Below are 72,089 nucleotides of genomic sequence, written 5' to 3'. Positions count from 1 at the left end.
ACAGTTTAAAAAGTGGTTATTCAACATGAGGCACGATCCAATTGTCATTTTGAATCATTTTTGGTACAGTCCAAAAAATCAATTTTCTGATGAAAAACGATGACTCCGGACCTGTCGAACTTTCCCAAAATGGTCAATATGGATGATATTTTAACATTTTATTTTTTGACTATAAATGACTGTTGGATGTGAATTATGAGTTTTTCAACTAAAATAAGTGTGTTTAAAGTCATTTCTGTGCATGAAATTTGTCAAAATTGAAGCTTTCTAGTTAGCAAAACTCTGTAAAAATGGCAATTTTGGTCACTGTGAGGGTTTAAAAAGTGGTTATTCAACATGAGGAACGATCCAATTTACATGTTGAATAATTTTTGGTACAGTCCAAAAAATCAATTTTCTGATGAAAAACGATAACTCCGGACCTGTCGAACGTTCCCAAAATGGTCAATATGGATGAAATGTTAACATTTAATCTTTTTACTCTAAATGACTGTTGGATGTGAATTATGACTTTTTCAACTTGAATCTTTTGAGTAAGCAAAACTCTGTAAAAAAGGCAATTTTGGTCACTGTGAGGGTTTAAAAAGTGGTTATTCAACATGAGGCACGATCCAATTTACATTTTGAATCATTTTTGGTACAGTCCAAAAAACATCAATTTTCTGATGAAAAACGATGACTCCGGACCTGTCGAACGTTCCCAAAATGGTCAATATGGATGAAATTTTAACATATTTTTTTACTGTAAATGACTGTTGGAAATGAATTGTGACTTTTTCAACTAAAATAAGTGTGTTTAAAGTCATTTCTGTGCCTGAAATTGGTCAAAATTGCAGCTTTTGAGTAGGCAAAACTCTGTAAAAATGGCAATTTTGGTCACTGTGACAGTTTAAAAAGTGGGTATTCAACATGAGGCACGATCCAATTGACATTTTGAATTATTTTTGGTACAGTCCAAAAAATCAATTTTCTGATGAAAAACGATAACTCCGGACCTGTCGAACGTTCCCAAAATGGTCAATATGGATGAAATGTTAACATTTAATCTTTTTACTCTAAATGACTGTTGGATGTGAATTATGACTTTTTCAACTTGAAGCTTTTGAGTAAGCAAAACTCTGTAAAAAAGGCAATTTTGGTCACTGTGAGGGTTTAAAAAGTGGTTATTCAACATGAGGCACGATCCAATTTACATTTTGAATCATTTTTGGTACAGTCCAAAAAACATCAATTTTCTGATGAAAAACGATGACTCCGGACCTGTCGAACGTTCCCAAAAGGGTCAATATGGATGAAATGTTAACATTTTTTTTTTTTTACTGTAAATGACTGTTGGATGTGAATTATGAGTTTTCAACTGAAATAAGTGTGTTTAAAGTAATTTCTGTGCCTGAAATTGGTCACAATTGAAGCTTTTGAGTAAGCAAAACTCTGTAAAAATGGCAATTTTGGTCACTGTGAGGGTTTAAAAAGTGGTTATTCAACATGAGGCATGATCTAATTGACATTTTGAATCATTTTTGGTACAGTCCAAAAAATCAATTTTCTGATGAAAAACGATGACTCCGAACCTGTCGAACGTCCCCAAAATGGTCAATATGGATGAAATTTTAACATTTAATCGTTTGACTCTAAATGACTGTTGGATGTGAATTATGACTTTTACAACTAAAATAAGTGTGTTTAAAGTCATTTCTGTGCCTGAAATTGGTCAAAATTGAGGCTTTTGAGTAAGCAAAACTCTGTAAAAATGGCAATTTTGGTTACTGTGAGGGTTTAAAAAGTGGTTATTCAACATTAGGCACGATCCAATTGACATTTTGAATAATTTTTGGTACAGTCCAAAAAAAAACAATTTTCTGATGGAAAACGATGACTCCGGACCTGTCAAACGTTCCCAAAATGGTCAATATGGATGAAATTTTAACATTATATTTTTTAACTGTAAATGACTGTTGGAAGTGAATTGTGAATTTTTCAACTAAAATAAGTGTGTTTAAAGTCATTTTTGTGCCTGAAATTGGTCAAAATTGCAGCTTTTGAGTAAGCAAAACTCTGTAAAAATGGCAATTTTGGTCACTGTGACAGTTTAAAAAGTGGTTATTCAACATGAGGCACGATCCAATTGACATTTTGAATCATTTTTGGTACAGTCCAAAAAATCAATTTTCTGATGAAAAACGATGACTCCGGACCTGTCGAACTTTCCCAAAATGGTCAATATGGATGATATTTTAACATTTTATTTTTTGACTATAAATGACTGTTGGATGTGAATTATGAGTTTTTCAACTAAAATAAGTGTGTTTAAAGTCATTTCTGTGCATGAAATTTGTCAAAATTGAAGCTTTTGAGTAAGCAAAACTCTGTAAAAATGGCAATTTTGGTCACTGTGACAGTTTAAAAAGTGGTTATTCAACATGAGGCACGATCCAATTGACATTTTGAATCATTTTTGGTACAGTCCAAAAAATCAATTTTCTGATGAAAAACGATAACTCCGGACCTGTTGAACGTTCCCAAAATGGTCAATATGGATGAAATGTTAACATTTAATCTTTTTACTTTAAATGACTGTTGGATGTGAATTATGACTTTTTCAACTTGAAGCTTTTGAGTAAGCAAAACTCTGTAAAAATGGCAATTTTGGTCACTGTGAGGGTTTAAAAAGTGGTTATTCAACATGAGGCATGATCCAATTGACATTTTGAATCATTTTTGGTACAGTCCAAAAAAATTCAATTTTCTGATGAAAAACAATGACTCCGGACTTGTGGAACGTTCCCAAAATGGTCAATATGGATGAAATTTTAACATTTAATTTTTTGACTGTAAATGACTGTTGGATGTGAATTATGAGTTTTTCAACTAAAATAAATGTGTTTAAAGTCATTTCTATGCCTGAAATTGGTCAAAATTGAAGCTTTTGAGTAAGCAAAACCCTGTACAAATGGCAATTTTGGTCACTGTGAGGTTTTAAAAAGTGGTTATTCAACATGAGGCACGATCCAATAGACATTTTGAATCATTTTTGGTACAGTCCAAAAAAATACATTTTCTGATGGAAAATGATGACTCCGGACCTGTCGAACGTTCCCAAAATGGTCAATATGGATGAAATTCGAACATTTAATTTTTTGACTGTAAATGACTGTTAGATGTGAATTATGACTTTTTCAACTAAAATAAGTGTGTTTAAAGTCATTTCTGTGCCTGAAATTGGACAAAATTGGAGCTTTCTAATAAGCAAAACTCTATAAAAATGGCAATTTTGGTCACTGTGAGGGTTTAAAAAGTGGTTATTCAACATGAGGAACGATCCAATTTACATGTTGAATAATTTTTGGTACAGTCCAAAAAATCAATTTTCTGATGAAAAACGATAACTCCGGACCTGTCGAACGTTCCCAAAATGGTCAATATGGATGAAATGTTAACATTTAATCTTTTTACTCTAAATGACTGTTGGATGTGAATTATGACTTTTTCAACTTGAATCTTTTGAGTAAGCAAAACTCTGTAAAAAAGGCAATTTTGGTCACTGTGAGGGTTTAAAAAGTGGTTATTCAACATGAGGCACGATCCAATTTACATTTTGAATCATTTTTGGTACAGTCCAAAAAACATCAATTTTCTGATGAAAAACGATGACTCCGGACCTGTCGAACGTTCCCAAAATGGTCAATATGGATGAAATTTTAACATATTTTTTTACTGTAAATGACTGTTGGAAATGAATTGTGACTTTTTCAACTAAAATAAGTGTGTTTAAAGTCATTTCTGTGCCTGAAATTGGTCAAAATTGCAGCTTTTGAGTAGGCAAAACTCTGTAAAAATGGCAATTTTGGTCACTGTGACAGTTTAAAAAGTGGGTATTCAACATGAGGCACGATCCAATTGACATTTTGAATTATTTTTGGTACAGTCCAAAAAATCAATTTTCTGATGAAAAACGATAACTCCGGACCTGTCGAACGTTCCCAAAATGGTCAATATGGATGAAATGTTAACATTTAATCTTTTTACTCTAAATGACTGTTGGATGTGAATTATGACTTTTTCAACTTGAAGCTTTTGAGTAAGCAAAACTCTGTAAAAAAGGCAATTTTGGTCACTGTGAGGGTTTAAAAAGTGGTTATTCAACATGAGGCACGATCCAATTTACATTTTGAATAATTTTTGGTACAGTCCAAAAAACATCAATTTTCTGATGAAAAACGATGACTCCGGACCTGTCAAACGTTCCCAAAAGGGTCAATATGGATGAAATTTTAACATTTTTTTTTTTTGACTGTAAATGACTGTTGGATGTGAATTATGAGTTTTCAACTAAAATAAGTGTGTTTAAAGTAATTTCTGTGCCTGAAATTGGTCACAATTGAAGCTTTTGAGTAAGCAAAACTCTTTAAAAATGGCAATTTTGGTCACTGTGAGGGTTTAAAAAGTGGTTATTCAACATGAGGCATGATCTAATTGACATTTTGAATCATTTTTGGTACAGTCCAAAAAATCAATTTTCTGATGAAAAACGATGACTCCGAACCTGTCGAACGTCCCCAAAATGGTCAATATGGATGAAATTTTAACATTTAATCGTTTGACTCTAAATGACTGTTGGATGTGAATTATGACTTTTACAACTAAAATAAGTGTGTTTAAAGTCATTTCTGTGCCTGAAATTGGTCAAAATTGAGGCTTTTGAGTAAGCAAAACTCTGTAAAAATTGGCAATTTTGGTTACTGTGAGGGTTTAAAAAGTGGTTATTCAACATTAGGCACGATCCAATTGACATTTTGAATAATTTTTGGTACAGTCCAAAAAAAAACAATTTTCTGATGGAAAACGATGACTCCGGACCTGTCAAACGTTCCCAAAATGGTCAATATGGATGAAATTTTAACATTTTATTTTTTGACTATAAATGACTGTTGGATGTGAATTATGAGTTTTTCAACTAAAATGAGTGTGTTTAAAGTCATTTCTGTGCATGAAATTGGTCAAAATTGAAGCTTTTGAGTAAGCAAAACTCTATAAAAAGGGCAATTTTGGTCACTGTGAGGGTTTAAAAGGTGGTTATTCAACATGAGGCACGATCCAATTGACATTTTGAATCCTTTTTGGTACAAGTCCAAAAAATCATTTTTCAGATGAAAAACGATGACTCCGGACCTGTCGAACGTTCCCAAAATGGTCAATATGGATGAAATTTTAACATTTAATCTTTTGACTCTAAATGACTGTTGGATGTGAATTATGACTTTTTCAACTAAAATAAGTGTGTTTAAAGTCATTTCTGTGCCTGAAATTGGTCAAAATTGAAGCTTTTGAATAAGCAAAACTCAGTAAAAATGGCAATTTTGGTTACTGTGAGGGTTTAAAAAGTGGTTATTCAACATGAGGAACGATCCAATTGACATTTTGAATCATTTTTGGTACAGTCCAAAAAACATCAATTTTCTGATGAAAAACGATGACTCCGGACCTGTCGAACGTTCCCAAAATGGTCAATATGGATGAAATTTTAACATATTTTTTTACTGTAAATGACTGTTGGAAATGAATTGTGACTTTTTCAACTAAAATAAGTGTGTTTAAAGTCATTTCTGTGCCTGAAATTTGTCAAAATTGCAGCTTTTGAGTAGGCAAAACTCTGTAAAAATGGCAATTTTGGTCACTGTGACAGTTTAAAAAGTGGGTATTCAACATGAGGCACGATCCAATTGACATTTTGAATTATTTTTGGTACAGTCCAAAAAATCAATTTTCTGATGAAAAACGATAACTCCGGACCTGTCGAACGTTCCCAAAATGGTCAATATGGATGAAATGTTAACATTTAATCTTTTTACTCTAAATGACTGTTGGATGTGAATTATGAGTTTTCAACTAAAATAAGTGTGTTTAAAGTAATTTCTGTGCCTGAAATTGGACAAAATTGAAGCTTTCTAGTAAGCAAAACTCTGTAAAAATGGCAATTTTGGTCACTGTGAGGGTTTAAAAAGTGGTTATTCAACATGAGGAACGATCCAATTTACATGTTGAATCATTTTTGGTACAGTCCAAAAAATAAATTTTCTGATGCAAAACGATGACTCCGGACCTGTCAAACGTTCCCAAAATGGTCAATATGGATGAAATTTTAACATTATATTTTTTAACTGTAAATGACTGTTGGAAGTGAATTGTGAATTTTTCAACTAAAATAAGTGTGTTTAAAGTCATTTCTGTGCCTGAAATTGGTCAAAATTGCAGCTTTTGAGTAAGCAAAACTCTGTAAAAATGGCAATTTTGGTCACTGTGACAGTTTAAAAAGTGGTTATTCAACATGAGGCACGATCCAATTGACATTTTGAATCATTTTTGGTACAGTCCAAAAAATCAATTTTCTGATGAAAAACGATGACTCCGGACCTGTCGAACTTTCCCAAAATGGTCAATATGGATGATATTTTAACATTTTATTTTTTGACTATAAATGACTGTTGGATGTGAATTATGAGTTTTTCAACTAAAATAAGTGTGTTTAAAGTCATTTCTGTGCATGAAATTTGTCAAAATTGAAGCTTTTGAGTAAGCAAAACTCTGTAAAAATGGCAATTTTGGTCACTGTGACAGTTTAAAAAGTGGTTATTCAACATGAGGCACGATCCAATTGACATTTTGAATCATTTTTGGTACAGTCCAAAAAATCAATTTTCTGATGAAAAACGATAACTCCGGACCTGTTGAACGTTCCCAAAATGGTCAATATGGATGAAATGTTAACATTTAATCTTTTTACTTTAAATGACTGTTGGATGTGAATTATGACTTTTTCAACTTGAAGCTTTTGAGTAAGCAAAACTCTGTAAAAATGGCAATTTTGGTCACTGTGAGGGTTTAAAAAGTGGTTATTCAACATGAGGCATGATCCAATTGACATTTTGAATCATTTTTGGTACAGTCCAAAAAAATTCAATTTTCTGATGAAAAACAATGACTCCGGACTTGTGGAACGTTCCCAAAATGGTCAATATGGACGAAATTTTAACATTTAATTTTTTGACTGTAAATGACTGTTGGATGTGAATTATGAGTTTTTCAACTAAAATAAATGTGTTTAAAGTCATTTCTATGCCTGAAATTGGTCAAAATTGAAGCTTTTGAGTAAGCAAAACCCTGTACAAATGGCAATTTTGGTCACTGTGAGGTTTTAAAAAGTGGTTATTCAACATGAGGCACGATCCAATAGACATTTTGAATCATTTTTGGTACAGTCCAAAAAAATACATTTTCTGATGGAAAATGATGACTCCGGACCTGTCGAACGTTCCCAAAATGGTCAATATGGATGAAATTCGAACATTTAATTTTTTGACTGTAAATGACTGTTAGATGTGAATTATGACTTTTTCAACTAAAATAAGTGTGTTTAAAGTCATTTCTGTGCCTGAAATTGGACAAAATTGGAGCTTTCTAATAAGCAAAACTCTATAAAAATGGCAATTTTGGTCACTGTGAGGGTTTAAAAAGTGGTTATTCAACATGAGGAACGATCCAATTTACATGTTGAATAATTTTTGGTACAGTCCAAAAAATCAATTTTCTGATGAAAAACGATAACTCCGGACCTGTCGAACGTTCCCAAAATGGTCAATATGGATGAAATGTTAACATTTAATCTTTTAACTCTAAATGACTGTTGGATGTGAATTATGACTTTTTCAACTTGAATCTTTTGAGTAAGCAAAACTCTGTAAAAAAGGCAATTTTGGTCACTGTGAGGGTTTAAAAAGTGGTTATTCAACATGAGGCACGATCCAATTTACATTTTGAATCATTTTTGGTACAGTCCAAAAAACATCAATTTTCTGATGAAAAACGATGACTCCGGACCTGTCGAACCGTCCCAAAATGGTCAATATGGATGAAATTTTAACATATTTTTTTACTGTAAATGACTGTTGGAAATGAATTGTGACTTTTTCAACTAAAATAAGTGTGTTTAAAGTCATTTCTGTGCCTGAAATTGGTCAAAATTGCAGCTTTTGAGTAGGCAAAACTCTGTAAAAATGGCAATTTTGGTCACTGTGACAGTTTAAAAAGTGGGTATTCAACATGAGGCACGATCCAATTGACATTTTGAATTATTTTTGGTACAGTCCAAAAAATCAATTTTCTGATGAAAAACGATAACTCCGGACCTGTCGAACGTTCCCAAAATGGTCAATATGGATGAAATGTTAACATTTAATCTTTTTACTCTAAATGACTGTTGGATGTGAATTATGACTTTTTCAACTTGAAGCTTTTGAGTAAGCAAAACTCTGTAAAAAAGGCAATTTTGGTCACTGTGAGGGTTTAAAAAGTGGTTATTCAACATGAGGCACGATCCAATTTACATTTTGAATCATTTTTGGTACAGTCCAAAAAACATCAATTTTCTGATGAAAAACGATGACTCCGGACCTGTCGAACGTTCCCAAAAGGGTCAATATGGATGAAATTTTAACATTTTTTTTTTTGACTGTAAATGACTGTTGGATGTGAATTATGAGTTTTCAACTAAAATAAGTGTGTTTAAAGTAATTTCTGTGCCTGAAATTGGTCACAATTGAAGCTTTTGAGTAAGCAAAGCTCTGTAAAAATGGCAATTTTGGTCACTGTGAGGGTTTAAAAAGTGGTTATTCAACATGAGGCATGATCTAATTGACATTTTGAATCATTTTTGGTACAGTCCAAAAAATCAATTTTCTGATGAAAAACGATGACTCCGAACCTGTCGAACGTCCCCAAAATGGTCAATATGGATGAAATTTTAACATTTAATCGTTTGACTCTAAATGACTGTTGGATGTGAATTATGACTTTTACAACTAAAATAAGTGTGTTTAAAGTCATTTCTGTGCCTGAAATTGGTCAAAATTGAGGCTTTTGAGTAAGCAAAACTCTGTAAAAATGGCAATTTTGGTTACTGTGAGGGTTTAAAAAGTGGTTATTCAACATTAGGCACGATCCAATTGACATTTTGAATAATTTTTGGTACAGTCCAAAAAAAAACAATTTTCTGATGGAAAACGATGACTCCGGACCTGTCAAACGTTCCCAAAATGGTCAATATGGATGAAATTTTAACATTTTATTTTTTGACTATAAATGACTGTTGGATGTGAATTATTAGTTTTTCAACTAAAATGAGTGTGTTTAAAGTCATTTCTGTGCATGAAATTGGTCAAAATTGAAGCTTTTGAGTAAGCAAAACTCTATAAAAAGGGCAATTTTGGTCACTGTGAGGGTTTAAAAGGTGGTTATTCAACATGAGGCACGATCCAATTGACATTTTGAATCCTTTTTGGTACAAGTCCAAAAAATCATTTTTCAGATGAAAAACGATGACTCCGGACCTGTCGAACGTTCCCAAAATGGTCAATATGGATGAAATTTTAACATTTAATCTTTTGACTCTAAATGACTGTTGGATGTGAATTATGACTTTTTCAACTAAAATAAGTGTGTTTAAAGTCATTTCTGTGCCTGAAATTGATCAAAATTGAAGCTTTTGAGTAAGCAAAACTCTGTAAAAAGGGCAATTTTGGTCACTGTGAGGGTTTAAAAGGTGGTTATTCAACATGAGGCATGATCCAATTGACATTTTGAATCATTTTTGGTACAGTCCAAAAAAATCAATTTTCTGATGAAAAACGATGACTCCGGACTTGTGGAACGTTCCCAAAATGGTCAATATGGATGAAATGTTAACAATTAATTTTTTGACTGTAAATGACTGTTGGATGTGAATTATGAGTTTTTCAACTAAAATAAATGTGTTTAAAGTCATTTCTGTGCCTGAAATTGGTCAAAATTGAAGCTTTTGAGTAAGCAAAACTCTGTAAAAATGGCAATTTTGGTCACTGTGAGGGTTTAAAAAGTGGTTATTCAACATGAGGCAGGATCCAATTGACATTATAAATCATTTTCGGTACAGTCCAAAAAAATCAATTTTCTGATGAAAAACGATAACTCCGGACCTGTCGAACGTTCCCAAAATGGTCAATATGGATGAAATGTTAACATTTAATCTTTTTACTCTAAATGACTGTTGGATGTGAATTATGACTTTTTCAACTTGAAGCTTTTGAGTAAGCAAAACTCTGTAAAAAAGGCAATTTTGGTCACTGTGAGGGTTTAAAAAGTGGTTATTCAACATGAGGCATGATCCAATTTACATTTTGAATCATTTTTGGTACAGTCCAAAAAACATCAATTTTCTGATGAAAAACGATAACTCCGGACCTGTCGAACGTTCCCAAAATGGTCAATATGGATGAAATGTTAACATTTAATCTTTTTACTCTAAATGACTGTTGGATGTGAATTATGAGTTTTCAACTAAAATAAGTGTGTTTAAAGTAATTTCTGTGCCTGAAATTGGTCAAAATTGAGGCTTTTGAGTAAGCAAAACTGTAAAAATGGCAATTTTGGTTACTGTGAGGGTTTAAAAAGTGGTTTTTCAACATTAGGCACGATCCAATTGACATTTTGAATAATTTTTGGTACAGTCCAAAAAAAAACAATTTTCTGATGGAAAACGATGACTCCGGACCTGTCAAACGTTCCCAAAATGGTCAATATGGATGAAATTTTAACATTTAATTTTTTGACTATAAATGACTGTAGGATGTGAATTATGAGTTTTTCAACTAAAATGAGTGTGTTTAAAGTCATTTCTGTGCATGAAATTGGTCAAAATTGCAGCTTTTGAGTAAGCAAAACTCTGTAAAAATGGCAATTTTGGTCACTGTGACAGTTTAAAAAGTGGGTATTCAACATGAGGCACGATCCAATTGACATTTTGAATTATTTTTGGTACAGTCCAAAAAATCAATTTTCTGATGAAAAACGATAACTCCGGACCTGTCGAACGTTCCCAAAATGGTCAATATGGATGAAATGTTAACATTTAATCTTTTTACTCTAAATGACTGTTGGATGTGAATTATGACTTTTTCAACTTGAAGCTTTTGAGTAAGCAAAACTCTGTAAAAAAGGCAATTTTGGTCACTGTGAGGGTTTAAAAAGTGGTTATTCAACATGAGGCACGATCCAATTTACATTTTGAATAATTTTTGGTACAGTCCAAAAAACATCAATTTTCTGATGAAAAACGATGACTCCGGACCTGTCGAACGTTCCCAAAATGGTCAATATGGATGAAATTTTAACATTTAAGTTTTTTTGACTGTAAATGACTGTTGGATGTGAATTATGAGTTTTTCAACTAAAATAAGTGTGTTTAAAGTAATTTCTGTGCCTGAAATTGGTCACAATTGAAGCTTTTGAGTAAGCAAAACTCTGTAAAAATTGCAATTTTGGTCACTGTGAGGGTTTAAAAAGTGGTTATTCAACATGAGGCATGATCTAATTGACATTTTGAATCATTTTTGGTACAGTCCTAAAAATCAATTTTCTGATGAAAAACGATAACTCCGGACCTGTCGAACGTTCCCAAAATGGTCAATATGGATGAAATGTTAACATTTAATCTTTTTACTCTAAATGACTGTTGGATGTGAATTATGACTTTTTCAACTTGAAGCTTTTGAGTAAGCAAAACTCTGTAAAAAAGGCAATTTTGGTCACTGTGAGGGTTTAAAAAGTGGTTATTCAACATGAGGCACGATCCAATTTACATTTTGAATCATTTTTGGTACAGTCCAAAAAACATCAATTTTCTGATGAAAAACGATGACTCCGGACCTGTCGAACGTTCCCAAAATGGTCAATATGGATGAAATTTTAACATTTAAGTTTTTTTGACTGTAAATGACTGTTGGATGTGAATTATGAGTGTTTCAACTAAAATAAGTGTGTTTAAAGTAATTTCTGTGCCTGAAATTGGTCACAATTGAAGCTTTTGAGTAAGCAAAACTCTGTAAAAATGGCAATTTTGGTCACTGTGAGGGTTTAAAAAGTGATTATTCAACATGAGGCATGATCTAATTGACATTTTGAATCATTTTTGGTACAGTCCAAAAAAACATCAATTTTCTGATGAAAAACGATGACTCCGGACCTGTCGAACGTTCCCAAAATGGTCAATATGGATGAAATTTTAACATATTTTTTTACTGTAAATGACTGTTGGAAATGAATTGTGACTTTTTCAACTAAAATAAGTGTGTTTAAAGTCATTTCTGTGCCTGAAATTGGTCAAAATTGCAGCTTTTGAGTAGGCAAAACTCTGTAAAAATGGCAATTTTGGTCACTGTGACAGTTTAAAAAGTGGGTATTCAACATGAGGCACGATCCAATTGACATTTTGAATTATTTTTGGTACAGTCCAAAAAATCAATTTTCTGATGAAAAACGATAACTCCGGACCTGTCTAACGTTCCCAAAATGGTCAATATGGATGAAATGTTAACATTTAATCTTTTTACTCTAAATGACTGTTGGATGTGAATTATGAGTTTTCAACTAAAATAAGTGTGTTTAAAGTAATTTCTGTGCCTGAAATTGGTCAAAATTGAGGCTTTTGAGTAAGCAAAACTCTGTAAAAATGGCAATTTTGGTTACTGTGAGGGTTTAAAAAGTGGTTATTCAACATGAGGCATGATCCAATTGACATTTTGAATCATTTTTGGTACAGTCCAAAAAAATCAATTTTCTGATGAAAAACGATGACTCCGGACTTGTGGAACGTTCCCAAAATGGTCAATATGGATGAAATTTTAACAATTAATTTTTTCACTGTAAATGACTGTTGGATGTGAATTATGAGTTTTTCAACTAAAATAAATGTGTTTAAAGTCATTTCTGTGCCTGAAATTGGTCAAAATTGCAGCTTTTGAGTAAGCAAAACTCTGTAAAAATGGCAATTTTGGTCACTGTGACAGTTTAAAAAGTGGGTATTCAACATGAGGCACGATCCAATTGACATTTTGAATTATTTTTGGTACAGTCCAAAAAATCAATTTTCTGATGAAAAACGATAACTCCGGACCTGTCGAACGTTCCCAAAATGGTCAATATGGATGAAATGTTAACATTTAATCTTTTTACTCTAAATGACTGTTGGATGTGAATTATGACTTTTTCAACTTGAAGCTTTTGAGTAAGCAAAACTCTGTAAAAAAGGCAATTTTGGTCACTGTGAGGGTTTAAAAAGTGGTTATTCAACATGAGGCACGATCCAATTTACATTTTGAATCATTTTTGGTACAGTCCAAAAAACATCAATTTTCTGATGAAAAACGATGACTCCGGACCTGTCGAACGTTCCCAAAATGGTCAATATGGATGAAATTTTAACATTTGATTTTTTGACTGTAAATGACTGTTGGATGTGAATTATGAGTTTTTCAACTAAAATAAGTGGGCCTTATTTATGAAGGACTTGCGCCGCCGGTGCGTCACTTTTAACATGGGAAAAAGTGACGCACCGGCGGCGCAAGGCCTTCATAAATAAGGCCCAGTGTGTTTAAAGTAATTTCTGTGCCTGAAATTGATCAAAATTGAAGCTTTTGAGTAAGCAAAACTCTGTAAAAATGGCAATTTTGGTCACTGTGAGGGTTTAAAAAGTGGTTATTCAACATGAGGCATGATCTAATTGACATTTTGAATCATTTTTGGTACAGTCCAAAAAATCAATTTTCTGATGAAAAACGATGACTCCGGACCTGTCGAACGTCCCCAAAATGGTCAATATGGATGAAATTTTAACATTTAATCGTTTGACTCTAAATGACTGTTGGATGTGAATTATGACTTTTACAACTAAAATAAGTGTGTTTAAAGTCATTTCTGTGCCTGAAATTGGTCAAAATTGAGGCTTTTGAGTAAGCAAAACTCTGTAAAAATGGCAATTTTGGTTACTGTGAGGGTTTAAAAAGTGGTTATTCAACATTAGGCACGATCCATTTGACATTTTGAATCATTTTTGGTACAGTCCAAAAAAAACCAATTTTCTGATGGAAAACGATGACTCCGGACCTGTCAAACGTTCCCAAAATGGTCAATATGGATGAAATTTTAACATTTTATTTTTTGACTATAAATGACTGTTGGATGTGAATTATGAGTTTTTCAACTAACATGAGTGTGTTTAAAGTCATTTCTGTGCATGAAATTGGTCAAAATTGAAGCTTTTGAGTAAGCAAAACTCTATAAAAAGGGCAATTTTGGTCACTGTGAGGGTTTAAAAGGTGGTTATTCAACATGAGGCACGATCCAATTGACATTTTGAATCCTTTTTGGTACAAGTCCAAAAAATCATTTTTCAGATGAAAAACGATGACTCCGGACCTGTCGAACGTTCCCAAAATGGTCAATATGGATGAAATTTTAACATTTAATCTTTTGACTCTAAATGACTGTTGGATGTGAATTATGACTTTTTCAACTAAAATAAGTGTGTTTAAAGTCATTTCTGTGCCTGAAATTGGTCAAAATTGAAGCTTTTGAATAAGCAAAACTCAGTAAAAATGGCAATTTTGGTTACTGTGAGGGTTTAAAAAGTGGTTATTCAACATGAGGAACGATCCAATTGACATTTTGAATCATTTTTGGTACAGTCCAAAAAACATCAATTTTCTGATGAAAAACGATGACTCCGGACCTGTCGAACGATCCCAAAATGGTCAATATGGATGAAATTTTAACATATTTTTTTACTGTAAATGACTGTTGGAAATGAATTGTGACTTTTTCAACTAAAATAAGTGTGTTTAAAGTCATTTCTGTGCCTGAAATTGGTCAAAATTGCAGCTTTTGAGTAGGCAAAACTCTGTAAAAATGGCAATTTTGGTCACTGTGACAGTTTAAAAAGTGGGTATTCAACATGAGGCACGATCTAATTGACATTTTGAATTATTTTTGGTACAGTCCAAAAAATCAATTTTCTGATGAAAAACGATAACTCCGGACCTGTCGAACGTTCCCAAAATGGTCAATATGGATGAAATGTTAACATTTAATCTTTTTACTCTAAATGACTGTTGGATGTGAATTATGAGTTTTCAACTAAAATAAGTGTGTTTAAAGTAATTTCTGTTCCTGAAATTGGTCAAAATTGAGGCTTTTGAGTAAGCAAAACTCTGTAAAAATGGCAATTTTGGTTACTGTGAGGGTTTAAAAAGTGGTTATTCAACATTAGGCACGATCCAATTGACATTTTGAATCATTTTTGGTACAGTCCAAAAAAAACCAATTTTCTGATGGAAAACAATGACTCCGGACCTGTCAAACGTTCCCAAAATGGTCAATATGGATGAAATTTTAACATTTAATTTTTTGACTATAAATGACTGTTGGATGTGAATTATGAGTTTTTCAACTAAAATGAGTGTGTTTAAAGTCATTTCTGTGCATGAAATTGGTCAAAATTGAAGCTTTTGAGTAAGCAAAACTCTATAAAAATGGCAATTTTGGTCACTGTGATGGTTTAAAAGGTGGTTATTCAACATGAGGCACGATCCAATTGACATTTTGAATCCTTTTTGGAAGAAGTCCAAAAAATCATTTTTCAGATGAAAAACGATGACTCCGGACCTGTCGAACATTCCCAAAATGGTTAATATGGATGAAATTTTTACATTTGATTTTTTGACTGTAAATGACTGTTGGATGTGAATTATGAGTTTTTCAACTAAAATACGTGTGTTTAAAGTAATTTCTGTGCCTGAAATTGATCAAAATTGAAGCTTTTGAGTAAGCAAAACTCTGTAAAAATTGCAATTTTGGTCACTGTGAGGGTTTAAAAAGTGGTTATTCAACATGAGGCATGATCCAATTGACATTTTGAATCATTTTTGGTACAGTCCAAAAAAATCAATTTTCTGATGAAAAACGATGACTCCGGACTTGTGGAACGTTCCCAAAATGGTCAATATGGATGAAATTTTAACAATTAATTTTTTCACTGTAAATGACTGTTGGATGTGAATTATGAGTTTTTCAACTAAAATAAATGTGTTTAAAGTCATTTCTGTGCCTGAAATTGGTCAAAATTGCAGCTTTTGAGTCAGCAAAACTCTGTAAAAATGGCAATTTTGGTCACTGTGACAGTTTAAAAAGTGGGTATTCAACATGAGGCACGATCCAATTGACATTTTGAATTATTTTTGGTACAGTCCAAAAAATCAATTTTCTGATGAAAAACGATAACTCCGGACCTGTCGAACGTTCCCAAAATGGTCAATATGGATGAAATGTTAACATTTAATCTTTTTACTCTAAATGACTGTTGGATGTGAATTATGACTTTTTCAACTTGAAGCTTTTGAGTAAGCAAAACTCTGTAAAAAAGGCAATTTTGGTCACTGTGAGGGTTTAAAAAGTGGTTATTCAACATGAGGCACGATCCAATTTACATTTTGAATCATTTTTGGTACAGTCCAAAAAACATCAATTTTCTGATGAAAAACGATGACTCCGGACCTGTCGAACGTTACCAAAATGGTCAATATGGATGAAATTTTAACATTTAATGTTTTTGACTGTAAATGACTGTTGGATGTGAATTATGAGTTTTTCAACTAAAATAAGTGTGTTTAAAGTAATTTCTGTGCCTGAAATTGGTCACAATTGAAGCTTTTGAGTAAGCAAAACTCTGTAAAAATGGCAATTTTGGTCACTGTGAGGGTTTAAAAAGTGGTTATTCAACATGAGGCATGATCTAATTGACATTTTGAATCATTTTTGGTACAGTCCAAAAAATCAATTTTCTGATGAAAAACGATGACTCCGGACCTATCGAACGTCCCCAAAATGGTCAATATGGATGAAATTTTAACATTTAATCGTTTGACTCTAAATGACTGTTGGATGTGAATTATGACTTTTACAACTAAAATAAGTGTGTTTAAAGTCATTTCTGTGCCTGAAATTGGTCAAAATTGAGGCTTTTGAGTAAGCAAAACTCTGTAAAAATGGCAATTTTGGTTACTGTGAGGGTTTAAAAAGTGGTTATTCAACATTAGGCACGATCCAATTGACATTTTGAATCATTTTTGGTACAGTCCAAAAAAAACCAATTTTCTGATGGAAAACGATGACTCCGGACCTGTCAAACGTTCCCAAAATGGTCAATATGGATGAAATTTTAACATTTTATTTTTTGACTATAAATGACTGTTGGATGTGAATTATGAGTTTTTCAACTAAAATGAGTGTGTTTAAAGTCATTTCTGTGCATGAAATTGGTCAAAATTGAAGCTTTTGAGTAAGCAAAACTCTATAAAAATGGCAATTTTGGTCACTGTGAGGGTTTAAAAGGTGGTTATTCAACATGAGGCACGATCCAATTGACATTTTGAATCATTTTTGGTACAGTCCAAAAAAAATCAATTTTCTGATGGAAAACGATGACTCCGGACCTGTCGAACATTCCCAAAATGGTCAATATGGATGAAATTTTAACATTTGATTTTTTGACTGTAAAGGACTGTTGGATGTGAATTATGAGTTTTTCAACTAAAATACGTGTGTTTAAAGTAATTTCTGTGCCTGAAATTGATCAAAATTGAAGCTTTTGAGTAAGCAAAACTCTGTAAAAATGGCAATTTTGGTCACTGTGAGGGTTTAAAAAGTGGTTATTCAACATGAGGCATGATCCAATTGACATTTTGAATCATTTTTGGTACAGTCCAAAAAAATCAATTTTCTGATGAAAAACGATGACTCCGGACTTGTGGAACGTTCCCAAAATGGTCAATATGGATGAAATGTTAACAATTAATTTTTTGACTGTAAATGACTGTTGGATGTGAATTATGAGTTTTTCAACTAAAATAAATGTGTTTAAAGTCATTTCTGTGCCTGAAATTGGTCAAAATTGAAGCTTTTGAGTAAGCAAAACTCTGTAAAAATGGCAATTTTGGTCACTGTGAGGGTTTAAAAAGTGGTTATTCAACATGAGGCAGGATCCAATTGACATTATAAATCATTTTTGGTACAGTCCAAAAAAATCAATTTTCTGATGAAAAACGATAACTCCGGACCTGTCGAACGTTCCCAAAATGGTCAATATGGATGAAATGTTAACATTTAATCTTTTTACTCTAAATGACTGTTGGATGTGAATTATGACTTTTTCAACTTGAAGCTTTTGAGTAAGCAAAACTCTGTAAAAAAGGCAATTTTGGTCACTGTGAGGGTTTAAAAAGTGGTTATTCAACATGAGGCATGATCCAATTTACATTTTGAATCATTTTTGGTACAGTCCAAAAAACATCAATTTTCTGATGAAAAACGATAACTCCGGACCTGTCGAACGTTCCCAAAATGGTCAATATGGATGAAATGTTAACATTTAATCTTTTTACTCTAAATGACTGTTGGATGTGAATTATGAGTTTTCAACTAAAATAAGTGTGTTTAAAGTAATTTCTGTGCCTGAAATTGGTCAAAATTGAGGCTTTTGAGTAAGCAAAACTCTGTAAAAATGGCAATTTTGGTTACTGTGAGGGTTTAAAAAGTGGTTATTCAACATTAGGCACGATCCAATTGACATTTTGAATAATTTTTGGGACAGTCCAAAAAAAAACAATTTTCTGATGGAAAACGATGACTCCGGACCTGTCAAACGTTCCCAAAATGGTCAATATGGATGAAATTTTAACATTTAATTTTTTGACTATAAATGACTGTAGGATGTGAATTATGAGTTTTTCAACTAAAATGAGTGTGTTTAAAGTCATTTCTGTGCATGAAATTGGTCAAAATTGAAGCTTTTGAGTAAGCAAAACTCTATAAAAATGGCAATTTTGGTCACTGTGAGGGTTTAAAAGGTGGTTATTCAACATGAGGCACGATCCAATTGACATTTTGAATCCTTTTTGGAACAAGTCCAAAAAATCATTTTTCAGATGAAAAACGATGACTCCGGACCTGTCGAACGTTCCCAAAATGGTCAATATGGATGAAATTTTAACATTTAATCTTTTGACTCTAAATGACTGTTGGATGTGAATTATGACTTTTTCAACTAAAATAAGTGTGTTTAAAGTCATTTCTGTGCCTGAAATTGATCAAAATTGAAGCTTTTGAGTAAGCAAAACTCTGTAAAAATGGCAATTTTGGTCACTGTGAGGGTTTAAAAAGTGGTTATTCAACATGAGGCATGATCCAATTGACATTTTGAATCATTTTTGGTACAGTCCAAAAAAATCAATTTTCTGATGAAAAACGATGACTCCGGACTTGTGGAACGTTCCCAAAATGGTCAATATGGATGAAATTTTAACAATTAATTTTTTCACTGTAAATGACTGTTGGATGTGAATTATGAGTTTTTCAACTAAAATAAATGTGTTTAAAGTCATTTCTGTGCCTGAAATTGGTCAAAATTGCAGCTTTTGAGTAAGCAAAACTCTGTAAAAATGGCAATTTTGGTCACTGTGACAGTTTAAAAAGTGGGTATTCAACATGAGGCACGATCCAATTGACATTTTGAATTATTTTTGGTACAGTCCAAAAAATCAATTTTCTGATGAAAAACGATAACTCCGGACCTGTCGAACGTTCCCAAAATGGTCAATATGGATGAAATGTTAACATTTAATCTTTTTACTCTAAATGACTGTTGGATGTGAATTATGACTTTTTCAACTTGAAGCTTTTGAGTAAGCAAAACTCTGTAAAAAAGGCAATTTTGGTCACTGTGAGGGTTTAAAAAGTGGTTATTCAACATGAGGCACGATCCAATTTACATTTTGAATCATTTTTGGTACAGTCCAAAAAACATCAATTTTCTGATGAAAAACGATGACTCCGGACCTGTCGAACGTTCCCAAAATGGTCAATATGGATGAAATTTTAACATTTAAGTTTTTTTGACTGTAAATGACTGTTGGATGTGAATTATGAGTTTTTCAACTAAAATAAGTGTGTTTAAAGTAATTTCTGTGCCTGAAATTGGTCACAATTGAAGCTTTTGAGTAAGCAAAACTCTGTAAAAATGGCAATTTTGGTCACTGTGAGGGTTTAAAAAGTGGTTATTCAACATGAGGCATGATCTAATTGACATTTTGAATCATTTTTGGTACAGTCCTAAAAATCAATTTTCTGATGAAAAACGATAACTCCGGACCTGTCGAACGTTCCCAAAATGGTCAATATGGATGAAATGTTAACATTTAATCTTTTTACTCTAAATGACTGTTGGATGTGAATTATGACTTTTTCAACTTGAAGCTTTTGAGTAAGCAAAACTCTGTAAAAAAGGCAATTTTGGTCACTGTGAGGGTTTAAAAAGTGGTTATTCAACATGAGGCACGATCCAATTTACATTTTGAATCATTTTTGGTACAGTCCAAAAAACATAAATTTTCTGATGAAAAACGATGACTCCGGACCTGTCGAACGTTCCCAAAATGGTCAATATGGATGAAATTTTAACATTTAAGTTTTTTTGACTGTAAATGACTGTTGGATGTGAATTATGAGTGTTTCAACTAAAATAAGTGTGTTTAAAGTAATTTCTGTGCCTGAAATTGGTCACAATTGAAGCTTTTGAGTAAGCAAAACTCTGTAAAAATGGCAATTTTGGTCACTGTGAGGGTTTAAAAAGTGATTATTCAACATGAGGCATGATCTAATTGACATTTTGAATCATTTTTGGTACAGTCCTAAAAATCAATTTTCTGATGAAAAACGATGACTCCGGACCTGTCGAACGTCCCCAAAATGGTCAATATGGATGAAATTTTAACATTTAATCGTTTGACTCTAAATGACTGTTGGATGTGAATTATGACTTTTACAACTAAAATAAGTGTGTTTAAAGTCATTTCTGTGCCTGAAATTGGTCAAAATTGAGGCTTTTGAGTAAGCAAAACTCTGTAAAAATGGCAATTTTGGTTACTGTGAGGGTTTAAAAAGTGGTTATTCAACATTAGGCACGATCCAATTGACATTTTGAATCATTTTTGGTACAGTCCAAAAAAAACCAATTTTCTGATGGAAAACGATGACTCCGGACCTGTCAAACGTTCCCAAAATGGTCAATATGGATGAAATTTTAACATTTTATTTTTTGACTATAAATGACTGTTGGATGTGAATTATGAGTTTTTCAACTAAAATGAGTGTGTTTAAAGTCATTTCTGTGCATGAAATTGGTCAAAATTGAAGCTTTTGAGTAAGCAAAACTCTATAAAAATGGCAATTTTGGTCACTGTGAGGGTTTAAAAGGTGGTTATTCAACATGAGGCACGATCCAATTGATATTTTGAATCCTTTTTGGTACAAGTCCCAAAAATCATTTTTCAGATGAAAAACGATGACTCCGGACCTGTCGAACGTTCCCAAAATGGTCAATATGGATGAAATTTTAACATTTAATCATTTGACTCTAAATGACTGTTGGATGTGAATTATGACTTTTTCAACTAAAATAAGTGTGTTTAAAGTCATTTCTGTGCCTGAAATTGGTCAAAATTGAAGCTTTTGAATAAGCAAAACTCAGTAAAAATGGCAATTTTGGTTACTGTGAGGGTTTAAAAAGTGGTTATTCAACATGAGGCACGATCCAATTGACATTTTGAATCATTTTTGGTACAGTCCAAAAAAAATCAATTTTCTGATGGAAAACGATGACTCCGGACCTGTCGAACATTCCCAAAATGGTCAATATGGATGAAATTTTAACATTTGATTTTTTTACTGTAAAGGACTGTTGGATGTGAATTATGAGTTTTTCAACTAAAATACGTGTGTTTAAAGTAATTTCTGTGCCTGAAATTGATCAAAATTGAAGCTTTTGAGTAAGCAAAACTCTGTAAAAATGGCAATTTTGGTCACTGTGAGGGTTTAAAAAGTGGTTATTCAACATGAGGCATGATCCAATTGACATTTTGAATCATTTTTGGTACAGTCCAAAAAAATCAATTTTCTGATGAAAAACGATGACTCCGGACTTGTGGAACGTTCCCAAAATGGTCAATATGGATGAAATGTTAACAATTAATTTTTTGACTGTAAATGACTGTTGGATGTGAATTATGAGTTTTTCAACTAAAATAAATGTGTTTAAAGTCATTTCTGTGCCTGAAATTGGTCAAAATTGAAGCTTTTGAGTAAGCAAAACTCTGTAAAAATGGCAATTTTGGTCACTGTGAGGGTTTAAAAAGTGGTTATTCAACATGAGGCAGGATCCAATTGACATTATAAATCATTTTTGGTACAGTCCAAAAAATCAATTTTCTGATGAAAAACGATAACTCCGGACCTGTCGAACGTTCCCAAAATGGTCAATATGGATGAAATGTTAACATTTAATCTTTTTACTCTAAATGACTGTTGGATGTGAATTATGACTTTTTCAACTTGAAGCTTTTGAGTAAGCAAAACTCTGTAAAAAAGGCAATTTTGGTCACTGTGAGGGTTTAAAAAGTGGTTATTCAACATGAGGCACGATCCAATTTACATTTTGAATCATTTTTGGTACAGTCCAAAAAACATCAATTTTCTGATGAAAAACAATGACTCCGGACCTGTCGAACGTTCCCAAAATGGTCAATATGGATGAAATTTTAACATTTAATTTTTTTGACTGTAAATGACTGTTGGATGTGAATTATGAGTTTTTCAACTAAAATAAGTGTGTTTAAAGTAATTTCTGTGCCTGAAATTGGTCACAATTGAAGCTTTTGAGTAAGCAAAACTCTGTAAAAATGGCAATTTTGGTCACTGTGAGGGTTTAAAAAGTGGTTATTCAACATGAGGCATGATCTAATTGACATTTTGAATCATTTTTGGTACAGTCCAAAAAATCAATTTTCTGATGAAAAACGATGACTCCGGACCTGTCGAACGTCCCCAAAATGGTCAATATGGATGAAATTTTAACATTTAATCGTTTGACTCTAAATGACTGTTGGATGTGAATTATGACTTTTACAACTAAAATAAGTGTGTTTAAAGTCATTTCTGTGCCTGAAATTGGTCAAAATTGAGGCTTTTGAGTAAGCAAAACTCTGTAAAAATGGCAATTTTGGTTACTGTGAGGGTTTAAAAAGTGGTTATTCAACATTAGGCACGATCCAATTGACATTTTGAATCATTTTTGGTACAGTCCAAAAAAAACCAATTTTCTGATGAAAAACGATGACTCCGGACCTGTCAAACGTTCCCAAAATGGTCAATATGGATGAAATTTTAACATTTTATTTTTTGACTATAAATGACTGTTGGATGTGAATTATGAGTTTTTCAACTAAAATAAGTGTGTTTAAAGTAATTTCTGTGCCTGAAATTGGTCAAAATTGAGGCTTTTGAGTAAGCAAAACTCTGTAAAAATGGCAATTTCGGTTACTGTGAGGGTTTAAAAAGTGGTTATTCAACATTAGGCACGATCCAATTGACATTTTGAATCATTTTTGGTACAGTCCAAAAAAAAACAATTTTCTGATGGAAAACGATGACTCCGGACCTGTCAAACGTTCCCAAAATGGTCAATATGGATGAAATTTTAACATTTATTTTTTGACTGAAAATGACTGTTGGATGTGAATTATGAGTTTTTCAACTAAAATAAGTGTGTTTAAAGTAATTTCTGTGCCTGAAATTGGTCAAAATTGAAGCTTTTGAGTAAGCAAAACTATGTAAAAGTGGCAATTTTGGTCACTGTGAGGGTTTAAAAAGTGGTTATTCAACATGAGGCATGATCCAATTGACATTTTGAATAATTTTTGTTACAGTCCAAAAAAATCAATTTTCTGATGAAAAACGATGACTCCGGACTGGTGGAACGTTCCCAAAATGGTCAATATGGATGAAATGTTAACAATTAATTTTTTGACTGTAAATGACTGTTGGATGTGAATTATGAGTTTTTCAACTAAAATAAATGTGTTTAAAGTCATTTCTGTGCCTGAAATTGGTCAAAATTGAAGCTTTTGAGTAAGCAAAACTCTGTAAAAATGGCAATTTTGGTCACTGTGAGGGTTTAAAAAGTGGTTATTCAACATGAGGCAGGATCCAATTGACATTATAAATCATTTTTGGTACAGTCCAAAAAATCAATTTTCTGATGAAAAACGATAACTCCGGACCTGTCGAACGTTCCCAAAATGGTCAATATGGATGAAATGTTAACATTTAATCTTTTTACTCTAAATGACTGTTGGATGTGAATTATGACTTTTTCAACTTGAAGCTTTTGAGTAAGCAAAACTCTGTAAAAAAGGCAATTTTGGTCACTGTGAGGGTTTAAAAAGTGGTTATTCAACATGAGGCACGATCCAATTTACATTTTGAATAATTTTTGGTACAGTCCAAAAAACATCAATTTTCTGATGAAAAACGATGACTCTGGACCTGTCGAACGTTCCCAAAATGGTCAATATGGTTGAAATTTTAACATTTAATTTTTTTGACTGTAAATGACTGTTGGATGTGAATTATGAGTTTTTCAACTAAAATAAGTGTGTTTAAAGTAATTTCTGTGCCTGAAATTGGTCAAAATTGAGGCTTTTGAGTAAGCAAAACTCTGTAAAAATGGCAATTTCGGTTACTGTGAGGGTTTAAAAAGTGGTTATTCAACATTAGGCACGATCCAATTGACATTTTGAATCATTTTTGGTACAGTCCAAAAAAAAACAATTTTCTGATGGAAAACGATGACTCCGGACCTGTCAAACGTTCCCAAAATGGTCAATATGGATGAAATTTTAACATTTAATTTTTTGACTGAAAATGACTGTTGGATGTGAATTATGAGTTTTTCAACTAAAATAAGTGTGTTTAAAGTAATTTCTGTGTCTGAAATTGGTCAAAATTGAAGCTTTTGAGTAAGCAAAACTCTGTAAAAATGGCAATTTTGGTCACTGTGATGGTTTAAAAAGTGGTTATTCAACATGAGGCACGATCCAATTGACATTTTGAATCATTTTTGGTACAGTCCAAAAAATCAATTTTCTGATGAAAAACAATGACTCCGGACCTGTCAAACGTTTCCAAAATGGTCAATATGGATGAAATGTTAACATTTAATCTTTTTACTCAAAATGACTGTTGGGTGTGAATTATGACTTGTTCAAATAAAATAAGTGTGTTTAAAGTCATTTCTGTGCCTGAAATTGGTCAAAATTGAAGCTTTGAGTAAGCAAAACTATGTAAAAGTGGCAATTTTGGTCACTGTGAGGGTTTAAAAAGTGGTTATTCAACATGAGGCACGATCCAATTGACATTTTGAATAATTTTTGTTACAGTCCAAAAAAGTCAATTTTCTGATGAAAAACGATGACTCCGGACCTGTCGAACGTTCCCAAAATGGTCAATATGGATGAAATTTTAACGTTTTATTTTTTGACTATAAATGACTGTTGGATGTGAATTATGAGTTTTTCAACTAAAATTAGTGTGTTTAAAGTCATTTCTGTGCATGAAATTGGTCAAAATTGAAGCTTTTGAGTAAGCAAAACTCTATAAAAATGGCAATTTTGGTCACTGTGAGGGTTTAAAAGGTGGTTATTCAACGTGAGGCACGATCCAATTGACATTTTGAATCCTTTTTGGTACAAGTCCAAAAAATCATTTTTCAGATGAAAAACGATGACTCCGGACCTGTCGAACGTTCCCAAAATGGTCAATATGGATGAAATTTTAACATTTAATCTTTTGACTCTAAATGACTGTTGGATGTGAATTATGACTTTTTCAACTAAAATAAGTGTGTTTAAAGTCATTTCTGTGCCTGAAATTGGTCAAAATTGAAGCTTTTGAATAAGCAAAACTCAGTAAAAATGGCAATTTTGGTTACTGTGAGGGTTTAAAAAGTGGTTATTCAACATGAGGCACGATCCAATTGACATTTTGAATCATTTTTGGTACAGTCCAAAAAAAATCAATTTTCTGATGGAAAACGATGACTCCGGACCTGTCGAACATTCCCAAAATGGTCAATATGGATGAAATTTTAACATTTGATTTTTTGACTGTAAAGGACTGTTGGATGTGAATTATGAGTTTTTCAACTAAAATACGTGTGTGTTTAAAGTAATTTCTGTGCCTGAAATTGATCAAAATTGAAGCTTTTGAGTAAGCAAAACTCTGTAAAAATGGCAATTTTGGTCACTGTGAGGGTTTAAAAAGTGGTTATTCAACATGAGGCATGATCCAATTGACATTTTGAATCATTTTTGGTACAGTCCAAAAAAATCAATTTTCTGATGAAAAACGATGACTCCGGACTGGTGGAACGTTCCCAAAATGGTCAATATGGATGAAATGTTAACAATTAATTTTTTGACTGTAAATGACTGTTGGATGTGAATTATGAGTTTTTCAACTAAAATAAATGTGTTTAAAGTCATTTCTGTGCCTGAAATTGGTCAAAATTGAAGCTTTTGAGTAAGCAAAACTCTGTAAAAATGGCAATTTTGGTCACTGTGAGGGTTTAAAAAGTGGTTATTCAACATGAGGCAGGATCCAATTGACATTATAAATCATTTTTGGTACAGTCCAAAAAATCAATTTTCTGATGAAAAACGATAACTCCGGACCTGTCGAACGTTCCCAAAATGGTCAATATGGATGAAATGTTAACATTTAATCTTTTTACTCTAAATGACTGTTGGATGTGAATTATGACTTTTTCAACTTGAAGCTTTTGAGTAAGCAAAACTCTGTAAAAAAGGCAATTTTGGTCACTGTGAGGGTTTAAAAAGTGGTTATTCAACATGAGGCACGATCCAATTTACATTTTGAATAATTTTTGGTACAGTCCAAAAAACATCAATTTTCTGATGAAAAACGATGACTCCGGACCTGTCGAACGTTCCCAAAATGGTCAATATGGTTGAAATTTTAACATTTAATTTTTTTGACTGTAAATGACTGTTGGATGTGAATTATGAGTTTTTCAACTAAAATAAGTGTGTTTAAAGTAATTTCTGTGCCTGAAATTGGTCAAAATTGAGGCTTTTGAGTAAGCAAAACTCTGTAAAAATGGCAATTTCGGTTACTGTGAGGGTTTAAAAAGTGGTTATTCAACATTAGGCACGATCCAATTGACATTTTGAATCTTTTTTGGTACAGTCCAAAAAATCAATTTTCTGATGAAAAACAATGACTCCGGACCTGTCAAACGTTTCCAAAATGGTCAATATGGATGAAATGTTAACATTTAATCTTTTTACTCAAAATGACTGTTGGGTGTGAATTATGACTTTTTCAACTAAAATAAGTGTGTTTAAAGTCATTTCTGTGCCTGAAATTGGTCAAAATTGAAGCTTTTGAGTAAGCAAAACTATGTAAAAGTGGCAATTTTGGTCACTGTGAGGGTTTAAAAAGTGGTTATTCAACATGAGGCATGATCCAATTGACATTTTGAATAATTTTTGTTACAGTCCAAAAAAATCAATTTTCTGATGAAAAACGATGACTCCGGACTGGTGGAACGTTCCCAAAATGGTCAATATGGATGAAATGTTAACAATTAATTTTTTGACTGTAAATGACTGTTGGATGTGAATTATGAGTTTTTCAACTAAAATAAATGTGTTTAAAGTCATTTCTGTGCCTGAAATTGGTCAAAATTGAAGCTTTTGAGTAAGCAAAACTCTGTAAAAATGGCAATTTTGGTCACTGTGAGGGTTTAAAAAGTGGTTATTCAACATGAGGCAGGATCCAATTGACATTATAAATCATTTTTGGTACAGTCCAAAAAATCAATTTTCTGATGAAAAACGATAACTCCGGACCTGTCGAACGTTCCCAAAATGGTCAATATGGATGAAATGTTAACATTTAATCTTTTTACTCTAAATGACTGTTGGATGTGAATTATGACTTTTTCAACTTGAAGCTTTTGAGTAAGCAAAACTCTGTAAAAAAGGCAATTTTGGTCACTGTGAGGGTTTAAAAAGTGGTTATTCAACATGAGGCACGATCCAATTTACATTCTGAATAATTTTTGGTACAGTCCAAAAAACATCAATTTTCTGATGAAAAACGATGACTCTGGACCTGTCGAACGTTCCCAAAATGGTCAATATGGTTGAAATTTTAACATTTAATTTTTTTGACTGTAAATGACTGTTGGATGTGAATTATGAGTTTTTCAACTAAAATAAGTGTGTTTAAAGTAATTTCTGTGCCTGAAATTGGTCAAAATTGAGGCTTTTGAGTAAGCAAAACTCTGTAAAAATGGCAATTTCGGTTACTGTGAGGGTTTAAAAAGTGGTTATTCAACATTAGGCACGATCCAATTGACATTTTGAATCATTTTTGGTACAGTCCAAAAAAAAACAATTTTCTGATGGAAAACGATGACTCCGGACCTGTCAAACGTTCCCAAAATGGTCAATATGGATGAAATTTTAACATTTAATTTTTTGACTGAAAATGACTGTTGGATGTGAATTATGAGTTTTTCAACTAAAATAAGTGTGTTTAAAGTAATTTCTGTGCCTGAAATTGGTCAAAATTGAAGCTTTTGAGTAAGCAAAACTCTGTAAAAATGGCAATTTTGGTCACTGTGATGGTTTAAAAAGTGGTTATTCAACATGAGGCACGATCCAATTGACATTTTGAATCATTTTTGGTACAGTCCAAAAAATCAATTTTCTGATGAAAAACAATGACTCCGGACCTGTCAAACGTTTCCAAAATGGTCAATATGGATGAAATGTTAACATTTAATCTTTTTACTCAAAATGACTGTTGGGTGTGAATTATGACTTTTTCAACTAAAATAAGTGTGTTTAAAGTCATTTCTGTGCCTGAAATTGGTCAAAATTGAAGCTTTGAGTAAGCAAAACTATGTAAAAGTGGCAATTTTGGTCACTGTGAGGGTTTAAAAAGTGGTTATTCAACATGAGGCACGATCCAATTGACATTTTGAATAATTTTTGTTACAGTCCAAAAAAGTCAATTTTCTGATGAAAAACGATGACTCCGGACCTGTCGAACGTTCCCAAAATGGTCAATATGGATGAAATTTTAACGTTTTATTTTTTGACTATAAATGACTGTTGGATGTGAATTATGAGTTTTTCAACTAAAATTAGTGTGTTTAAAGTCATTTCTGTGCATGAAATTGGTCAAAATTGAAGCTTTTGAGTAAGCAAAACTCTATAAAAATGGCAATTTTGGTCACTGTGAGGGTTTAAAAGGTGGTTATTCAACGTGAGGCACGATCCAATTGACATTTTGAATCCTTTTTGGTACAAGTCCAAAAAATCATTTTTCAGATGAAAAACAATGACTCCGGACCTGTCGAACGTTCCCAAAATGGTCAATATGGATGAAATTTTAACATTTAATCTTTTAACTCTAAATGACTGTTGGATGTGAATTATGACTTTTTCAACTAAAATAAGTGTGTTTAAAGTCATTTCTGTGCCTGAAATTGGTCAAAATTGAAGCTTTTGAATAAGCAAAACTCAGTAAAAATGGCAATTTTGGTTACTGTGAGGGTTTAAAAAGTGGTTATTCAACATGAGGCACGATCCAATTGACATTTTGAATCATTTTTGGTACAGTCCAAAAAAATCAATTTTCTGATGGAAAACGATGACTCCGGACCTGTCGAACATTCCCAAAATGGTCAATATGGATGACATTTTAACATTTGATTTTTTGACTGTAAATGACTGTTGGATGTGAATTATGAGTTTTTTAACTAAAATACGTGTGTTTAAAGTAATTTCTGTGCCTGAAATTGATCAAAATTGAAGCTTTTGAGTAAGCAAAACTCTGTAAAAATGGCAATTTTGGTCACTGTGAGGGTTTAAAAAGTGGTTATTCAACATGAGGCATGATCCAATTGACATTTTGAATCATTTTTGGTACAGTCCAAAAAAATCAATTTTCTGATGAAAAACGATGACTCCGGACTTGTGGAACGTTCCCAAAATGGTCAATATGGATGAAATTTTAACATGTAATTTTTTGACTGTAAATGACTGTTGGATGTGAATTATGAGTTTTTCAACTAAAATAAGTGTGTTTAGAGTAATTTCTGTGCATGAAATTGATCAAAATTGAAGCTTTTGAGTAAGCAAAACTCTGTAAAAATGGCAATTTTGGTCACTGTGAGGGTTTAAAAAGTGGTTATTCAACATGAGGCATGATCCAATTGACATTTTGAATCATTTTTGGTACAGTCCAAAAAACATCAATTTTCTGATGAAAAACGATGACTACGGACCTGTCGAACGTTCCCAAATTGGTCAATATGGATGAAATTTTAACATTTAATTTTTTGACTGTAAATGACTGTTGGATGTGAATTATGACTTTTTCAACTAAAATAAGTGTGTTTAAAGTCATTTCTGTGCCTGAAATTGGACCAAATTGAAGCTTTCTAATAAGCAAAACTCTGCAAAAATGGCAATTTTGGTCACTGTGAGGGTTTAAAAAGTGGTTATTCAACATGAGGAACGATCCAATTTACATGTTGAATCATTTTTGGTACAGTCCAGAAAATCAATTTTCTGATGCAAAACAATGACTCCGGACCTGTCAAACGTTCCCAAAATGGTCAATAAGGATGAAATTTTAACATTATATTTTGTAACTGTAAATGACTGTTGGAAGTGAATTGTGACTTTTTCAACTAAAATAAGTGTGTTTAAAGTCATTTCTGTGCCTGAAATTGGTCAAAATTGCAGCTTTTGAGTAAGCAAAACTCTGTAAAAATGGCAATTTTGGTCACTGTGACAGTTTAAAAACTGGTTATTCAACATGAGGCACGATCCAATTGACATTTTGGAATCATTTTTCGTACAGTCCAAAAAATCAATTTTCTGATGAAAACGATGACTCCGGACCTGTCGAACGTTCCCAAAATGGTCAATATGGATGATATTTTAACATTTTATTTTTTGACTATAAATGACTGTTGGATGTGAATTATGAGTTTTTCAACTAAAATAAGTGTGTTTAAAGTCATTTCTGTGCATAAAATTGGTCAAAATTGAAGCTTTTGAGTAAGCAAAACTCTGTAAAAATGGCAATTTTGGTCACTGTGACAGTTTAAAAAGTGGTTATTCAACATGAGGCACGATCCAATTGACATTTTGAATCATTTTTGGTATCTTCCAAAAAATCAATTTTCTGATGAAAAACGATAACTCCGGACCTGTCGAACGTTCCCAAAATGGTCAATATGGATGAAATGTTAACATTTAATCTTTTTACTCTAAATGACTGTTGGATGTGAATTATGACTTTTTCAACTTGAAGCTTTTGAGTAAGCAAAACTCTGTAAAATGGCAATTTTGGTCACTGTGAGGGTTTAAAAAGTGGTTATTCAACATGAGGCATGATCCAATTTACATTTTGAATCATTTTGGTACAGTCCAAAAAATCAATTTTTTTATGGAAAACGATGACTCCGGACCTGTCGAACGTTCCCAAAATGGTCAATATGGATGAAATTTTAACATTTGATTTTTTGACTGTAAATGACTGTTGGATGTGAATTATGAGTTTTTCAACTAAAATAAGTGTGTTTAAAGTAATTTCTGTGCCTGAAATTGATCAAAATTGAAGCTTTTGAGTAAGCAAAACTCTGTAAAAATGGCAATTTTGGTCACTGTGAGGGTTTAAAAAGTGGTTATTCAACATGAGGCATGATCCAATTGACATTTTGAATCATTTTTGGTACAGTCCAAAAAAATCAATTTTCTGATGAAAAACGATGACTCCGGACTTGTGGAACGTTCCCAAAATGGTCAATATGGATGAAATTTTAACATTTAAATTGTTGACTGTAAATGACTGTTGGATGTGACTTATGAGTTTTTCAACTAAAATAAATGTGTTTAAAGTCATTTCTGTGCCTGAAATTGGTCAAAATTGAAGCTTTTGAATACGCAAAACTCTGTAAAAATGGCAATTTTGGTCAATGTGAGGGTTTAAAAAGTGGTTATTCAACATGAGGCATGATCCAATTGACATTTTGAATCATTTTTGGTACAGTCCAAAAAAATCAATTTTCTGATGAAAAACGATGACTCCGGACTTTTGGAACGTTCCCAAAATGGTCAATATGGATGAAATTTTAACATTTATTTTTTGACTGTAAATGACTGTTGGATGTGAATTATGAGTTTTTCAACTAAAATAAGTGTGTTTAAAGTAATTTCTGTGCCTGAAATTGATCAAAATTGAAGCTTTTGAGTAAGCAGAACTCTGTAAAAATGGCAATTTTGGTCACTGTGAGGGTTTAAAAAGTGGTTATTCAACATGAGGCACGATCCAATTGACATTTTGAATCATTTTTGTTACAGTCCAAAAAAGTCAATTTTCTGATGAAAAACGATGACTCCGGACCTGTCGAACGTTCCCAAAATGGTCAATATGGATGAAATTTTAACATTTTATTTTTTGTATTGACTGTAAATGACTGTTGGATGTGAATTATGAGTTTTTCAACTAAAATAAGTGTGTTTAACGTAATTTCTGTCCCTGAACTTGGTCAAAATTGAAGCTTTTGAGTAAGCAAAACTCTGTAAAAAGTGGCAATTTTGGTCACTGTGCGGGTTTAAAAAGTGGTTATTCAACATGAGGCATGATCCAATTGACATTTTGAATCATTTTTGGTACAGTCCAAAAAACATCAATTTTCGGATGAAAAACGATGACTCCGGACCTGTCAAACGTTTCCAAAATGGTCAATATGGATGAAATGTTAACATTTAATCTTTTTACTCAAAATGACTGTTGGGTGTGAATTATGACTTTTTCAACTAAAATAAGTGTGTTTAAAGTCATTTCTGTGCCTGAAATTGGTCAAAATTGAAGCTTTTGAGTAAGCAAAACTATGTAAAAGTGGCAATTTTGGTCGCTGTGAGGGTTTAAAAAGTGGTTATTCAACATGAGGCATGATCCAATTGACATTTTGAATAATTTTTGTTACAGTCCAAAAAAATCAATTTTCTGATGAAAAACGATGACTCCGGACTGGTGGAACGTTCCCAAAATGGTCAATATGGATGAAATGTTAACAATTAATTTTTTGACTGTAAATGACTGTTGGATGTGAATTATGAGTTTTTCAACTAAAATAAATGTGTTTAAAGTCATTTCTGTGCCTGAAATTGGTCAAAATTGAAGCTTTTGAGTAAGCAAAACTCTGTAAAAATGGCAATTTTGGTCACTGTGAGGGTTTAAAAAGTGGTTATTCAACATGAGGCAGGATCCAATTGACATTATAAATCATTTTTGGTACAGTCCAAAAAATCAATTTTCTGATGAAAAACGATAACTCCGGACCTGTCGAACGTTCCCAAAATGGTCAATATGGATGAAATGTTAACATTTAATCTTTTTACTCTAAATGACTGTTGGATGTGAATTATGACTTTTTCAACTTGAAGCTTTTGAGTAAGCAAAACTCTGTAAAAAAGGCAATTTTGGTCACTGTGAGGGTTTAAAAAGTGGTTATTCAACATGAGGCACGATCCAATTTACATTTTGAATAATTTTTGGTACAGTCCAAAAAACATCAATTTTCTGATGAAAAACGATGACTCCGGACCTGTCGAACGTTCCCAAAATGGTCAATATGGTTGAAATTTTAACATTTAATTTTTTTGACTGTAAATGACTGTTGGATGTGAATTATGAGTTTTTCAACTAAAATAAGTGTGTTTAAAGTAATTTCTGTGCCTGAAATTGGTCAAAATTGAGGCTTTTGAGTAAGCAAAACTCTGTAAAAATGGCAATTTAAGTTACTGTGAGGGTTTAAAAAGTGGTTATTCAACATTAGGCACGATCCAATTGACATTTTGAATCATTTTTGGTACAGTCCAAAAAAAAACAATTTTCTGATGGAAAACGATGACTCCGGACCTGTCAAACGTTCCCAAAATGGTCAATATGGATGAAATTTTAACATTTAATTTTTTGACTGAAAATGACTGTTGGATGTGAATTATGAGTTTTTCAACTAAAATAAGTGTGTTTAAAGTAATTTCTGTGCCTGAAATTGGTCAAAATTGAAGCTTTTGAGTAAGCAAAACTCTGTAAAAATGGCAATTTTGGTCACTGTGATGGTTTAAAAAGTGGTTATTCAACATGAGGCACGATCCAATTGACATTTTGAATCATTTTTGGTACAGTCCAAAAAATCAATTTTCTGATGAAAAACAATGACTCCGGACCTGTCAAACGTTTCCAAAATGGTCAATATGGATGAAATGTTAACATTTAATCTTTTTACTCAAAATGACTGTTGGGTGTGAATTATGACTTTTTCAACTAAAATAAGTGTGTTTAAAGTCATTTCTGTGCCTGAAATTGGTCAAAATTGAAGCTTTTGAGTAAGCAAAACTATGTAAAAGTGGCAATTTTGGTCACTGTGAGGGTTTAAAAAGTGGTTATTCAACATGAGGCACGATCCAATTGACATTTTGAATAATTTTTGTTACAGTCCAAAAAAGTCAATTTTCTGATGAAAAACGATGACTCCGGACCTGTCGAACGTTCCCAAAATGGTCAATATGGATGAAATGTTAACGTTTTATTTTTTGACTATAAATGACTGTTGGATGTGAATTATGAGTTTTTCAACTAAAATTAGTGTGTTTAAAGTCATTTCTGTGCATGAAATTGGTCAAAATTGAAGCTTTTGAGTAAGCAAAACTCTATAAAAATGGCAATTTTGGTCACTGTGAGGGTTTAAAAGGTGGTTATTCAACGTGAGGCACGATCCAATTGACATTTTGAATCCTTTTTGGTACAAGTCCAAAAAATCATTTTTCAGATGAAAAACGATGACTCCGGACCTGTCGAACATTCCCAAAATGGTCAATATGGATGACATTTTAACATTTGATTTTTTGACTGTAAATGACTGTTGGATGTGAATTATGAGTTTTTTAACTAAAATACGTGTGTTTAAAGTAATTTCTGTGCCTGAAATTGATCAAAATTGAAGCTTTTGAGTAAGCAAAACTCTGTAAAAATGGCAATTTTGGTCACTGTGAGGGTTTAAAAAGTGGTTATTCAACATGAGGCATGATCCAATTGACATTTTGAATCATTTTTGGTACAGTCCAAAAAAATCAATTTTCTGATGAAAAACGATGACTCCGGACTTGTGGAACGTTCCCAAAATGGTCAATATGGATGAAATTTTAACATGTAATTTTTTGACTGTAAATGACTGTTGGATGTGAATTATGAGTTTTTCAACTAAAATAAGTGTGTTTAGAGTAATTTCTGTGCATGAAATTGATCAAAATTGAAGCTTTTGAGTAAGCAAAACTCTGTAAAAATGGCAATTTTGGTCACTGTGAGGGTTTAAAAAGTGGTTATTCAACATGAGGCATGATCCAATTGACATTTTGAATCATTTTTGGTACAGTCCAAAAAACATCAATTTTCTGATGAAAAACGATGACTCCGGACCTGTCGAACGTTCCCAAATTGGTCAATATGGATGAAATTTTAACATTTAATTTTTTGACTGTAAATGACTGTTGGATGTGAATTATGACTTTTTCAACTAAAATAAGTGTGTTTAAAGTCATTTCTGTGCCTGAAATTGGACAAAATTGAAGCTTTCTAATAAGCAAAACTCTGTAAAAATGGCAATTTTGGTCACTGTGAGGGTTTAAAAAGTGGTTATTCAACATGAGGAACGATCCAATTTACATGTTGAATCATTTTTGGTACAGTCCAGAAAATCAATTTTCTGATGCAAAACAATGACTCCGGACCTGTCAAACGTTCCCAAAATGGTCAATAAGGATGAAATTTTAACATTATATTTTGTAACTGTAAATGACTGTTGGAAGTGAATTGTGACTTTTTCAACTAAAATAAGTGTGTTTAAAGTCATTTCTGTGCCTGAAATTGGTCAAAATTGCAGCTTTTGAGTAAGCAAAACTCTGTAAAAATGGCAATTTTGGTCACTGTGACAGTTTAAAAACTGGTTATTCAACATGAGGCACGATCCAATTGACATTTTGAATCATTTTTCGTACAGTCCAAAAAATCAATTTTCTGATGAAAAACGATGACTCCGGACCTGTCGAACGTTCCCAAAATGGTCAATATGGATGATATTTTAACATTTTATTTTTTGACTATAAATGACTGTTGGATGTGAATTATGGATTTTTCAACTAAAATAAGTGTGTTTAAAGTCATTTCTGTGCATAAAATTGGTCAAAATTGAAGCTTTTGAGTAAGCAAAACTCTGTAAAAATGGCAATTTTGGTCACTGTGACAGTTTAAAAAGTGGTTATTCAACATGAGGCACGATCCAATTGACATTTTGAATCATTTTTGGTACAGTCCAAAAAATCAATTTTCTGATGAAAAACGATAACTCCGGACCTGTCGAACGTTCCCAAAATGGTCAATATGGATGAAATGTTAACATTTAATCTTTTTACTCTAAATGACTGTTGGATGTGAATTATGACTTTTTCAACTTGAAGCTTTTGAGTAAGCAAAACTCTGTAAAAATGGCAATTTTGGTCACTGTGAGGGTTTAAAAAGTGGTTATTCAACATGAGGCATGATCCAATTTACATTTTGAATCATTTTGGTACAGTCCAAAAAATCAATTTTTTTATGGAAAACGATGACTCCGGACCTGTCGAACGTTCCCAAAATGGTCAATATGGATGAAATTTTAACATTTGATTTTTTGACTGTAAATGACGGTTGGATGTGAATTATGAGTTTTTCAACTAAAATAAGTGTGTTTAAAGTAATTTCTGTGCCTGAAATTGATCAAAATTGAAGCTTTTGAGTAAGCAAAACTCTGTAAAAATGGCAATTTTGGTCACTGTGAGGGTTTAAAAAGTGGTTATTCAACATGAGGCATGATCCAATTGACATTTTGAATCATTTTTGGTACAGTCCAAAAAAATCAATTTTCTGATGAAAAACGATGACTCCGGACTTGTGGAACGTTCCCAAAATGGTCAATATGGATGAAATTTTAACATTTAAATTGTTGACTGTAAATGACTGTTGGATGTGACTTATGAGTTTTTCAACTAAAATAAATGTGTTTAAAGTCATTTCTGTGCCTGAAATTGGTCAAAATTGAAGCTTTTGAATACGCAAAACTCTGTAAAAATGGCAATTTTGGTCAATGTGAGGGTTTAAAAAGTGGTTATTCAACATGAGGCATGATCCAATTGACATTTTGAATCATTTTTGGTACAGTCCAAAAAAATCAATTTTCTGATGAAAAACGATGACTCCGGACTTTTGGAACGTTCCCAAAATGGTCAATATGGATGAAATTTTAACATTTATTTTTTGACTGTAAATGACTGTTGGATGTGAATTATGAGTTTTTCAACTAAAATAAGTGTGTTTAAAGTAATTTCTGTGCCTGAAATTGGTCAAAATTGAGGCTTTTGAGTAAGCAAAACTCTGTAAAAATGGCAATTTCGGTTACTGTGAGGGTTTAAAAAGTGGTTATTCAACATTAGGCACGATCCAATTGACATTTTGAATCATTTTTGGTACAGTCCAAAAAAAAACAATTTTCTGATGGAAAACGATGACTCCGGACCTGTCAAACGTTCCCAAAATGGTCAATATGGATGAAATTTTAACATTTAATTTTTTGACTGAAAATGACTGTTGGATGTGAATTATGAGTTTTTCAACTAAAATAAGTGTGTTTAAAGTAATTTCTGTGTCTGAAATTGGTCAAAATTGAAGCTTTTGAGTAAGCAAAACTCTGTAAAAATGGCAATTTTGGTCACTGTGATGGTTTAAAAAGTGGTTATTCAACATGAGGCACGATCCAATTGACATTTTGAATCATTTTTGGTACAGTCCAAAAAATCAATTTTCTGATGAAAAACAATGACTCCGGACCTGTCAAACGTTTCCAAAATGGTCAATATGGATGAAATGTTAACATTTAATCTTTTTACTCAAAATGACTGTTGGGTGTGAATTATGACTTGTTCAAATAAAATAAGTGTGTTTAAAGTCATTTCTGTGCCTGAAATTGGTCAAAATTGAAGCTTTGAGTAAGCAAAACTATGTAAAAGTGGCAATTTTGGTCACTGTGAGGGTTTAAAAAGTGGTTATTCAACATGAGGCACGATCCAATTGACATTTTGAATAATTTTTGTTACAGTCCAAAAAAGTCAATTTTCTGATGAAAAACGATGACTCCGGACCTGTCGAACGTTCCCAAAATGGTCAATATGGATGAAATTTTAACGTTTTATTTTTTGACTATAAATGACTGTTGGATGTGAATTATGAGTTTTTCAACTAAAATTAGTGTGTTTAAAGTCATTTCTGTGCATGAAATTGGTCAAAATTGAAGCTTTTGAGTAAGCAAAACTCTATAAAAATGGCAATTTTGGTCACTGTGAGGGTTTAAAAGGTGGTTATTCAACGTGAGGCACGATCCAATTGACATTTTGAATCCTTTTTGGTACAAGTCCAAAAAATCATTTTTCAGATGAAAAACGATGACTCCGGACCTGTCGAACGTTCCCAAAATGGTCAATATGGATGAAATTTTAACATTTAATCTTTTGACTCTAAATGACTGTTGGATGTGAATTATGACTTTTTCAACTAAAATAAGTGTGTTTAAAGTCATTTCTGTGCCTGAAATTGGTCAAAATTGAAGCTTTTGAATAAGCAAAACTCAGTAAAAATGGCAATTTTGGTTACTGTGAGGGTTTAAAAAGTGGTTATTCAACATGAGGCACGATCCAATTGACATTTTGAATCATTTTTGGTACAGTCCAAAAAAATCAATTTTCTGATGGAAAACGATGACTCCGGACCTGTCGAACATTCCCAAAATGGTCAATATGGATGACATTTTAACATTTGATTTTTTGACTGTAAATGACTGTTGGATGTGAATTATGACTTTTTCAACTAAAATAAGTGTGTTTAAAGTCATTTCTGTGCCTGAAATTGGTCAAAATTGAAGCTTTTGAATAAGCAAAACTCAGTAAAAATGGCAATTTTGGTTACTGTGAGGGTTTAAAAAGTGGTTATTCAACATGAGGCACGATCCAATTGACATTTTGAATCATTTTTGGTACAGTCCAAAAAAAATCAATTTTCTGATGGAAAACGATGACTCCGGACCTGTCGAACATTCCCAAAATGGTCAATATGGATGAAATTTTAACATTTGATTTTTTGACTGTAAAGGACTGTTGGATGTGAATTATGAGTTTTTCAACTAAAATACGTGTGTGTTTAAAGTAATTTCTGTGCCTGAAATTGATCAAAATTGAAGCTTTTGAGTAAGCAAAACTCTGTAAAAATGGCAATTTTGGTCACTGTGAGGGTTTAAAAAGTGGTTATTCAACATGAGGCATGATCCAATTGACATTTTGAATCATTTTTGGTACAGTCCAAAAAAATCAATTTTCTGATGAAAAACGATGACTCCGGACTGGTGGAACGTTCCCAAAATGGTCAATATGGATGAAATGTTAACAATTAATTTTTTGACTGTAAATGACTGTTGGATGTGAATTATGAGTTTTTCAACTAAAATAAATGTGTTTAAAGTCATTTCTGTGCCTGAAATTGGTCAAAATTGAAGCTTTTGAGTAAGCAAAACTCTGTAAAAATGGCAATTTTGGTCACTGTGAGGGTTTAAAAAGTGGTTATTCAACATGAGGCAGGATCCAATTGACATTATAAATCATTTTTGGTACAGTCCAAAAAATCAATTTTCTGATGAAAAACGATAACTCCGGACCTGTCGAACGTTCCCAAAATGGTCAATATGGATGAAATGTTAACATTTAATCTTTTTACTCTAAATGACTGTTGGATGTGAATTATGACTTTTTCAACTTGAAGCTTTTGAGTAAGCAAAACTCTGTAAAAAAGGCAATTTTGGTCACTGTGAGGGTTTAAAAAGTGGTTATTCAACATGAGGCACGATCCAATTTACATTTTGAATAATTTTTGGTACAGTCCAAAAAACATCAATTTTCTGATGAAAAACGATGACTCCGGACCTGTCGAACGTTCCCAAAATGGTCAATATGGTTGAAATTTTAACATTTAATTTTTTTGACTGTAAATGACTGTTGGATGTGAATTATGAGTTTTTCAACTAAAATAAGTGTGTTTAAAGTAATTTCTGTGCCTGAAATTGGTCAAAATTGAGGCTTTTGAGTAAGCAAAACTCTGTAAAAATGGCAATTTCGGTTACTGTGAGGGTTTAAAAAGTGGTTATTCAACATTAGGCACGATCCAATTGACATTTTGAATCATTTTTGGTACAGTCCAAAAAAAAACAATTTTCTGATGGAAAACGATGACTCCGGACCTGTCAAACGTTCCCAAAATGGTCAATATGGATGAAATTTTAACATTTAATTTTTTGACTGAAAATGACTGTTGGATGTGAATTATGAGTTTTTCAACTAAAATAAGTGTGTTTAAAGTAATTTCTGTGCCTGAAATTGGTCAAAATTGAAGCTTTTGAGTAAGCAAAACTCTGTAAAAATGGCAATTTTGGTCACTGTGATGGTTTAAAAAGTGGTTATTCAACATGAGGCACGATCCAATTGACATTTTGAATCATTTTTGGTACAGTCCAAAAAATCAATTTTCTGATGAAAAACAATGACTCCGGACCTGTCAAACGTTTCCAAAATGGTCAATATGGATGAAATGTTAACATTTAATCTTTTTACTCAAAATGACTGTTGGGTGTGAATTATGACTTTTTCAACTAAAATAAGTGTGTTTAAAGTCATTTCTGTGCCTGAAATTGGTCAAAATTGAAGCTTTTGAGTAAGCAAAACTATGTAAAAGTGGCAATTTTGGTCACTGTGAGGGTTTAAAAAGTGGTTATTCAACATGAGGCATGATCCAATTGACATTTTGAATAATTTTTGTTACAGTCCAAAAAAATCAATTTTCTGATGAAAAACGATGACTCCGGACTGGTGGAACGTTCCCAAAATGGTCAATATGGATGAAATGTTAACAATTAATTTTTTGACTGTAAATGACTGTTGGATGTGAATTATGAGTTTTTCAACTAAAATAAATGTGTTTAAAGTCATTTCTGTGCCTGAAATTGGTCAAAATTGAAGCTTTTGAGTAAGCAAAACTCTGTAAAAATGGCAATTTTGGTCACTGTGAGGGTTTAAAAAGTGGTTATTCAACATGAGGCAGGATCCAATTGACATTATAAATCATTTTTGGTACAGTCCAAAAAATCAATTTTCTGATGAAAAACGATAACTCCGGACCTGTCGAACGTTCCCAAAATGGTCAATATGGATGAAATGTTAACATTTAATCTTTTTACTCTAAATGACTGTTGGATGTGAATTATGACTTTTTCAACTTGAAGCTTTTGAGTAAGCAAAACTCTGTAAAAAAGGCAATTTTGGTCACTGTGAGGGTTTAAAAAGTGGTTATTCAACATGAGGCACGATCCAATTTACATTCTGAATAATTTTTGGTACAGTCCAAAAAACATCAATTTTCTGATGAAAAACGATGACTCTGGACCTGTCGAACGTTCCCAAAATGGTCAATATGGTTGAAATTTTAACATTTAATTTTTTTGACTGTAAATGACTGTTGGATGTGAATTATGAGTTTTTCAACTAAAATAAGTGTGTTTAAAGTAATTTCTGTGCCTGAAATTGGTCAAAATTGAGGCTTTTGAGTAAGCAAAACTCTGTAAAAATGGCAATTTCGGTTACTGTGAGGGTTTAAAAAGTGGTTATTCAACATTAGGCACGATCCAATTGACATTTTGAATCATTTTTGGTACAGTCCAAAAAAAAACAATTTTCTGATGGAAAACGATGACTCCGGACCTGTCAAACGTTTCCAAAATGGTCAATATGGATGAAATGTTAACATTTAATCTTTTTACTCAAAATGACTGTTGGGTGTGAATTATGACTTTTTCAACTAAAATAAGTGTGTTTAAAGTCATTTCTGTGCCTGAAATTGGTCAAAATTGAAGCTTTGAGTAAGCAAAACTATGTAAAAGTGGCAATTTTGGTCACTGTGAGGGTTTAAAAAGTGGTTATTCAACATGAGGCACGATCCAATTGACATTTTGAATAATTTTTGTTACAGTCCAAAAAAGTCAATTTTCTGATGAAAAACGATGACTCCGGACCTGTCGAACGTTCCCAAAATGGTCAATATGGATGAAATTTTAACGTTTTATTTTTTGACTATAAATGACTGTTGGATGTGAATTATGAGTTTTTCAACTAAAATTAGTGTGTTTAAAGTCATTTCTGTGCATGAAATTGGTCAAAATTGAAGCTTTTGAGTAAGCAAAACTCTATAAAAATGGCAATTTTGGTCACTGTGAGGGTTTAAAAGGTGGTTATTCAACGTGAGGCACGATCCAATTGACATTTTGAATCCTTTTTGGTACAAGTCCAAAAAATCATTTTTCAGATGAAAAACGATGACTCCGGACCTGTCGAACGTTCCCAAAATGGTCAATATGGATGAAATTTTAACATTTAATCTTTTAACTCTAAATGACTGTTGGATGTGAATTATGACTTTTTCAACTAAAATAAGTGTGTTTAAAGTCATTTCTGTGCCTGAAATTGGTCAAAATTGAAGCTTTTGAATAAGCAAAACTCAGTAAAAATGGCAATTTTGGTTACTGTGAGGGTTTAAAAAGTGGTTATTCAACATGAGGCACGATCCAATTGACATTTTGAATCATTTTTGGTACAGTCCAAAAAAATCAATTTTCTGATGGAAAACGATGACTCCGGACCTGTCGAACATTCCCAAAATGGTCAATATGGATGACATTTTAACATTTGATTTTTTGACTGTAAATGACTGTTGGATGTGAATTATGAGTTTTTTAACTAAAATACGTGTGTTTAAAGTAATTTCTGTGCCTGAAATTGATCAAAATTGAAGCTTTTGAGTAAGCAAAACTCTGTAAAAATGGCAATTTTGGTCACTGTGAGGGTTTAAAAAGTGGTTATTCAACATGAGGCATGATCCAATTGACATTTTGAATCATTTTTGGTACAGTCCAAAAAAATCAATTTTCTGATGAAAAACGATGACTCCGGACTTGTGGAACGTTCCCAAAATGGTCAATATGGATGAAATTTTAACATGTAATTTTTTGACTGTAAATGACTGTTGGATGTGAATTATGAGTTTTTCAACTAAAATAAGTGTGTTTAGAGTAATTTCTGTGCATGAAATTGATCAAAATTGAAGCTTTTGAGTAAGCAAAACTCTGTAAAAATGGCAATTTTGGTCACTGTGAGGGTTTAAAAAGTGGTTATTCAACATGAGGCATGATCCAATTGACATTTTGAATCATTTTTGGTACAGTCCAAAAAACATCAATTTTCTGATGAAAAACGATGACTCCGGACCTGTCGAACGTTCCCAAATTGGTCAATATGGATGAAATTTTAACATTTAATTTTTTGACTGTAAATGACTGTTGGATGTGAATTATGACTTTTTCAACTAAAATAAGTGTGTTTAAAGTCATTTCTGTGCCTGAAATTGGACCAAATTGAAGCTTTCTAATAAGCAAAACTCTGCAAAAATGGCAATTTTGGTCACTGTGAGGGTTTAAAAAGTGGTTATTCAACATGAGGAACGATCCAATTTACATGTTGAATCATTTTTGGTACAGTCCAGAAAATCAATTTTCTGATGCAAAACAATGACTCCGGACCTGTCAAACGTTCCCAAAATGGTCAATAAGGATGAAATTTTAACATTATATTTTGTAACTGTAAATGACTGTTGGAAGTGAATTGTGACTTTTTCAACTAAAATAAGTGTGTTTAAAGTCATTTCTGTGCCTGAAATTGGTCAAAATTGCAGCTTTTGAGTAAGCAAAACTCTGTAAAAATGGCAATTTTGGTCACTGTGACAGTTTAAAAACTGGTTATTCAACATGAGGCACGATCCAATTGACATTTTGAATCATTTTTCGTACAGTCCAAAAAATCAATTTTCTGATGAAAAACGATGACTCCGGACCTGTCGAACGTTCCCAAAATGGTCAATATGGATGATATTTTAACATTTTATTTTTTGACTATAAATGACTGTTGGATGTGAATTATGAGTTTTTCAACTAAAATAAGTGTGTTTAAAGTCATTTCTGTGCATAAAATTGGTCAAAATTGAAGCTTTTGAGTAAGCAAAACTCTGTAAAAATGGCAATTTTGGTCACTGTGACAGTTTAAAAAGTGGTTATTCAACATGAGGCACGATCCAATTGACATTTTGAATCATTTTTGGTATCTTCCAAAAAATCAATTTTCTGATGAAAAACGATAACTCCGGACCTGTCGAACGTTCCCAAAATGGTCAATATGGATGAAATGTTAACATTTAATCTTTTTACTCTAAATGACTGTTGGATGTGAATTATGACTTTTTCAACTTGAAGCTTTTGAGTAAGCAAAACTCTGTAAAAATGGCAATTTTGGTCACTGTGAGGGTTTAAAAAGTGGTTATTCAACATGAGGCATGATCCAATTTACATTTTGAATCATTTTGGTACAGTCCAAAAAATCAATTTTTTTATGGAAAACGATGACTCCGGACCTGTCGAACGTTCCCAAAATGGTCAATATGGATGAAATTTTAACATTTGATTTTTTGACTGTAAATGACTGTTGGATGTGAATTATGAGTTTTTCAACTAAAATAAGTGTGTTTAAAGTAATTTCTGTGCCTGAAATTGATCAAAATTGAAGCTTTTGAGTAAGCAAAACTCTGTAAAAATGGCAATTTTGGTCACTGTGAGGGTTTAAAAAGTGGTTATTCAACATGAGGCATGATCCAATTGACATTTTGAATCATTTTTGGTACAGTCCAAAAAAATCAATTTTCTGATGAAAAACGATGACTCCGGACTTGTGGAACGTTCCCAAAATGGTCAATATGGATGAAATTTTAACATTTAAATTGTTGACTGTAAATGACTGTTGGATGTGACTTATGAGTTTTTCAACTAAAATAAATGTGTTTAAAGTCATTTCTGTGCCTGAAATTGGTCAAAATTGAAGCTTTTGAATACGCAAAACTCTGTAAAAATGGCAATTTTGGTCAATGTGAGGGTTTAAAAAGTGGTTATTCAACATGAGGCATGATCCAATTGACATTTTGAATCATTTTTGGTACAGTCCAAAAAAATCAATTTTCTGATGAAAAACGATGACTCCGGACTTTTGGAACGTTCCCAAAATGGTCAATATGGATGAAATTTTAACATTTATTTTTTGACTGTAAATGACTGTTGGATGTGAATTATGAGTTTTTCAACTAAAATAAGTGTGTTTAAAGTAATTTCTGTGCCTGAAATTGATCAAAATTGAAGCTTTTGAGTAAGCAGAACTCTGTAAAAATGGCAATTTTGGTCACTGTGAGGGTTTAAAAAGTGGTTATTCAACATGAGGCACGATCCAATTGACATTTTGAATCATTTTTGTTACAGTCCAAAAAAGTCAATTTTCTGATGAAAAACGATGACTCCGGACCTGTCGAACGTTCCCAAAATGGTCAATATGGATGAAATTTTAACATTTTATTTTTTGTATTGACTGTAAATGACTGTTGGATGTGAATTATGAGTTTTTCAACTAAAATAAGTGTGTTTAACGTAATTTCTGTCCCTGAACTTGGTCAAAATTGAAGCTTTTGAGTAAGCAAAACTCTGTAAAAAGTGGCAATTTTGGTCACTGTGCGGGTTTAAAAAGTGGTTATTCAACATGAGGCATGATCCAATTGACATTTTGAATAATTTTTGGTACAGTCCAAAAAACATCAATTTTCGGATGAAAAACGATGACTCCGGACCTGTCAAACGTTTCCAAAATGGTCAATATGGATGAAATGTTAACATTTAATCTTTTTACTCAAAATGACTGTTGGGTGTGAATTATGACTTTTTCAACTAAAATAAGTGTGTTTAAAGTCATTTCTGTGCCTGAAATTGGTCAAAATTGAAGCTTTTGAGTAAGCAAAACTATGTAAAAGTGGCAATTTTGGTCGCTGTGAGGGTTTAAAAAGTGGTTATTCAACATGAGGCATGATCCAATTGACATTTTGAATAATTTTTGTTACAGTCCAAAAAAATCAATTTTCTGATGAAAAACGATGACTCCGGACTGGTGGAACGTTCCCAAAATGGTCAATATGGATGAAATGTTAACAATTAATTTTTTGACTGTAAATGACTGTTGGATGTGAATTATGAGTTTTTCAACTAAAATAAATGTGTTTAAAGTCATTTCTGTGCCTGAAATTGGTCAAAATTGAAGCTTTTGAGTAAGCAAAACTCTGTAAAAATGGCAATTTTGGTCACTGTGAGGGTTTAAAAAGTGGTTATTCAACATGAGGCAGGATCCAATTGACATTATAAATCATTTTTGGTACAGTCCAAAAAATCAATTTTCTGATGAAAAACGATAACTCCGGACCTGTCGAACGTTCCCAAAATGGTCAATATGGATGAAATGTTAACATTTAATCTTTTTACTCTAAATGACTGTTGGATGTGAATTATGACTTTTTCAACTTGAAGCTTTTGAGTAAGCAAAACTCTGTAAAAAAGGCAATTTTGGTCACTGTGAGGGTTTAAAAAGTGGTTATTCAACATGAGGCACGATCCAATTTACATTTTGAATAATTTTTGGTACAGTCCAAAAAACATCAATTTTCTGATGAAAAACGATGACTCCGGACCTGTCGAACGTTCCCAAAATGGTCAATATGGTTGAAATTTTAACATTTAATTTTTTTGACTGTAAATGACTGTTGGATGTGAATTATGAGTTTTTCAACTAAAATAAGTGTGTTTAAAGTAATTTCTGTGCCTGAAATTGGTCAAAATTGAGGCTTTTGAGTAAGCAAAACTCTGTAAAAATGGCAATTTAAGTTACTGTGAGGGTTTAAAAAGTGGTTATTCAACATTAGGCACGATCCAATTGACATTTTGAATCATTTTTGGTACAGTCCAAAAAAAAACAATTTTCTGATGGAAAACGATGACTCCGGACCTGTCAAACGTTCCCAAAATGGTCAATATGGATGAAATTTTAACATTTAATTTTTTGACTGAAAATGACTGTTGGATGTGAATTATGAGTTTTTCAACTAAAATAAGTGTGTTTAAAGTAATTTCTGTGCCTGAAATTGGTCAAAATTGAAGCTTTTGAGTAAGCAAAACTCTGTAAAAATGGCAATTTTGGTCACTGTGATGGTTTAAAAAGTGGTTATTCAACATGAGGCACGATCCAATTGACATTTTGAATCATTTTTGGTACAGTCCAAAAAATCAATTTTCTGATGAAAAACAATGACTCCGGACCTGTCAAACGTTTCCAAAATGGTCAATATGGATGAAATGTTAACATTTAATCTTTTTACTCAAAATGACTGTTGGGTGTGAATTATGACTTTTTCAACTAAAATAAGTGTGTTTAAAGTCATTTCTGTGCCTGAAATTGGTCAAAATTGAAGCTTTTGAGTAAGCAAAACTATGTAAAAGTGGCAATTTTGGTCACTGTGAGGGTTTAAAAAGTGGTTATTCAACATGAGGCACGATCCAATTGACATTTTGAATAATTTTTGTTACAGTCCAAAAAAGTCAATTTTCTGATGAAAAACGATGACTCCGGACCTGTCGAACGTTCCCAAAATGGTCAATATGGATGAAATGTTAACGTTTTATTTTTTGACTATAAATGACTGTTGGATGTGAATTATGAGTTTTTCAACTAAAATTAGTGTGTTTAAAGTCATTTCTGTGCATGAAATTGGTCAAAATTGAAGCTTTTGAGTAAGCAAAACTCTATAAAAATGGCAATTTTGGTCACTGTGAGGGTTTAAAAGGTGGTTATTCAACGTGAGGCACGATCCAATTGACATTTTGAATCCTTTTTGGTACAAGTCCAAAAAATCATTTTTCAGATGAAAAACGATGACTCCGGACCTGTCGAACATTCCCAAAATGGTCAATATGGATGACATTTTAACATTTGATTTTTTGACTGTAAATGACTGTTGGATGTGAATTATGAGTTTTTTAACTAAAATACGTGTGTTTAAAGTAATTTCTGTGCCTGAAATTGATCAAAATTGAAGCTTTTGAGTAAGCAAAACTCTGTAAAAATGGCAATTTTGGTCACTGTGAGGGTTTAAAAAGTGGTTATTCAACATGAGGCATGATCCAATTGACATTTTGAATCATTTTTGGTACAGTCCAAAAAAATCAATTTTCTGATGAAAAACGATGACTCCGGACTTGTGGAACGTTCCCAAAATGGTCAATATGGATGAAATTTTAACATGTAATTTTTTGACTGTAAATGACTGTTGGATGTGAATTATGAGTTTTTCAACTAAAATAAGTGTGTTTAGAGTAATTTCTGTGCATGAAATTGATCAAAATTGAAGCTTTTGAGTAAGCAAAACTCTGTAAAAATGGCAATTTTGGTCACTGTGAGGGTTTAAAAAGTGGTTATTCAACATGAGGCATGATCCAATTGACATTTTGAATCATTTTTGGTACAGTCCAAAAAACATCAATTTTCTGATGAAAAACGATGACTCCGGACCTGTCGAACGTTCCCAAATTGGTCAATATGGATGAAATTTTAACATTTAATTTTTTGACTGTAAATGACTGTTGGATGTGAATTATGACTTTTTCAACTAAAATAAGTGTGTTTAAAGTCATTTCTGTGCCTGAAATTGGACAAAATTGAAGCTTTCTAATAAGCAAAACTCTGTAAAAATGGCAATTTTGGTCACTGTGAGGGTTTAAAAAGTGGTTATTCAACATGAGGAACGATCCAATTTACATGTTGAATCATTTTTGGTACAGTCCAGAAAATCAATTTTCTGATGCAAAACAATGACTCCGGACCTGTCAAACGTTCCCAAAATGGTCAATAAGGATGAAATTTTAACATTATATTTTGTAACTGTAAATGACTGTTGGAAGTGAATTGTGACTTTTTCAACTAAAATAAGTGTGTTTAAAGTCATTTCTGTGCCTGAAATTGGTCAAAATTGCAGCTTTTGAGTAAGCAAAACTCTGTAAAAATGGCAATTTTGGTCACTGTGACAGTTTAAAAACTGGTTATTCAACATGAGGCACGATCCAATTGACATTTTGAATCATTTTTCGTACAGTCCAAAAAATCAATTTTCTGATGAAAAACGATGACTCCGGACCTGTCGAACGTTCCCAAAATGGTCAATATGGATGATATTTTAACATTTTATTTTTTGACTATAAATGACTGTTGGATGTGAATTATGGATTTTTCAACTAAAATAAGTGTGTTTAAAGTCATTTCTGTGCATAAAATTGGTCAAAATTGAAGCTTTTGAGTAAGCAAAACTCTGTATAAATGGCAATTTTGGTCACTGTGACAGTTTAAAAAGTGGTTATTCAACATGAGGCACGATCCAATTGACATTTTGAATCATTTTTGGTACAGTCCAAAAAATCAATTTTCTGATGAAAAACGATAACTCCGGACCTGTCGAACGTTCCCAAAATGGTCAATATGGATGAAATGTTAACATTTAATCTTTTTACTCTAAATGACTGTTGGATGTGAATTATGACTTTTTCAACTTGAAGCTTTTGAGTAAGCAAAACTCTGTAAAAATGGCAATTTTGGTCACTGTGAGGGTTTAAAAAGTGGTTATTCAACATGAGGCATGATCCAATTTACATTTTGAATCATTTTGGTACAGTCCAAAAAATCAATTTTTTTATGGAAAACGATGACTCCGGACCTGTCGAACGTTCCCAAAATGGTCAATATGGATGAAATTTTAACATTTGATTTTTTGACTGTAAATGACGGTTGGATGTGAATTATGAGTTTTTCAACTAAAATAAGTGTGTTTAAAGTAATTTCTGTGCCTGAAATTGATCAAAATTGAAGCTTTTGAGTAAGCAAAACTCTGTAAAAATGGCAATTTTGGTCACTGTGAGGGTTTAAAAAGTGGTTATTCAACATGAGGCATGATCCAATTGACATTTTGAATCATTTTTGGTACAGTCCAAAAAAATCAATTTTCTGATGAAAAACGATGACTCCGGACTTGTGGAACGTTCCCAAAATGGTCAATATGGATGAAATTTTAACATTTAAATTGTTGACTGTAAATGACTGTTGGATGTGACTTATGAGTTTTTCAACTAAAATAAATGTGTTTAAAGTCATTTCTGTGCCTGAAATTGGTCAAAATTGAAGCTTTTGAGTAAGCAAAACTCTGTAAAAAAGGCAATTTTGGTCACTGTGAGGGTTTAAAAAGTGGTTATTCAACATGAGGCACGATCCAATTTACATTTTGAATAATTTTTGGTACAGTCCAAAAAACATCAATTTTCTGATGAAAAACGATGACTCCGGACCTGTCGAACGTTCCCAAAATGGTCAATATGGTTGAAATTTTAACATTTAATTTTTTTGACTGTAAATGACTGTTGGATGTGAATTATGAGTTTTTCAACTAAAATAAGTGTGTTTAAAGTAATTTCTGTGCCTGAAATTGGTCAAAATTGAGGCTTTTGAGTAAGCAAAACTCTGTAAAAATGGCAATTTAAGTTACTGTGAGGGTTTAAAAAGTGGTTATTCAACATTAGGCACGATCCAATTGACATTTTGAATCATTTTTGGTACAGTCCAAAAAAAAACAATTTTCTGATGGAAAACGATGACTCCGGACCTGTCAAACGTTCCCAAAATGGTCAATATGGATGAAATTTTAACATTTATTTTTTGACTGAAAATGACTGTTGGATGTGAATTATGAGTTTTTCAACTAAAATAAGTGTGTTTAAAGTAATTTCTGTGCCTGAAATTGGTCAAAATTGAAGCTTTTGAGTAAGCAAAACTCTGTAAAAATGGCAATTTTGGTCACTGTGATGGTTTAAAAAGTGGTTATTCAACATGAGGCACGATCCAATTGACATTTTGAATCATTTTTGGTACAGTCCAAAAAATCAATTTTCTGATGAAAAACAATGACTCCGGACCTGTCAAACGTTTCCAAAATGGTCAATATGGATGAAATGTTAACATTTAATCTTTTTACTCAAAATGACTGTTGGGTGTGAATTATGACTTTTTCAACTAAAATAAGTGTGTTTAAAGTCATTTCTGTGCCTGAAATTGGTCAAAATTGAAGCTTTTGAGTAAGCAAAACTATGTAAAAGTGGCAATTTTGGTCACTGTGAGGGTTTAAAAAGTGGTTATTCAACATGAGGCACGATCCAATTGACATTTTGAATAATTTTTGTTACAGTCCAAAAAAGTCAATTTTCTGATGAAAAACGATGACTCCGGACCTGTCGAACGTTCCCAAAATGGTCAATATGGATGAAATTTTAACGTTTTATTTTTTGACTATAAATGACTGTTGGATGTGAATTATGAGTTTTTCAACTAAAATTAGTGTGTTTAAAGTCATTTCTGTGCATGAAATTGGTCAAAATTGAAGCTTTTGAGTAAGCAAAACTCTATAAAAATGGCAATTTTGGTCACTGTGAGGGTTTAAAAGGTGGTTATTCAACGTGAGGCACGATCCAATTGACATTTTGAATCCTTTTTGGTACAAGTCCAAAAAATCATTTTTCAGATGAAAAACGATGACTCCGGACCTGTCGAACGTTCCCAAAATGGTCAATATGGATGAAATTTTAACATTTAATCTTTTGACTCTAAATGACTGTTGGATGTGAATTATGACTTTTTCAACTAAAATAAGTGTGTTTAAAGTCATTTCTGTGCCTGAAATTGGTCAAAATTGAAGCTTTTGAATAAGCAAAACTCAGTAAAAATGGCAATTTTGGTTACTGTGAGGGTTTAAAAAGTGGTTATTCAACATGAGGCACGATCCAATTGACATTTTGAATCATTTTTGGTACAGTCCAAAAAAATCAATTTTCTGATGGAAAACGATGACTCCGGACCTGTCGAACATTCCCAAAATGGTCAATATGGATGACATTTTAACATTTGATTTTTTGACTGTAAATGACTGTTGGATGTGAATTATGAGTTTTTTAACTAAAATACGTGTGTTTAAAGTAATTTCTGTGCCTGAAATTGATCAAAATTGAAGCTTTTGAGTAAGCAAAACTCTGTAAAAATGGCAATTTTGGTCACTGTGAGGGTTTAAAAAGTGGTTATTCAACATGAGGCATGATCCAATTGACATTTTGAATCATTTTTGGTACAGTCCAAAAAAATCAATTTTCTGATGAAAAACGATGACTCCGGACTTGTGGAACGTTCCCAAAATGGTCAATATGGATGAAATTTTAACATGTAATTTTTTGACTGTAAATGACTGTTGGATGTGAATTATGAGTTTTTCAACTAAAATAAGTGTGTTTAGAGTAATTTCTGTGCATGAAATTGATCAAAATTGAAGCTTTTGAGTAAGCAAAACTCTGTAAAAATGGCAATTTTGGTCACTGTGAGGGTTTAAAAAGTGGTTATTCAACATGAGGCATGATCCAATTGACATTTTGAATCATTTTTGGTACAGTCCAAAAAACATCAATTTTCTGATGAAAAACGATGACTCCGGACCTGTCGAACGTTCCCAAATTGGTCAATATGGATGAAATTTTAACATTTAATTTTTTGACTGTAAATGACTGTTGGATGTGAATTATGACTTTTTCAACTAAAATAAGTGTGTTTAAAGTCATTTCTGTGCCTGAAATTGGACAAAATTGAAGCTTTCTAATAAGCAAAACTCTGTAAAAATGGCAATTTTGGTCACTGTGAGGGTTTAAAAAGTGGTTATTCAACATGAGGAACGATCCAATTTACATGTTGAATCATTTTTGGTACAGTCCAGAAAATCAATTTTCTGATGCAAAACAATGACTCCGGACCTGTCAAACGTTCCCAAAATGGTCAATAAGGATGAAATTTTAACATTATATTTTGTAACTGTAAATGACTGTTGGAAGTGAATTGTGACTTTTTCAACTAAAATAAGTGTGTTTAAAGTCATTTCTGTGCCTGAAATTGGTCAAAATTGCAGCTTTTGAGTAAGCAAAACTCTGTAAAAATGGCAATTTTGGTCACTGTGACAGTTTAAAAACTGGTTATTCAACATGAGGCACGATCCAATTGACATTTTGAATCATTTTTCGTACAGTCCAAAAAATCAATTTTCTGATGAAAAACGATGACTCCGGACCTGTCGAACGTTCCCAAAATGGTCAATATGGATGATATTTTAACATTTTATTTTTTGACTATAAATGACTGTTGGATGTGAATTATGGATTTTTCAACTAAAATAAGTGTGTTTAAAGTCATTTCTGTGCATAAAATTGGTCAAAATTGAAGCTTTTGAGTAAGCAAAACTCTGTAAAAATGGCAATTTTGGTCACTGTGACAGTTTAAAAAGTGGTTATTCAACATGAGGCACGATCCAATTGACATTTTGAATCATTTTTGGTATCTTCCAAAAAATCAATTTTCTGATGAAAAACGATAACTCCGGACCTGTCGAACGTTCCCAAAATGGTCAATATGGATGAAATGTTAACATTTAATCTTTTTACTCTAAATGACTGTTGGATGTGAATTATGACTTTTTCAACTTGAAGCTTTTGAGTAAGCAAAACTCTGTAAAAATGGCAATTTTGGTCACTGTGAGGGTTTAAAAAGTGGTTATTCAACATGAGGCATGATCCAATTTACATTTTGAATCATTTTGGTACAGTCCAAAAAATCAATTTTTTTATGGAAAACGATGACTCCGGACCTGTCGAACGTTCCCAAAATGGTCAATATGGATGAAATTTTAACATTTGATTTTTTGACTGTAAATGACGGTTGGATGTGAATTATGAGTTTTTCAACTAAAATAAGTGTGTTTAAAGTAATTTCTGTGCCTGAAATTGATCAAAATTGAAGCTTTTGAGTAAGCAAAACTCTGTAAAAATGGCAATTTTGGTCACTGTGAGGGTTTAAAAAGTGGTTATTCAACATGAGGCATGATCCAATTGACATTTTGAATCATTTTTGGTACAGTCCAAAAAAATCAATTTTCTGATGAAAAACGATGACTCCGGACTTGTGGAACGTTCCCAAAATGGTCAATATGGATGAAATTTTAACATTTAAATTGTTGACTGTAAATGACTGTTGGATGTGACTTATGAGTTTTTCAACTAAAATAAATGTGTTTAAAGTCATTTCTGTGCCTGAAATTGGTCAAAATTGAAGCTTTTGAATACGCAAAACTCTGTAAAAATGGCAATTTTGGTCAATGTGAGGGTTTAAAAAGTGGTTATTCAACATGAGGCATGATCCAATTGACATTTTGAATCATTTTTGGTACAGTCCAAAAAAATCAATTTTCTGATGAAAAACGATGACTCCGGACTTTTGGAACGTTCCCAAAATGGTCAATATGGATGAAATTTTAACATTTATTTTTTGACTGTAAATGACTGTTGGATGTGAATTATGAGTTTTTCAACTAAAATAAGTGTGTTTAAAGTAATTTCTGTGCCTGAAATTGGTCAAAATTGAAGCTTTTGAGTAAGCAGAACTCTGTAAAAATGGCAATTTTGGTCACTGTGAGGGTTTAAAAAGTGGTTATTCAACATGAGGCACGATCCAATTGACATTTTGAATCATTTTTGTTACAGTCCAAAAAAGTCAATTTTCTGATGAAAAACGATGACTCCGGACCTGTCGAACGTTCCCAAAATGGTCAATATGGATGAAATTTTAACATTTTATTTTTTGTATTGACTGTAAATGACTGTTGGATGTGAATTATGAGTTTTTCAACTAAAATAAGTGTGTTTAACGTAATTTCTGTCCCTGAAATTGGTCAAAATTGAAGCTTTTGAGTAAGCAAAACTCTGTAAAAAGTGGCAATTTTGGTCACTGTGCGGGTTTAAAAAGTGGTTATTCAACATGAGGCATGATCCAATTGACATTTTGAATCATTTTTGGTACAGTCCAAAAAACATCAATTTTCGGATGAAAAACGATGACTCCGGACCTGTCGAACGTTCCCAAATTGGTCAATATGGATGAAATTTTAACATTTAATTTTTTGGCTGTAAATGACTGTTGGATGTGAATTATTAGTTTTTCAACTAAAATAAGTGTGTTTAAAGTCATTTCTGTGCCTGAAATTGGTCAAAATTGAAGCTTTTGAGTAAGCAAAACTCTGTAAAAATGGCAATTTTGGTCACTGTGAGGGTTTAAAAAGTGGTTATTCAACATGAGGCATGATCCAATTGACATTTTGAATCAATTTTGGTACAGTCCAAAAAACATCAATTTTCTGATGAAAAACGATGACTCCGGACCTGTCGAACGTTCCCAAAATGGTCAATATGGATGAAATTTTAACATTTAATTTTTTGTCTGTAAATGACTGTTGGATGTGAATTATTAGTTTTTCAACTAAAATAAGTGTGTTTAAAGTCATTTCTGTGCCTGAAATTGGTCAAAATTGAAGCTTTTGAGTAAGCAAAACTCTGTAAAAATGGCAATTTTGGTCACTGTGAGGGTTTAAAAAGTGGTTATTCAACATGAGGAACGATCCAATTCACATTTTGAATCATTTTTGTTACAGTCCAAAAAATCAATTTTCTGATGAAAAACGATGACTCCGGACCTGTCGAACGTTCCCAAAATGGTCAATATGGATGAAATTTTAACATTTAATCTTTTTACTCTAAATGACTGTTGGGTGTGAATTATGACTTATTCAACTAAAATAAGTGTGTTTAAATTCTTTTCTGTGCCTGAAATTGGTCAAAATTGAAGCTTTTGAGTAAGCAGAACTCTGTAAAAATGGCAATTTTGGTCACTGTGAGGGTTTAATAAGTGGTTATTCAACATGAGGCACGATACAATTGACATTTTGAATCATTTTTCGTACAGTCCAAAAAATCAATTTTCTGATGAAAAACGATGACTCCTGACCAGTCGAACGTTTCCAAAATTGTCAATATGGATGAAATTTTAACATTTTATTTTTTGACTGTAAATGACAGTTGGATGTGAATTATGACTTTTTCAACTAAAATAAGTGTGTTTAAATTTATTTCTGTGCCTGAAATTGGTCAAAATTGAAGCTTTTGAGTAAGCAAAACTCTGTAAAAATGGCAATTTTGGTCACTGTGAGGGTTTAAAAAGTGGTTATTCAACATGAGGCACGATCCAATTTATATTTTGAATCATTTTTGGTACAGTCCAAAAAAATCAATTTTCTGATGAAAAACGATGACTCCGGACCTGTCGAACGTTCCCAAAATGGTCAATATGGATGAAATTTTAACATTTTATGTATTGACTGTAAATGACTGTTGGATGTGAATTATGAGTTTTTCAACTAAAATAAGTGTGTTTAAAGTCATTTCTGTGCCTGAAATTGGTCAAAATTGAAGCTTTTGAATACGCAAAACTCTGTAAAAATGGCAATTTTGGTCACTGTGAGGGTTTAAAAAGTGGTTATTCAACATGAGGCACGATCCAATTGACATTTTGAATCATTTTTGTTACAGTCCAAAAAAGTCAATTTTCTGATGAAAAACGATGACTCCGGACCTGTCGAACGTTCCCAAAATGGTCAATATGGATGAAATTTTAACATTTAATCTTTTGACTCTAAATGACTGTTGGATGTGAATTATGACTTTTTCAACTAAAATAAGTGTGTTTAAAGTCAGTTCTGTGCCTGAAATTGGTCAAAATTGAAGCTTTTGAATAAGCAAAACTCTGTAAAAATTGCAATTTTGGTCACTGTGAGGGTTTAAAAAGTGGTTATTCAACATGAGGCAAGATCCAATTGACATTTTGAATCATTTTTGTTACAGTCCAAAAAAGTCAATTTTCTGATGAAAAACGATGACTCCGGACCTGTCGAACGTTCCCAAAATGGTCAATATGGATGAAATTTTAACATTTAATTTTTTGACTGTAAATGACTGTTGGATGTGAATTATGAGTTTTTCAACTAAAATAAGTGTTTTTAACGTAATTTCTGTCCCTGAAATTGGTCAAAATTGAAGCTTTTGAGTAAGCAAAACTCTGTAAAAAGTGGCAATTTTGGTCACTGTGAGGGTTTAAAAAGTGGTTATTCAACATGAGGCATGATCCAATTGACATTTTGAATCATTTTTGGTACAGTCCAAAAAACATCAATTTTCGGATGAAAAACGATGACTCCGGACCTGTCGAACGTTCCCAAATTGGTCAATATGGATGAAATTTTAACATTTAATTTTTTGGCTGTAAATGACTGTTTGATGTGAATTATTAGTTTTTCAACTAAAATAAGTGTGTTTAAATTCTTTTCTGTTCCTGAAATTGGTCAAAATTGAAGCTTTTGAGTAAGCAGAACTCTGTAAAAATGGCAATTTTAGTCACTGTGAGGGTTTAAAAAGTGGTTATTCAACATGAGGCACGATCCAATTTATATTTTGAATAATTTTTGGTACAGTCCAAAAAAAATCAATTTTCTGATGAAAAACGATGACTCCGGACTTGTGGAACGTTCCCAAAATGGTCAATATGGATGAAATTTTAACATTTTATTTTTTGACTATAAATGACTGTTGGATGTGACTTATGAGTTTTTCAACTAAAATAAATGTGTTTAAAGTCATTTCTGTGCCTGAAATTGGTCAAAATTGAAGCTTTTGAGTAAGCAAAACTCCGTAAAAATGGCAATTTTGGACACTGTGGGTTTAAAAAGTGGTTATTCAAACATGAGGCACGATCCAATAGACATTTTGAATCATTTTTGGTACAGTCCAAAAAAATACATTTTCTGATGGAAAACGATGACTCCGGACCTGTCGAACGTTCCCAAAATGGTCAATATGGATGAAATTTTAACATTTAATTTTTTGACTGTAAATGACTGTTGGATGTGAATTATGAGTTTTTCAACTAAAATAAGTGTGTTTAAAGTAATTTCTGTGCCTGAAATTGGTCAAAATTGAAGCTTTTGAGTAAGCAAAACTCTGTAAAAATGGCAATTTTGGTCACTGTGAGGGTTTAAAAAGTGGTTATTCAACATGAGGAACGATCCAATTGACATTTTGAATCATTTTTGTTACAGTCCAAAAAATCAATTTTCTGATGAAAAACGATGACTCTGGACCGCTCAAACGTTCCCAAAATGGTCAATATGGATACAATTTTAACATTTTATTTTTTTACTCTAAATGACTGTTGGGTGTGAATTATGACTTTTTCAACTAAAATAAGTGTGTTTAAATTCTTTTCTGTGCCTGAAATTGGTCAAAATTGAAGCTTTTGAGTAAGCAAAACTCTGTAAAAATGGCAACTTTGGTCACTGTGAGGGTTTAAAAAGTGGTTATTCAACATGAGGCACGATCCAATTTATATTTTGAATCATTTTTGGTACAGTCCAAAAAAATCAATTTTCTAATGAAAAACGATGACTCCGGACCAGTCGAACGTTCCCAAAATGGTCAATATGGATGAAATTTTAACATTTAATTTTTTGACTGTAAATGACTGTTGGATGTGAATTATGAGTTTTTCAACTAAAATAAGTGTTTTTAACGTAATTTCTGTCCCTGAAATTGGTCAAAATTGAAGCTTTTGAGTAAGCAAAACTCTGTAAAAAGTGGCAATTTTGGTCACTGTGAGGGTTTAAAAAGTGGTTATTCAACATGAGGCATGATCCAATTGACATTTTGAATCATTTTTGGTACAGTCCAAAAAACATCAATTTTCGGATGAAAAACGATGACTCCGGACCTGTCGAACGTTCCCAAATTGGTCAATATGGATGAAATTTTAACATTTAATTTTTTGGCTGTAAATGACTGTTTGATGTGAATTATTAGTTTTTCAACTAAAATAAGTGTGTTTAAATTCTTTTCTGTTCCTGAAATTGGTCAAAATTGAAGCTTTTGAGTAAGCAGAACTCTGTAAAAATGGCAATTTTAGTCACTGTGAGGGTTTAAAAAGTGGTTATTCAACATGAGGCACGATCCAATTTATATTTTGAATAATTTTTGGTACAGTCCAAAAAAAATCAATTTTCTGATGAAAAACGATGACTCCGGACTTGTGGAACGTTCCCAAAATGGTCAATATGGATGAAATTTTAACATTTTATTTTTTGACTATAAATGACTGTTGGATGTGACTTATGAGTTTTTCAACTAAAATAAATGTGTTTAAAGTCATTTCTGTGCCTGAAATTGGTCAAAATTGAAGCTTTTGAGTAAGCAAAACTCCGTAAAAATGGCAATTTTGGACACTGTGGGTTTAAAAAGTGGTTATTCAAACATGAGGCACGATCCAATAGACATTTTGAATCATTTTTGGTACAGTCCAAAAAAATACATTTTCTGATGGAAAACGATGACTCCGGACCTGTCGAACGTTCCCAAAATGGTCAATATGGATGAAATTTTAACATTTAATTTTTTGACTGTAAATGACTGTTGGATGTGAATTATGAGTTTTTCAACTAAAATAAGTGTGTTTAAAGTAATTTCTGTGCCTGAAATTGGTCAAAATTGAAGCTTTTGAGTAAGCAAAACTCTGTAAAAATGGCAATTTTGGTCACTGTGAGGGTTTAAAAAGTGGTTATTCAACATGAGGAACGATCCAATTGACATTTTGAATCATTTTTGTTACAGTCCAAAAAATCAATTTTCTGATGAAAAACGATGACTCTGGACCGCTCAAACGTTCCCAAAATGGTCAATATGGATACAATTTTAACATTTTATTTTTTTACTCTAAATGACTGTTGGGTGTGAATTATGACTTTTTCAACTAAAATAAGTGTGTTTAAATTCTTTTCTGTGCCTGAAATTGGTCAAAATTGAAGCTTTTGAGTAAGCAAAACTCTGTAAAAATGGCAACTTTGGTCACTGTGAGGGTTTAAAAAGTGGTTATTCAACATGAGGCACGATCCAATTTATATTTTGAATCATTTTTGGTACAGTCCAAAAAAATCAATTTTCTAATGAAAAACGATGACTCCGGACCAGTCGAACGTTCCCAAAATGGTCAATATGGATGAAATTTTAACATTTTATTTATTGACTGTAAATGACTGTTGGATGTGAATTATGAGTTTTTCAACTAAAATAAGTGTGTTTAAAGTCATTTCTGTGCCTGAAATTGGTCAAAATTGTAGCTTTTGAGTAAGCAAAACTCTGTAAAAATGGCAATTTTGGTCACTGTGAGGGTTTAAAAAGTGGTTATTCAACATGAGGCACGATCCAATTGACATTTTGAATAATTTTTGGTACAGTCCAAAAAATCAATTTTCTGATGAAAAACGATGACTCCGGACCTGTCGAACGTTCCCAAAATGGTCAATATGGATGAAATGTTAACATTTAATCTTTTTACTCTAAATGACTGTTGGGTGTGAATTATGACTTTTTCAACTAAAATAAGTGTGTTTAAATTCTTTTCTGTGCCTGAAATTGGTCAAAATTGAAGCTTTTGAGTAAGCAGAACTCTGTAAAAATGGCAATTTTGGTCACTGAGGGTTTAAAAAGGGGTTATTCAACATGAGGCACGATACAATTGACATTTTGAATCATTTTTGGTACAGTCCAAAAAATCTATTTTCTGATGAAAAACGATGACTCCGGACCAGTCGAACGTTTCCAAAATTGTCAATATGGATGAAATTTTAACATTTTATTTTTTGACTGTAAATGACAGTTGGATGTGAATTATGACTTTTTCAACTAAAATAAGTGTGTTTAAAGTTATTTCTGTGCCTGAAATTGGTCAAAATTGAAGCTTTTGAGTAAGCAAAACTCTGTAAAAATGGCAATTTTGGTCACTGTGAGGGTTTAAAAAGTGGTTATTCAACATGAGGCACGATCCAATTGACATTTTGAATCATTTTTGTTACAGTCCAAAAAAGTCAATTTTCTGATGAAAAACGATGACTCCGGACCTGTCGAACGTTCCCAAAATGGTCAATATGGATGAAATTTTAACATTTGATTTTTTGACTGTAAATGACTGTTGGATGTGAATTATGAGTTTTTCAACTAAATAAGTGTGTTTAAAGTAATTTCTGTGCCTGAAATTGATCAAAATTGAAGCTTTTGAGTAAGCAAAACTCTGTAAAAATGGCAATTTTGGTCACTGTGAGGGTTTAAAAAGTGGTTATACAACATGAGGCATGATCCAATTGACATTTTGAATCATTTTTGGTACAGTCCAAAAAAATCAATTTTCTGATGAAAAACGATGACTCCGGACTTGTGGAACGTTCCCAAAATGGTCAATATGGATGAAATTTTAACATTTAATTTTTTGACTGTAAATGACTGTTGGATGTGAATTATGAGTTTTTCAACTAAAATAAATGTGTTTAAAGTCATTTCTGTGCCTGAAATTGGTCAAAATTGAAGCTTTTGAGTAAGCAAAACTCTGTAAAAATTGCAATTTTGGTCACTGTGAGGGTTTAAAAAGTGGTTATTCAACATGAGGCACGATCCAATTGACATTATGAATCATTTTTGGTACAGTCCCAAAAAATAAATTTTCTGATGGAAAACGATGACTCCGGACCTGTCGAACGTTCCCAAATTGGTCAATATGGATGAAATTTTGACATTTAATTTTCTGACTGTAAATGACTGTTGGATGTGAATTATTAGTTTTTCAACTAAAATAAGTGTGTTTAAAGTCATTTCTGTGCCTGAAATTGGTCAAAATTGGAGCTTTTGAGTAAGCAAAATTCTGTAAAAATTGCAATTTTGGTCACTGTGAGGGTTTAAAAATTGGTTATTCAACATGAGGAACGATCCAATTTACATGTTGAATCATTTTTGGTACAGTCCAAAAAATCAATTTTCTGATGAAAAATGATGACTCCGGACCTTTCGAACGTTCCCAAAATGGTCGATATGGATGAAATTTTAACATTTAATTTTTTGTCTGTAAATAACTGTTGGATGTGAATTATGACATTTTCAACTAAAATAAGTGTGTTTAAAGTCATTTCTGTGCCTGAAATTGGACAAAATTGAAGCTTTCTAGTAAGCAAAACTCTGTAAAAATGGCAATTTTGGTCACTGTGAGGGTTTAAAAAGTGGTTATTCAACATGAGGAACGATCCAATTTACATGTTGAATTATTTTTGGTACAGTCCAAAAAATAAATTTTCTGATGCAAAACGATGACTCCGGACCCGTCAAACGTTCCCAAAATGGTCAATATGGATGAAATTTTAACATTATATTTTTTAACTGTAAATGACTGTTGGAAGTGAATTGTGACTTTTTCAACTAAAATAAGTGTGTTTAAAGTCATTTCTGTGCCTGAAATTGGTCAAAATTGCAGCTTTTGAGTAAGCAAAACTCTGTAAAAATGGCAATTTTGGTCACTGTGACAGTTTAAAAACTGGTTATTCAACATGAGGCACGATCCAATTGACATTTTGAATCATTTTTCGTACAGTCCAAAAAATCCATTTTCTGATGAAAAACGATGACTCCGGACCTGTCGAACGTTCCCAAAATGGTCAATATGGATGATATTTTAACATTTTATTTTTTGACTATAAATGACTGTTGGATGTGAATTATGAGTTTTTCAACTAAAATAAGTGTGTTTAAAGTCATTTCTGTGCATGAAATTGGTCAAAATTGAAGCTTTTGAGTAAGCAAAACTCTGTAAAAATGGCAATTTTGGTCACTGTGACAGTTTAAAAAGTGGTTATTCAACATGAGGCACGATCCAATTGACATTTTGAATAATTTTTGGTACAGTCCAAAAAATCAATTTTCTGATGAAAAACGATAACTCCGGACCTGTCGAACGTTCCCAAAATGGTCAATATGGATGAAATGTTAACATTTAATCTTTTTACTCTAAATGACTGTTGGATGTGAATTATGACTTTTTCAACTTGAAGCTTTTGAGTAAGCAAAACTCTGTAAAAATGGCAATTTTGGTCACTGTGAGGGTTTAAAAAGTGGTTATTCAACATGAGGCATGATCCAATTTACATTTTGAATCATTTTGGTACAGTCCAAAAAATCAATTTTTTGATGGAAAACGATGACTCCGGACCTGTCGAACGTTCCCAAAATGGTCAATATGGATGAAATTTTAACATTTGATTTTTTGACTGTAAATGACTGTTGGATGTGAATTATGAGTTTTTCAACTAAAATAAGTGTGTTTAAAGTAATTTCTGTGCCTGAAATTGATCAAAATTGAAGCTTTTGAGTAAGCAAAACTCTGTAAAAATGGCAATTTTGGTCACTGTGAGGGTTTAAAAAGTGGTTATTCAACATGAGGCATGATCCAATTGACATTTTGAATCATTTTTGGTACAGTCCAAAAAAATCAATTTTCTGATGAAAAACGATGACTCCGGACTTGTGGAACGTTCCCAAAATGGTCAATATGGATGAAATTTTAACATTTAAATTGTTGACTGTAAATGACTGTTGGATGTGACTTATGAGTTTTTCAACTAAAATAAATGTGTTTAAAGTCATTTCTGTGCCTGAAATTGGTCAAAATTGAAGCTTTTGAATACGCAAAACTCTGTAAAAATGGCAATTTTGGTCACTGTGAGGGTTTAAAAAGTGGTTATTCAACATGAGGCATGATCCAATTGACATTTTGAATCATTTTTGGTACAGTCCAAAAAAATCAATTTTCTGATGAAAAACGATGACTCCGGACTTGTGGAACGTTCCCAAAATGGTCAATATGGATGAAATTTTAACATTTAATTTTTTGACTGTAAATGACTGTTGGATGTGAATTATGAGTTTTTCAACTAAAATAAGTGTGTTTAAAGTAATTTCTGTGCCTGAAATTGGTCAAAATTGAAGCTTTTGAGTAAGCAGAACTCTGTAAAAATGGCAATTTTGGTCACTGTGAGGGTTTAAAAAGTGGTTATTCAACATGAGGCACGATCCAATTGACATTTTGAATCATTTTTGTTACAGTCCAAAAAAGTCAATTTTCTGATGAAAAACGATGACTCCGGACCTGTCGAACGTTCCCAAAATGGTCAATATGGATGAAATTTTAAAATTTTATTTTTTGTATTGACTGTAAATGACTGTTGGATGTGAATTATGAGTTTTTCAACTAAAATAAGTGTGTTTAACGTAATTTCTGTCCCTGAAATTGGTCAAAATTGAAGCTTTTGAGTAAGCAAAACTCTGTAAAAAGTGGCAATTTTGGTCACTGTGAGGGTTTAAAAAGTGGTTATTCAACATGAGGCATGATCCAATTGACATTTTGAATCATTTTTGGTACAGTCCAAAAAACATCAATTTTCGGATGAAAAACGATGACTCCGGACCTGTCGAACGTTCCCAAATTGGTCAATATGGATGAAATTTTAACATTTAATTTTTTGGCTGTAAATGACTGTTGGATGTGAATTATTAGTTTTTCAACTAAAATAAGTGTGTTTAAAGTCATTTCTGTGCCTGAAATTGGTCAAAATTGAAGCTTTTGAGTCAGCAAAACTCTGTAAAAATGGCAATTTTGGTCACTGTGATGGTTCAAAAAGTGGTTATTCAACATGAGGCACGATCCAATTGACATTTTGAATCATTTTTGGTACAGTCCAAAAACAAAATTTTCTGATGAAAAACGATGACTCTGGACCTGTCGAACGTTCCCAAAATGGTCAATATGGATGAAATTTTAACATTTAATTTTTTGACTGTAAATGACTGTTGGATGTGAATTATGAGTTTTTCAACTAAAATAAGTGTGTTTAAAGTAATTTCTGTGCCTGAAATTGGTCAAAATTGAAGCTTTTGAGTAAGCAAAACTCTGTAAAAATGGCAATTTTGGTCACTGTGAGGGTTTAAAAAGTGGTTATTCAACATGAGGCATGATCCAATTGACATTTTGAATCAATTTTGGTACAGTCCAAAAAACATCAATTTTCTGATGAAAAACGATGACTCCGGACCTGTCGAACGTTCCCAAAATGGTCAATATGGATGAAATTTTAACATTTAATTTTTTTGTCTGTAAATGACTGTTGGATGTGAATTATTAGTTTTTCAACTAAAATAAGTGTGTTTAAAGTCATTTCTGTGCCTGAAATTGGTCAAAATTGAAGCTTTTGAGTAAGCAAAACTCTGTAAAAATGGCAATTTTGGTCACTGTGAGGGTTTAAAAAGTGGTTATTCAACATGAGGAACGATCCAATTCACATTTTGAATCATTTTTGTTACAGTCCAAAAAATCAATTTTCTGATGAAAAACGATGACTCCGGACCTGTCGAACGTTCCCAAAATGGTCAATATGGATGAAATTTTAACATTTAATCTTTTTACTCTAAATGACTGTTGGGTGTGAATTATGACTTATTCAACTAAAATAAGTGTGTTTAAATTCTTTTCTGTGCCTGAAATTGGTCAAAATTGAAGCTTTTGAGTAAGCAGAACTCTGTAAAAATGGCAATTTTGGTCACTGTGAGGGTTTAATAAGTGGTTATTCAACATGAGGCACGATACAATTGACATTTTGAATCATTTTTCGTACAGTCCAAAAAATCAATTTTCTGATGAAAAACGATGACTCCTGACCAGTCGAACGTTTCCAAAATTGTCAATATGGATGAAATTTTAACATTTTATTTTTTGACTGTAAATGACAGTTGGATGTGAATTATGACTTTTTCAACTAAAATAAGTGTGTTTAAATTTATTTCTGTGCCTGAAATTGGTCAAAATTGAAGCTTTTGAGTAAGCAAAACTCTGTAAAAATGGCAATTTTGGTCACTGTGAGGGTTTAAAAAGTGGTTATTCAACATGAGGCACGATCCAATTTATATTTTGAATCATTTTTGGTACAGTCCAAAAAAATCAATTTTCTGATGAAAAACGATGACTCCGGACCTGTCGAACGTTCCCAAAATGGTCAATATGGATGAAATTTTAACATTTTATGTATTGACTGTAAATGACTGTTGGATGTGAATTATGAGTTTTTCAACTAAAATAAGTGTGTTTAAAGTCATTTCTGTGCCTGAAATTGGTCAAAATTGAAGCTTTTGAATACGCAAAACTCTGTAAAAATGGCAATTTTGGTCACTGTGAGGGTTTAAAAAGTGGTTATTCAACATGAGGCACGATCCAATTGACATTTTGAATCATTTTTGTTACAGTCCAAAAAAGTCAATTTTCTGATGAAAAACGATGACTCCGGACCTGTCGAACGTTCCCAAAATGGTCAATATGGATGAAATTTTAACATTTAATCTTTTGACTCTAAATGACTGTTGGATGTGAATTATGACTTTTTCAACTAAAATAAGTGTGTTTAAAGTCAGTTCTGTGCCTGAAATTGGTCAAAATTGAAGCTTTTGAATAAGGAAAACTCTGTAAAAATTGCAATTTTGGTCACTGTGAGGGTTTAAAAAGTGGTTATTCAACATGAGGCAAGATCCAATTGACATTTTGAATCATTTTTGTTACAGTCCAAAAAAGTCAATTTTCTGATGAAAAACGATGACTCCGGACCTGTCGAACGTTCCCAAAATGGTCAATATGGATGAAATTTTAACATTTAATTTTTTGACTGTAAATGACTGTTGGATGTGAATTATGAGTTTTTCAACTAAAATAAGTGTGTTTAACGTAATTTCTGTCCCTGAAATTGGTCAAAATTGAAGCTTTTGAGTAAGCAAAACTCTGTAAAAAGTGGCAATTTTGGTCACTGTGAGGGTTTAAAAAGTGGTTATTCAACATGAGGCATGATCCAATTGACATTTTGAATCATTTTTGGTACAGTCCAAAAAATCAATTTTCGGATGAAAAACGATGACTCCGGACCTGTCGAACGTTCCCAAAATGGTCAATATGGATAAAATGTTAACATTTAATTTCTAGACTGTAAATGACTACTGGATGTGAATTATGACTTTTTCAACTAAAATAAGTGGGTTTAAAGTCATTTCTGTGCCTGAAATTGGTCACAATTGAAGCTTTTGAGTAAGCAAAACTCTGTAAAAATGGCAATTTTTTTCACTGTTAGGGTTTATAAAGTGGTTATTCAACATGAGGCACGATCCAATTTACATTTTGAATCATTTTTGGTACAGTCCAAAAAAATCAATTTTCTGATGAAAAACGATGACTCCGGACTTGTGGAACGTTCCCAAAATGGTCAATATGGATGAAATTTTAACATTTAAATTGTTGACTGTAAATGACTGTTGGATGTGACTTATGAGTTTTTCAACTAAAATAAATGTGTTTAAAGTCATTTCTGTGCCTGAAATTGGTCAAAATTGAAGCTTTTGAATACGCAAAACTCTGTAAAAATGGCAATTTTGGTCACTGTGAGGGTTTAAAAAGTGGTTATTCAACATGAGGCATGATCCAATTGACATTTTGAATCATTTTTGGTACAGTCCAAAAAACATCAATTTTCGGATGAAAAACGATGACTCCGGACCTGTCGAACGTTCCCAAATTGGTCAATATGGATGAAATTTTAACATTTAATTTTTTGACTGTAAATGACTGTTGGATGTGAATTATGAGTTTTTCAACTAAAATAAGTGTGTTTAAAGTAATTTCTGTGCCTGAAATTGGTCAAAATTGAAGCTTTTGAGTAAGCAAAACTCTGTAAAAATGGCAATTTTGGTCACTGTGATGGTTTAAAAAGTGGTTATTCAACATGAGGCACGATCCAATTGACATTTTGAATCATTTTTGGTACAGTCCAAAAACTCAATTTTCTGATGAAAAACGATGACTCTGGACCTGTCGAACGTTCCCAAAATGGTCAATATGGATAAAATGTTAACATTTAATTTCTAGACTGTAAATGACTACTGGATGTGAATTATGACTTTTTCAACTAAAATAAGTGGGTTTAAAGTCATTTCTGTGCCTGAAATTGGTCACAATTGAAGCTTTTGAGTAAGCAAAACTCTGTAAAAATGGCAATTTTTTTCACTGTTAGGGTTTATAAAGTGGTTATTCAACATGAGGCACGATCCAATTTACATTTTGAATCATTTTTGGTACAGTCCAAAAAAATCAATTTTCTGATGAAAAACGATGACTCCGGACTTGTGGAACGTTCCCAAAATGGTCAATATGGATGAAATTTTAACATTTAAATTGTTGACTGTAAATGACTGTTGGATGTGACTTATGAGTTTTTCAACTAAAATAAATGTGTTTAAAGTCATTTCTGTGCCTGAAATTGGTCAAAATTGAAGCTTTTGAATACGCAAAACTCTGTAAAAATGGCAATTTTGGTCACTGTGAGGGTTTAAAAAGTGGTTATTCAACATGAGGCATGATCCAATTGACATTTTGAATCATTTTTGGTACAGTCCAAAAAACATCAATTTTCGGATGAAAAACGATGACTCCGGACCTGTCGAACGTTCCCAAATTGGTCAATATGGATGAAATTTTAACATTTAATTTTTTGACTGTAAATGACTGTTGGATGTGAATTATGAGTTTTTCAACTAAAATAAGTGTGTTTAAAGTAATTTCTGTGCCTGAAATTGGTCAAAATTGAAGCTTTTGAGTAAGCAAAACTCTGTAAAAATGGCAATTTTGGTCACTGTGATGGTTTAAAAAGTGGTTATTCAACATGAGGCACGATCCAATTGACATTTTGAATAATTTTTGGTACAGTCCAAAAACTCAATTTTCTGATGAAAAACGATGACTCTGGACCTGTCGAACGTTCCCAAAATGGTCAATATGGATGAAATTTTAACATTTAATTTTTTGACTGTAAATGACTGTTGGATGTGAATTATGAGTTTTTCAACTAAAATAAGTGTGTTTAAAGTAATTTCTGTGCCTGAAATTGGTCAAAATTGAAGCTTTTGAGTAAGCAAAACTCTGTAAAAATGGCAATTTTGGTCACTGTGAGGGTTTAAAAAGTGGTTATTCAACATGAGGCATGATCCAATTGACATTTTGAATCAATTTTGGTACAGTCCAAAAAACATCAATTTTCTGATGAAAAACGATGACTCCGGACCTGTCGAACGTTCCCAAAATGGTCAATATGGATGAAATTTTAACATTTAATTTTTTGTCTGTAAATGACTGTTGGATGTGAATTATTAGTTTTTCAACTAAAATAAGTGTGTTTAAAGTCATTTCTGTGCCTGAAATTGGTCAAAATTGAAGCTTTTGAGTAAGCAAAACTCTGTAAAAATGGCAATTTTGGTCACTGTGAGGGTTTAAAAAGTGGTTATTCAACATGAGGAACGATCCAATTCACATTTTGAATCATTTTTGTTACAGTCCAAAAAATCAATTTTCTGATGAAAAACGATGACTCCGGACCTGTCGAACGTTCCCAAAATGGTCAATATGGATGAAATTTTAACATTTAATCTTTTTACTCTAAATGACTGTTGGGTGTGAATTATGACTTATTCAACTAAAATAAGTGTGTTTAAATTATTTTCTGTGCCTGAAATTGGTCAAAATTGAAGCTTTTGAGTAAGCAGAACTCTGTAAAAATGGCAATTTTGGTCACTGTGAGGGTTTAATAAGTGGTTATTCAACATGAGGCACGATACAATTGACATTTTGAATCATTTTTCGTACAGTCCAAAAAATCAATTTTCTGATGAAAAACGATGACTCCTGACCAGTCGAACGTTTCCAAAATTGTCAATATGGATGAAATTTTAACATTTTATTTTTTGACTGTAAATGACAGTTGGATGTGAATTATGACTTTTTCAACTAAAATAAGTGTGTTTAAATTTATTTCTGTGCCTGAAATTGGTCAAAATTGAAGCTTTTGAGTAAGCAAAACTCTGTAAAAATGGCAATTTTGGTCACTGTGAGGGTTTAAAAAGTGGTTATTCAACATGAGGCACGATCCAATTTATATTTTGAATCATTTTTGGTACAGTCCAAAAAAATCAATTTTCTGATGAAAAACGATGACTCCGGACCTGTCGAACGTTCCCAAAATGGTCAATATGGATGAAATTTTAACATTTTATGTATTGACTGTAAATGACTGTTGGATGTGAATTATGAGTTTTTCAACTAAAATAAGTGTGTTTAAAGTCATTTCTGTGCCTGAAATTGGTCAAAATTGAAGCTTTTGAATACGCAAAACTCTGTAAAAATGGCAATTTTGGTCACTGTGAGGGTTTAAAAAGTGGTTATTCAACATGAGGCACGATCCAATTGACATTTTGAATCATTTTTGTTACAGTCCAAAAAAGTCAATTTTCTGATGAAAAACGATGACTCCGGACCTGTCGAACGTTCCCAAAATGGTCAATATGGATGAAATTTTAACATTTAATCTTTTGACTCTAAATGACTGTTGGATGTGAATTATGACTTTTTCAACTAAAATAAGTGTGTTTAAAGTCAGTTCTGTGCCTGAAATTGGTCAAAATTGAAGCTTTTGAATAAGCAAAACTCTGTAAAAATTGCAATTTTGGTCACTGTGAGGGTTTAAAAAGTGGTTATTCAACATGAGGCAAGATCCAATTGACATTTTGAATCATTTTTGTTACAGTCCAAAAAAGTCAATTTTCTGATGAAAAACGATGACTCCGGACCTGTCGAACGTTCCCAAAATGGTCAATATGGATGAAATTTTAACATTTAATTTTTTGACTGTAAATGACTGTTGGATGTGAATTATGAGTTTTTCAACTAAAATAAGTGTTTTTAACGTAATTTCTGTCCCTGAAATTGGTCAAAATTGAAGCTTTTGAGTAAGCAAAACTCTGTAAAAAGTGGCAATTTTGGTCACTGTGAGGGTTTAAAAAGTGGTTATTCAACATGAGGCATGATCCAATTGACATTTTGAATCATTTTTGGTACAGTCCAAAAAACATCAATTTTCGGATGAAAAACGATGACTCCGGACCTGTCGAACGTTCCCAAATTGGTCAATATGGATGAAATTTTAACATTTAATTTTTTGGCTGTAAATGACTGTTTGATGTGAATTATTAGTTTTTCAACTAAAATAAGTGTGTTTAAATTCTTTTCTGTTCCTGAAATTGGTCAAAATTGAAGCTTTTGAGTAAGCAGAACTCTGTAAAAATGGCAATTTTAGTCACTGTGAGGGTTTAAAAAGTGGTTATTCAACATGAGGCACGATCCAATTTATATTTTGAATAATTTTTGGTACAGTCCAAAAAAATCAATTTTCTGATGAAAAACGATGACTCCGGACTTGTGGAACGTTCCCAAAATGGTCAATATGGATGAAATTTTAACATTTTATTTTTTGACTATAAATGACTGTTGGATGTGACTTATGAGTTTTTCAACTAAAATAAATGTGTTTAAAGTCATTTCTGTGCCTGAAATTGGTCAAAATTGAAGCTTTTGAGTAAGCAAAACTCCGTAAAAATGGCAATTTTGGACACTGTGGGTTTAAAAAGTGGTTATTCAAACATGAGGCACGATCCAATAGACATTTTGAATCATTTTTGGTACAGTCCAAAAAAATACATTTTCTGATGGAAAACGATGACTCCGGACCTGTCGAACGTTCCCAAAATGGTCAATATGGATGAAATTTTAACATTTAATTTTTTGACTGTAAATGACTGTTGGATGTGAATTATGAGTTTTTCAACTAAAATAAGTGTGTTTAAAGTAATTTCTGTGCCTGAAATTGGTCAAAATTGAAGCTTTTGAGTAAGCAAAACTCTGTAAAAATGGCAATTTTGGTCACTGTGAGGGTTTAAAAAGTGGTTATTCAACATGAGGAACGATCCAATTGACATTTTGAATCATTTTTGTTACAGTCCAAAAAATCAATTTTCTGATGAAAAACGATGACTCTGGACCGCTCAAACGTTCCCAAAATGGTCAATATGGATACAATTTTAACATTTTATTTTTTTACTCTAAATGACTGTTGGGTGTGAATTATGACTTTTTCAACTAAAATAAGTGTGTTTAAATTCTTTTCTGTGCCTGAAATTGGTCAAAATTGAAGCTTTTGAGTAAGCAAAACTCTGTAAAAATGGCAACTTTGGTCACTGTGAGGGTTTAAAAAGTGGTTATTCAACATGAGGCACGATCCAATTTATATTTTGAATCATTTTTGGTACAGTCCAAAAAAATCAATTTTCTAATGAAAAACGATGACTCCGGACCAGTCGA

Source organism: Lissotriton helveticus, chromosome 6 (genome assembly GCF_964261635.1).
Source record: "Lissotriton helveticus chromosome 6, aLisHel1.1, whole genome shotgun sequence".
NCBI lineage: Eukaryota > Metazoa > Chordata > Amphibia > Caudata > Salamandridae > Lissotriton > Lissotriton helveticus.
Note: the sequence above shows the minus strand (reverse complement) of the source record.